The 72,089-nt window shown below is 40.0% G+C and overlaps 1 long non-coding RNA gene across 1 annotated transcript; it reads right to left on the bottom strand.

Annotated features, from left to right (window-relative positions):
- Positions 1-39,287: 39,287 nt before the first annotated feature.
- Positions 39,288-62,162, bottom strand: LOC138819216 (uncharacterized). Its single transcript, XR_011369369.1, has 4 exons — positions 62,036-62,162; positions 61,566-61,665; positions 59,879-59,948; positions 39,288-39,528 (listed from the first exon to the last, which is right to left on the bottom strand). It is a non-coding gene; the product is annotated as an uncharacterized lncRNA (long non-coding RNA).
- Positions 62,163-72,089: the final 9,927 nt, after the last annotated feature.

The raw sequence follows: 72,089 nt of genomic DNA, 5'->3' as shown, positions 1-72,089 counted from the left end.
CATTCCATGTGCGTTCCTCTAGAAGCTCCACGTTCGGTTGAAGAGGATGACCATCCCCGATGGAGAAGGACCAGTCTTCAGTCAAGGGTATACGAGCTCTCAAAAGGACACGCCACTGTAGACAGATAGCACCTGGGGGTCTCTGCCACCTCAGAGAAGATTTATAAATCTGTTTTGAACCAATATTTGAAATCTTGGCTTACTTCTCAGTAGAAACAAACAGATTTTCTTGCAACAGTACTAATTATTACTATATTCCCCTCACTGGGAAATGCAAATCCATTGTCACTGGAGGTATGTGTGTTCAGGAGTGATCAAGAAACAGAGGCAGTGAAACAGAGAAGTTAAAACTGCAGATTGCAGCAGAGTTCCTATATTGCTTCTTGTTCTTTGCCTTTGAATAAACCATCAAGGATTATCTAGTGTCCATTGCCTTCATCTGTAAAACAAGAATAATAATCTCGCCTGCTACATTAGGATGCAGCATGGTTTAATGACTTACACATAAAGCAATTAGTCTGGGCTTTGATACACCATGTTTGACAAGTTCACACTGTAGTTATAATAAACACATGAACCGCTTTGTTCTTGGAGCCTTTAGTTTTAATTCCTTGCTACAACCATTTCACATCTTGTAAGCTCAGAGAACTTTAAAAAAAAAGTGCAGAGAGATTTAAATTCCAATTCAAGTAGGCTGTGGGCTCAGTGATTTTTCTTCAAGTCTCTCTTCATTGTGTGAGATGGAATGAGAAACTTGAAGATGAATGAAAGCCTCTAGGAGCAGTAAGTAGCACTTGTAACCCCACCAATCTCATGGAAATTTCCACCTACCTCCATTCTCCCCACTGGAAAGGGAGCATTAGACCGAAAGAGGAATGGGAGAATTTTTGTAAGTTGAGATTTGCTGTATGTACTGGAGACTAAGTCAATGCCTATTCTGAAGTGCTACAGGGGGACGAGGAAGCTGAGTAATTGAAATCAGTAAGAGCTATGCTCACCACTTGGCAGAATGTGAACGGTCCAAGGATAGAACTTACAAACAATAGTCACTAGGACCACACTTGTCTTGGTACTGCCTGAGACACTTTAACAGTCATGGCTTCTGACTATCACCAGCAATCGGGAGAGCCCATTCTACTGGTCACTCTTCTGTGTCGTTTTTTCTTAACCACTCCGTTGAAATAAATTTCGTATGCCATTCAATTTACCCCTTGGAAGGATCCAACTCTGTCTTTCTAGCATATTCACAACAATCCTTCTCTAGAAGTTTTATAGATTTAACTTTTACCTGTCCGTCTTCAGTTCATGAAGGTAAGCCTTCAACTGCCCACTGGGCATGGGTACCATTTCATGTCAAAAATGAAACTGCTCTTTTCCTACTAGATTATTCTGGCCTTCCTATCAAAAATCAGATATTGCAGACTCTATGACTGACACAAATTATCCTGCCTACTCAGGAGGGTAAGAACGGTGATTCCAAGATAGCCTAGGTGGATGATACCATGAGATTCTCCAATTAACCCACCGAAAAGCTAAACATTCAAGTGTGGCTCAAATGTAGAGTGTCAACTTTGAGCAAAAAAGGCAAGTGAGAGCATGAAGCTGTAAGTTCAATCCTCAGTAAACACACACACACACACACACACACACACACACACACACACACACACACACACACACAATCAGTTGTCCAGAATAGTGAAGATTCTCTCCTGGACTCTACCATCCTTGGGTATAATTGATCAACATATCAACATGAAAGGTTTCAGGGAGACAAACTAAGTGCAGTCAGAGGAGATCCTCCATGGAGGACAACACTGGCTCAGCTTTCCAAGGTCTGTAGTGTTGACAAGCGCCATGGCACAAACATCAGCTAATGGAAACTTGCATGTGAATGTCACCAGTGGGCTCCCAGAGCACAAATTAAGCTCTTCCTTCTTTGCAGCACTGTCTCCTATGGTTGCCACTATTGTCTGCCTCTGCTAGCAGCCTGGCTTTGCTCTCTCCCAACTTCCTGGCTGGTCTTCTTCCATTTATTTCACTAAATATGTCTCTATGTTTTCTTTACCTGTTCACGTTTTAAGCGCTGGTGTTCTAGGGAGATGACTGTGTGGCAGATGACTTACTACGCATTTACTGCATAACTAAGAACCAAAACAAGGGTGATCCCTCCAGATGGATCCATCCTCGGCCTTCTATTTGTTTTTAAAGAATGTTGGTTGCCTTCTATTATCCAGTGTGACCACTTTTCCTGAGAAGAGAACCTCGACTTCTAGTTGGCACATTGCATAAAAACTATGTGATGATATTTCCCAACTCCCTCTATTTAATTTATGGCCTGTTTCTAAATTCTGAATACTTGTGTGTTGTGGAAATCTGAGAGATTCCTGGAAAGGTTGACGTATGTGCCCTTGTTTGGCTCTTACCCTCACGGGGTCTCTTGGAATGCCGTGAGGACAGCTTGGACCCCAGCCATTTTACACTAGACACTTGAACACTGGGGTTATACACAAGAATGGAAAAATGGAATAAAATCAAGTGGGACTTCACTGACAATCCAAGAGAGACTTCTGAAGATGATTCTTTTAGGAAGAGTAAAAATATTTCACCATATATTTTGATTTGCTTTTCTATGACGCAAATTTAATTGCAATTGACAAATCTTTCTTTAAGTTAATTTACTTTATTGTGATTATAAAAGTGATGTGCAGAGGAATTACAATTGCATGAGTCAGGTAATGAGTACATTTCCTTCAGTACAGCGTCTTCTGTTCCCTCACTCTCTCACCTTTTAATAATATATCTTTGTTGCTGAACAAAGCTTTATTGAGTGTCTAGAGATATTGTGTCCATTATTGTAATACTATTGGATCACCTAACATCCATGGTCTAAGGGAGATTATATGTGTGTATGTGTGTATGTATATATGACTCCAACTGGTAATTTCTATAATTTTAACACAAGAGGTTTGCATATAGCATTAGGGGAAAGCAACTGATGCTATCAAATCTCTGAGAAAGCTTTGTAGGGAAAGCAGCATTTGTACGGATACTTGATAGGGTATGTGAATAAGACATCCCCTTAGAGGATGGGGGCTCATAAATATGCAGAAATTAAATCCCATGGTTAGATTTTTTAAATGAATGACTAAATTTGGTTAGAGAAAAGGCCAGTGTGCATGCATGTGTGTGTGTGTGTGAGAGAGAGAGACAGACAGACAGACAGACAGACAGACAGGGAGACAGGGAGACAGGGAGACAGGGAGAGAGAAAGAGAAGCAGAGAAAGAGAAAGAGATAAAGAAGGAGGGAGAATGAAAAATAGACAAGTTAGTAAAATTTTATGGAAAAAATAACAATGGAGAAAGTTTCAAGAATAAAACATGTTCTGTGTGTCTGTCTACCTGGGCATCTATGCACATCTCATTGGTTCTATTTTTGTGGGGACTTCAGATTACTACAGGAGACTAGACAATCAAAAGACAGAAGTTATTTAAAGTTTAGGATAACAGAGGAGGAGAGAGGAGGTGATGAGGGCCTGGAACTCCAGCTGTGTGGGGTCAGCCATTATTCCCTTTCTGGAGGCTGCCCAGCATCCCCCTGCCCCTGCCATCTAGAGGAGCAGTTGTTAGAGGCATTCAGCCTCAACCTGCTGGGGGACAGGCCCTATCTCCTTGGCTTCCACAGTGCCGCACCGATGCACGGCCACATTGTGCCACATGTGACTACAACCAAAGCCCTTGTCCAGGAGCACTTCCCAACCTGAGGAATCCAGTCTTTTGGTTTCTGGCATTGATGCTCTGTTTATTACCATTTATCTCACATAAACCAGCACCGCCTCAAGTGTTCTGGAAAAAGTGCATTTGGATAGGAAGTTGGCTTTACCTTTGAAAGACCTTCTGGCTCAATATCCTCTCATTCCATGTTGGGACTCCATGATGAAGGTCACCCTCGCCACCATCTTTCTTGTAGATACTCTAATGCCCCTACTCAGGAGACCCTAGCCCTGGCCCTTGGCACTCCATTGCCCAGTCCAATAATAGCTCTTAGGGGAGACGTTCACACTGCAGATCGACCTTCTTCTCTGCCCAAAGCACCCAGAGGCTCCCAATTTGAGGCAAGGCCAACACTCTCACAGTATCTGTAAGACCTACAGGGTATCTTCCCAGCCCCACCACTCAGTCTCCAAGTCATACTGACCTCTGCCATTCTCCAGTCCCAGCTGATGTAACTCAAAGACTGGCAACACTGGCCAATCCCACCACTTGCCCAGGACAGGTGTGTTGCAGGTGGAGAGGTTGGCCAGGAAATCACTGAAGACTATCCTGCCCTCTCTAAATGGCTCCCTTCCATCTGCATCAATACACAAACAAACGGACTAAAGTCTAGCAGGAGCACGGGAGGATTCCAACGGTGTAACTCCTTGAATGACTAGCTTACAGTTTAACAAACAAATAACTAGAAGCTGAAACACATTCTATACGATGGGAGCAGGGCCCAAAGGAAAGGGGGAAGACAGATGGGGAAATAGTGGGTAAATAGAGTCATAATATCTAATGTACCTAAGTGAAAATGGAAACAGATAACTTGAGGGGCGGAGTGGGGTTGGGAGAGATGGGAGAGAATTCCGAAGGGTTGACATTGATCTAGATGCATTGTACTCATACACTGACTTGTTAAATTGAAACTCCTTTGTATAATGACTTAAAGATAATAAAAATAATAATAAATCAATCTGTAAATAAAATGTCTCATTTTACATAGCACTTAGGGACATTGCTTATAACTCATTAACTATTGAGTATATTAAATATTGAGTATATTGAATATTGTGTCATTAGGGTGAAATTTTGCCAAAGACTTCAACTTCTTCCAGTTTCTACCTGAAAGCTATCGAAATTCAGCTTGAGGATTATTTCTCTTTTTTGTTTTTAATTTATATTTTTTCTATGTGTGCAGATTATGGGACTTGAACTTAGAACCAGGGTGCTGTCCCTGAGCTTTACTTTGATCAAGAACTACAGCTCCATTTCTGTTTGGGGACAATTAATTGGAGGCAAGAGGCTTTTCCTGCCTCAGCTGGCCTCCACCTGTGATCCTCAGATCTCAGCCTCTTGAGTAACTAGGATCACAGGTGTGTGACCCTTGAACCCAGCAGGTGTTTCTCTTTACACGATGATTTCTTTACAATGACTGAGTAGCAGTCATCAGCTCTCATTCTTAATGTTCAACACCTTTTCCCTGCATGCTGTGTCTTCTGTTCATACATTGCTGCATTTAAGTCTTTGTTTTCTTGCAATTCCGCTTATGGGACAGTTTCACTATGTATTTAGAAACCTTGGTTATACAAAGTTGAAAACTTAGCTTAAGCAAAAATAGAAGTTTAATCCAGTGTTGGTGATTCACACTTGTAACCCAAGCTACTCAGGAGGCTGAGATCTGAGGACTGTGGCTGAAGAGTTATCTCTAATTAACCAGCAAAAATCCTGATGTGGAGCTGTGGCCCAAGTGGTAGAGCACTAGCTTTAAGACAAACAGCTGGGCAAGAGTGTGAGAAGTCCAACAAGCCAAAAATACATCTTTATTATCATGGTCCAAGCAATATATGCGGGCCCCTCCTATTTGAGTAGATGAAGGAAAAATGAGATACATGAAGGAATCTACCTTCTTATTTATTGAGCCTTTTAAAGATTCACAGACAACATCTGTCCATGTATCTCATGACCACAAAAACAACACCAAGCAGTAGAGTCTCTTCCCATGAAGGAAGTATGGTTAGACACCAGAATTCTATCTCCCGACAAAGAAAAGGATGGCTATTGGGACAGTAAGCAACATTGTCATGGAAGTCAATTCCTTTCATTTCTTAGAGACAAAGATAGATTATAAAATGCTATCCTATTGACCTGAGTGCAGAAAAAGCTAATTCTAGAAGAAGAATTAGCTATCCATCATCTTGTAACTCTGAGAACTATTCTTCCTAGAGAATCCAAGAATGCAAACCCAGCCTCCAAACATGCTAATAAAATACAAATGGCCACGTGAGACCTGGCATCTGGCTGTGATTCTCTCCTCTGTCCGAAGCATGTAGGGTAGTTCAGGTCACACAGGATGTTCAGAGACATCAACAGCGTTGCTGTTAAGGTGAACTAGAGTGTGACTGAACTCATTGACTTACAGTATTAAACCTGCTCTCCACACAGCCCCCGGCAGCCCTTCCAGCTTTGAGAGAGATGCTAAGCCCTTCTATTACCTGCCTTTCTATTACCCCACTCAGAGTACTGAAAGCAACAGAGGAAACAAACTTTAAACTAAAAAATAAAATGAAAGCCTTTAAAGTTTCAAAATATATAGACCCAACATATTATTTTCAACACTCTGCAGTGGAATTAAGGATGATTGACAGAAATATTTTCATTAGCTGTACTGCTACATTCCACGAGGCAAAATCCTATGCATGTTTAACGAGTGATGACATTCCATGAGTCAAATCATTCTTTTCAGAAAATCGTATCAATCCGAATGGATGAGCCTTGTGGCTGTTGACAATGTGACGTGTGATGGAGGGTCTCTACTCCCCTGGGAGGACTGCCCAGGTGGAATGGAGCTGCTCCATTACCAGTGCTCTTGTTCAAGATGAGTACACACCACTGTTTAAAGGCAACCCATTTGGTAACATTCGAGATTGCCAATGAGAAAACTGACACCATCAGCTCAATGGAGGAAGAGCAGAAACACCCAAGGAAATGTAGAAAGAGAAGGGAGGAGGGCAGGGAAGAGAAGCAACAAACAGGCAAAACTCAAGAAAAGGACTGTCATGCAGTCTAAAATAGCCTCTTTATATTTTCACTTACATTTATCAATTATAATGTATTTATTATTCTAGTTGTAGGGTTTGAACTCAGGGCTTGGGTGGTGTCCCTGAGCTTTTTGCTCAAGGCTAGCACCACAAGCTCCATTTGAAGTTTTTGAGTGATTAATTGGAGATAAGAGTCTTCCCAGGCTAGCTTTGAACCACGATCCTCAGAGCTCAGCCTCCTGAGTAGCTAAGATTACAGCCATGAGCCACCAGAAGTATAATGTATTATTCTTAAAATTAAATATCATATTCTTAGATCAATCAGTAAGCATTTAAGAAATGCTTGATACATGGAGACCATCAAACTATATGCTCAGGTACTAGGAAATGAATTGCTGCACGTCATGTTCACATATTTCAAGGCCTCCAGAGATGAGGATGAGTTGGAGGAGTGCTTTTCCCACCACTTATCCTTCCTTAAAAGTTGTTCTCCCTTTGCTGTAACACCAACTTTCAAAGATCATCTGACAAGGATATTGGAACCTCTCTACTCACTTTGTAGCAATAATGTGATAGGCAAATTCTGCTGACAGATTCTCTGGAAAAAAATATATCAAAAAGAAAATTCATATTCAGTCTTGTAAATTTTAAACCCAAATGAAAATGTCCACATAGTGAAAGGAATTCATCAAGAAGCCCTTACAATGCTCTTCGGTTTGCTTTGCATCTAGACCCTGCTCTCTAGACAAAGCTAAACATTTAGGATTACTCTCAAACACTGCTCATAAATCTATTCCATTTATCACAATGGCCAGTGCATGGTTTGTCCTGACTTGCATACAGCAGAAGCAGGGGTGTGATGTGGAGAGTCCTTGAGAAATAACTCCTATAGAGGTAGATTTTTTCCCAGGAGGCTATCAAATAGCCCTACCATTAGGATACTGTGACATAGACCTGTGCTTCTATGGTCTCCTTCCATCAAGCAAAGTGGGAAATGGTTAACACAGAAAGTTCAAAGCTATGCCAGGTGCCGGTGGCTCCTGCCTGTAATCCTAGCTACTCGGAGGCTGAGATCTGAGGATCTCCGTTCATAGCCAGCCAAGGCAGGAAAGTCCTTGAAACTCTTATCTCCATAAACCACCAGAAAACCGGAAGTGGCACTGTAGCTCAAGTGATAGATCACTCACCTTGAGCTGAAGAGCTCAGGGATAGCGCCCAGGCCCAGAGTTCAAGCCCCACCATGAAAGGAAGAAAGAGAGAAAGAGAGAGAGGGAAGGAGGGAGAGAGGGAGGGAGGGAGAGAGGGAGGGAGGAAAGGAGGGAGGGAGGGACAGAGGGAGGGAGGGACAGAGAGAGGGAGGGACAGAGGGAGGGAGGGACAGAGGGAGGGAGGGACAGAGGGAGGAAGGAAGGAAGTTCAAAGCCACAAAAAAGGACTGCAAACACATAATATACACCGTGGCATGTGTTTACAAATGATAAGCAGAGAAAATATTTGCAGCATAACTGATAGAGGATAGGTCAACAGGTCTAATGTAAATTGTCCTATAAATTCTTCTGAAATAATAAATCCATGAGTACATGTGTGCAAAACATAACCAAACCCATCAGAAAAAAAGAATTGCATATTAACTGGAAATCTGGGTCTTACCTTCTCTTCTGCTTTTTAACCTGAATAATTCTTAACATTTGCAGCTTATCCAGGACAAAATTATATATGACATTGTGTATAAAGCTGGCTTAGTTTCTGACTTTATCCAGTCTATGGATCCTTTAAAGTACAGAAGTCTGTAAAGAAAACTTGCCTGAGCTACTGCAATGATCATCCACAGTGCCTTGAGAAGTTACCAGAAAAAGCAATGGAATGAACAGGGGCAAGAAATCTACTGGGAGAGAAGGTGAAATTTACTCCTTCAATATTGAATTCTAATTACGTTTTCCCTATTGGTAAGAGGCAAAATTTCCATGTAAATCTATCTTGAACTCTTATTTCAAATAAGGTAGAACCACTAAATCACCACCTCTTTCCACCAAGGAAAGAAGGTGCAATTCTGCCCCACCCTGAAGGCACCACATTATATCCCATAGTACTCAACATCAGTTGTATTTCACTGAATAATTAGAAGGTTTGGCTTTTGTATTTTTCTTGAGTAGCTTTCGGCACATCGATGTGCTTTATCAATGCTTTTGAGGTTTCAATATTCAACTTTAAGTTGCATATTTTGTTATTCCCTTGCAAAAAGAAAATACCTGCTTTTTGTTTGGGCTCTGATCAAACTGGCTAAAATTGTATTTAACTGACAGAATTAGTCTGTCCAGAAAATGACTGATTTGCTTTCTTGATCCTTGTAAGTATAACTTTTCTTCTATTTTATAAGTGTCTCTTTCTTATCTCCTTTTTTTCTACTTCATTTCAGTTTGTTTTCATAATATTTTTCAAATTTCAAAGACATGCCCTCAGTTTCTCTTTATTAACATATTGCTGTTTTGTAATAAAAGCATGGATGACTATGAACTCTCTTCTAACTTATAGTTCAAATATGTCCTTGTGTTCAACTGTATCAGATGTGTTCAATTTTATTGTTTTAATTTTATTTCTGTTTACATTGAGCATTCTAATTTTATTGTGAAATTTTCTCTTATCTTTTAACTATTTTTATTTGTTTCACATATATAAAACTGTAGACTGTAACTTACAGATTTTATTTAATATTTTATACAAGTACTATATTACTTACAATATTTGATTTTTGAGACTTACTTGATACCCTAATACACAGTCACTTTAGGAGAAAGAGTGTATGAATGAAATTTTCAAAAATTAACGTTTTACCTTTTATTAAGTATTTAGAATAATTTTATTTTATTTTATTTTATATACCAATAACAATATTATACATACAATAACAGTAACACTAGGAGTTCTAGAGGATTGATTTCTACTTTCGTTTCCTTTCTTTTTCTACTAACTCTGGTTACACAGTAACACTAGGAGTTCTAGAGGATTGATTTCTACTTTCTTTTCCTTTCTTTTTCTACTAACTCTGGTTGCACAGCTTGTTTCCATAGACCATTGGTGATATTCATGTTTAACTGTGCTCTCTCTGTGGGAATCCAGCAAGATCTGATTTGCATATCCACCAAGTGTGCCTTTGTATTGCTTCTGTCATGGTAGAAACTCAAGGGATAGTTTTAGATTTATTTACAAGTTTCCTGAACTGTGTATGGATAATAAATAAGCACAGTCAGTGGACTCGTAGCAAGTTAGGCCATTCAATTTGTTTAATACCCAATTTGGGTTTTATAAAGCAAAACATGGGATGGGATTTTTTCAGTGACACATGAGCTAAAAAGTCTTAAGTTTGCCATCTTCTTTTGTCCAGTCGGCATAGTTTCCTGTTCTCATCTCCTTCCACTGAACACATGTCTCAGTTCCACAGCACATGTTTTATAATGGACCCCTCCGGTCCATCATGGAGCTATTAATGTGAAGGAGACTTGTGAAAGAGTTCACATACTAAGTGTGGTGCAGGTTTTGCATCATACAGGACCATTGTACACAACTTTGCCTATTACTGTAATCCACACTGAGCTAAAGCACAAGCCTGTATTACACAGTGGGTTGTTTTTGATCCAGAACTAAGAAAATCCACCTGTATATTATAGTGGCAATAAAACTGTGAAAATGCTGGTTCTTTTGTGTAAACTTTGGAAATCTCAAGCCTCAGGGACAAAATCCAGCAAGAATCAGAAGTGATGACTCTACTATGGAAGGAGAAAATTCCTGCATCGACTTCTGTCTAAATTATAAATGATCTGGTTGTATCTCTGCCCATCCTATAATTCATTAATTCTTGCTTTCATGATTAGGAATCTTGGGGGAGCAAGAAGTAAAGTAAATTATGTTTCTAATCTTCTCAGGCAAAGGAGTCCTGACTAACACACGCTTATGCTACACATCTATTTGCATACCATGCTCTACCTAACCTATATAGTACATAAAAATAGAAAGCTGCTTAAATTGATGAGAATAGATGGTTAAGATAGCTCCACTGAGATCTAAACTACTTCCAGGCAATGCCTTTAGTACATTCCAGACATCAGCATCAGAAGAAATATGCCAGCCTCGATGGCCAAATATAATGATACTTTCCTCCCTAAAACTTCCTAAAGGCTGCCTGACAATCAGCACAGATACATTATATATGCTCAGGTACAGATGGAACTGTCTGATGATTCATGTTTTCCTTGTATCTTTTTTTCTTCTTTGCTTTCTCTCTTTTGGTGTTACTATTGGAGCTCGAACTCAGGAATGCTCTATCTTGGCTTTTTCACTCAAGAGTAGCATTCTACCACATGAACCACACCTTCTTCCGGCTTTTTTGTTGTTAATTGAATAAAAGAGTTTCACAGACTTTCCTACTTGGGCTGGCTTTGCACTGTGATCTTTAGGTCTCAGACTCCCAAGTAGCTAGGCTTACAGGCATGAGACACCAGCACCCAGCTTCAAACATTTTCTTTAAATCTCTGGAGAGAAAAGATTTCATAACTTGTGACTCTATAACATGAAAAAAATCTTTTTTTTTTGTTGGTCATGGGGCTTGAACTCTGGTCCTGGGCCCTATCCTTGAGCTCTTTAGCTCAAGATGAGCATTCTACCACTCTGCCACTAGCCACAGCACAACTTCCAGTTTTCTGGTGGTTAACTGGAGATATGAATTTTATGGACTTTCCTTCCCAGGTTGGCTTTGAACCATGATCCTCAGATCTCAGCCTCTTGAGTAGCTAGGATTAAAGGCGTGAGCCACCAGCACCTGGCAAAGAAAAAAAGCCATATTTTAAACTCAATCACTTAGTTTTCACAAACAAAATAATAGTGAAGTTCTAAGTCAATTGATCAGATAATATATGCCAAAATTTGCACTTGGTTAAAAGTATGGCATTGATTTTCATCTCTCAGATGCACGTAAGCAATGGAACAGGCCACTGATCTGAATGAATCTATAAGAATGCAAAGTACCTTTTCATACTACCATGGAAGTGAGCAATCTTTTAATGAATGAGCAATAATGTAGGCCTCATTCACATTATTTCTCCCTGACTTTAACTCTAAGACAGAAAAGCCAGTTTACTCCTATAGAATGATTACCAGACTTACATAAGATATCATTATATAAAGACTTACATAACTTGTAAATGTATTATTACGCTGTAAGGATATATTAACTCTCCTACATTTTGAAAAGCTAGACAAGGAAGAAGAAGAAGAAGAAGAAGAAGGAGGAGGAGGAGGAGGAGGAGGAGGAGGAGGAGGAGGAGGAGGAGGAGGAGGAGGAGGAGGAAACAATATCAAAGCCAGGGTACTTCAATAATAATCATCATGCTAATATTTTACATACAAATTTTTTCCTAAACCATAGTTTATATATTTCAAGATAAGGTGTCCCCATTCCTCACCCACTATCTGCATATTTCCTTTCTTAAACCTCAGAATTTATCTATTTGTTCTCTTGGAAGTCTTCTGAGAGTTTTATTCGTTGGCTGTTTCAGTCCTTTGTCTTTGAGAAATGGCTCTTTCCAGTGAATTTAAAGAGGGATTTTTCCAAAGGAAACACACCACTATGAAGTGATTACTTCGGCGTTTATTCTGGGAAAATTCTCCATGTAAGTGAGCCAGAGAGGATGACATGAGATAATTTTCTCTGAATTCCTCATGAAGAGACTAAGAGATCTGGGAGTGAAAAGGGGTTGGATGCCAAGGTGACCCCTGCCAGAAGGATGGGAGCAGTCAAACACCAAAGCGGGGGCCAAAGAACAATGCTTTGGCCTCCCTGTCCTCTCTGGCACTGACCTCTTCCGCACTGCTTGCCCCAGAACAAGGTTTTGTTTTGTTCTCTGTACAGTTCTGTTTGGACTTACAAATCCTCCTGGATTCACATATAGACCCTTCACAGCCCACACGAGTGTAGTCTGTTTCTTCTTTACTTCTTCAAAGTTTATTTTTATTATCTATAAGTAACTGTAGAAAGGGATCACCATTCAACAAATCAGATTATGAACACAATGCATCTTGATCAATGCTGCCTCTTTGATTATTCTCCTTCAACCCTCCAAAGTCAACCCTTCCCTTCAATGTTCTTAATTTCATAGGATATGCATTAAATATTATGATTACATTATCCCCTCTTCCTCTCCCCCTTCCCCTGACATTACCCCCCCCCACACACACACATTGTTCACGTACCAGTGTCCTGGTATTCATTTTGTTGGACTGCAAGTTTGTGTTTCTAAGGAATCACATCCTTTGATTTCTCCCCTGTAAATACTATACTTCTGTTAATACATTTGTGTATATTTGCATACAGTCCCATATTGATAAATTGTTTCTAGCTTCCACTTATGAGAGAAAGCATATGTCATTTATCTCTCAGGGCATGACTTACTTTACTTAACCTAACTTTTTCCAGGTCCATCTATTTCCTTACAAATGATATAATATCATCTTTCCTAATTGATTAACAAAATGTCATCATGTCTATATCCCACATTTTATGGATCCATGAATCCATTGAGGGGTATCTGGACTGTTTCCATACCTTAGCTATGGTGAATAGTGCAATAATGAACATGGTTGTGCAAGTGGCTTTACTGTATCCTGATTTATCCTATTTTGCACAGATGCCCAAGAGTGATACTTAATGTTTATTTATCTCTTCCACTATAATTGCATATGAAGTTGATGGCTGTGTGTCAATAACTCCTCATAAAATTGACAGCCATGCTTCCAGTCCATTCTCGCAGATGATGTCAAGAGCCACAGCCTGCCACTGGGGCTCCTAGATCAAGCATCTCAAGATTTCTATTCTTCTGGTAGGTAGGGCCTAGAGCCCTAAACAAGCTTTGAAGAAGTTCCAGAAGATGGAACATCATTCTTCAGCTCCTTTGAAGGTGAAAGAGAATGGAAAGGAGAGAGAGATACAATGATAAAAGGCAGGATGCTCCCTATGATGAAAGGCAGACAGCTGAACTCCTCCGGTAATTGCAAATACAGAGAGTTACGGAAATACCAGTTAAGCCCAATAACTACCAAGATGGCTGTGCATACAGCCACCAACTGACCCCAGCCTCATTAGACCCCATCATAATGCGGGAACAAAGCACAGACTCCACCCACAGGGAAGTTGTAACAGTGGCAGAGGTGCATTGTGAGCCATGTACAAAAGTGGCACAGAGATACTAAAAGTCTAATCCCTTTTACAGAAAAAGAATAAGAATATATTCAAATCCTTCTCCATACAAGGAAATGCCCAACTCTCCTCTCTGTTTAAGGCAACTCTATCAGTGGAACAGCCTGCTAAGCTTCTTTTGTATAATACCTTTAACTTGTTTTTCCCTTAATAATAAAAAGACCCTCTGGCCATAATAAATGCAGAAAGAAAACAATTCCACTTTTACATTGTAAGCAGTTATCCTACAGCTATCCTCCTTGGTAGGAAAGGTAGAAAGAAAAACTAATTCACAGATATAATCCTAATAAAATCTAGATGACAATGGCATAGATGACATAGCATAAAATTAGGTGTTGTGGGAAAATATTAGGAGTTCACCAACCACCAGAAAGTCATGCCTGTAACCTAGCTACCCAGGAGGGTAAGATCTGAAGATCATGGTTTAAAGCCAGCCCAAGCAGGAAAAAATATGTATCTGAGTTTTGGTCCTACAATGAACATTCATAAACAAAGTGCTGTGAATTCCATTGCTTTTATTTACCTTAAATTAACATCATTCTAAGATCTAAATGGGAAGAAATTTCAGGCTCCCTTCCATACATAATATGCGTTCTAATTCTATGATTTGAAAGAGGAAATAACACTGGTATTAACCTAAGCAATATAAACTACCATGAAAGTCAAAATTGATTGGGAATGGCATAAGTGAATGGTTTTCCGAGCTACTAATGAAAAACATACTGTATTTGTATAAACAATATGCTGAAAGTGGCCTGAAACTGTAGGCATGCAGTAAATGAGAAATTTCCTAGCTCAGAAGTTGCTGAACAGAGAACTGGAGCTCTGAAAGTAAAGCAAGCAATGAGGAGATCTGAATGCAAGGCACGAGGAACAACAAACATCAAATCTAGATCTGCACTGACTCGGCTTCCTGTCTAGTTGGCAGGCAGAACTGTAAATGTAACATGTAAATGTAAATGTAAAAACGTCCATGTTGGCTGAAGTCACTTTATCCTTTGAGATTCTCCTATAAAATAGAGCTAATTCCAGGGGACTTATCTTCTGAGGCTTCTTTTCTCATTCTGAACTCTTGTTCTTCCTGAACTCTCTGTTGGAACACGGCCCATTTGCTTGCATTCGCTACATTTCATGAAATATCCTTCATATAAACCATGTGTATGTGGCAAGGGGAGGGGAAGATTATATCATAAATCCAAACAGCAAACAACCAGATCATGTCATCTCTGGACTCAAACATTCTCTGCCACATCATACTGTACATTTTTCTCTAATATTCCACTTTCTTCTTTTATTTTGTCCCCCTGCTCTTCTTTGTCATCTCCTAATTACCCCTGAAGACAAATTTCTTTACAATCTCAAGTCATTTTTATTTCACCATCTTCCTTTTTTATCTCCTCCTCCCTTTTTTAACTCTTGATGTCAGTATTGGTTTGAATTATGCACTGTCCCTTAACTAAAATGTTTACTCAGTGATGGTATTCTACCACTTGAGCCACAGCTCCACTTCAGGATTTTTGTTGGTTAATTGAAGATAAGAGTCTCACAGACTTTCCTACCCAGTATGGGTTTGAGCCTCAGTCCTCAGATCTCAGCGTCCTGAGTAGCTAGGATTACAGGTGTGAGACATTGGCACCCAGCTTCACTGTCCTCTTCTAGAACAGGCCTCTACAATGGCATCATCTTGCCTACAGCATTTTTTTTGGTTTTCCTCTTAAATAGAGACAGGAATTTTTCCAAATGGAGCTCTGGGGTGAGATGCTAATATAACAAACTTCTCCCTAGCAACATGGGTGCTTCCTTGAGTTAATTCTTACAAAATTAAAGCAATATATGCAGCAGCAATATTGGAGCTCTGGCTTCATTATCTCTAATAATAAAAGTTATCTCCGTTTTGTTTTTTTTGTTGTTGTTATCCTGGGAAGTGACTGATGGTGAATGTGAACGCTAAGTTATATTTTAGCATGAGATTCACTATTAATAACTAGTTAGATCAGTTTCATAGTAAGCCTTCAATTAATCTGTGGCTTTCTTCTAGACCTACTATGTGACAGCGAGAATGAAACTGTTTAGGGATGAAAATTGAATCAAAATGATCCTTTCTTTTTCTTTCCTTCCTTCATTATTTCTGTTTCTTTCTCTCTTTCCCTTACTTTCTCCCTTCTTTCTCTTTCTCTTTCCTTGTTTCTTTCTTCCCTTCTTTGCTTCTTTCTCTCTTTCCTCTTTTTTCTTATTTCTCTCTTTATCCATTTCTTTCTCCCTTTCTTTCTCCCTTTCTTTTTTCTTTCTTTTTCTCCTTCTTCCTTTCTTTCTTGTTCTTTCTCTCTTTCTTTCTCTCTCTCTCTCTTTCTTTCTTTCTTTCTTTCCTTGTGCCAATGTATCATATCTGTAATTCTAGCTATTCAAGAGGCTGAGATGCTGAGAATAGTAGCTCAAATTCAGCCCAGGCAGAAAACTTTACTAGGCTCCATCTCCAAAATGACCAATAGTAAAGCAGAACAGGTGGCATGGCTAAATTAGTACAGTGCCAACTGAGTAAGCACAAGGCTCTGATTTTAATCCCCCAAACTGCCAAATATATGTGTGTAATGTATTTGCATTTTATATAAATATATTTAAACCTAATATATATATATATATATCCTCTCTCTCTCTCTCTCTCTCTCTCTCTCTCTCTATATATATATATATATATATATATATATTAATCATTAAATCAACTCCTATGAGGACTTCCAGGAAGGCAAAACAAAATGGCCATGATATATGGAAAAAAGAAATAGAACTGGAGAGTGGTGATGGATAAATCAAGACAAATAGATCTGCAAAATTTGAGCAGGTCTGTCAAGGTAATTTGGGATTTAGTTCAATAAATTTAAGATAAATACATCACTGCCATGTGTGATATAACTAACAATGAAAAGGTTTGGATCACATAATAACATATGAGAATCCTGAACTTGGTACCTGTGAGTCTGTGATCTCTGTGTTCCAACAAGCAACATCTTTAGACCTGTATTCAACTTGGACTCATCACTTTGAGGACCTTCAACTCCAACTCACTTGAAAGAGAAGAATAATAGGAATCCTTAAAATAGGACACATGAGGAAAGAAAAGAAAGAGTGTGGAATGTTTACCCTAACGTAAATAAGAGCTTTCAAGGGCTAGCAGAAAAGACGGTGACGTTGCTGAGAACAGAGCCCGGTGCAATCAACTCTGCGTCATCAGTGCCTCCAAGCAGCTGCTGTTCAGCAGAGGTCTGCTGAACGAATAAATGAATAATTGAATAGCCAGCTGTGATGCAGAATGGAAATTAAATTTATGCTTTGTGACGCCCAAGGGTAGAGGGAGCTGTAAAGATGGAGATGGAAATGGAATCTTGACATAAAGAGGATTATAATCTGTACAGTCTTCAACAACAATGAGAAGAACAGCTTCCAGACCACATTTTCCTGATCACACCCCCGGGAAGCAAGCTCACCTGTGAAAAGGGAGCAGGAAAGCATCATTCCTACTCCAAGAGTATTAGGTCCCATCATGACCTTTGGATTTCTAATCTGAGTTAGAACTCCTACAACACCTTAAGAGCATTTTGTTAGTATTATTTAAACGTAGCACATCGCTCTGCAAAACTCCCTACTTAAACTTAGTTTTCATGTTGCTCTTGGCTGTGTTTCACGAGCCAAACACAGGTTTCATGTGTTTTTGATTGTTGAGAAGAGACAACGCATAGGGACACACACAAGCGGCCCCCTGCCTGCCAATCACACAGCTGCCACCAGCAGATGTGAAATCTGTCCAGAAGCGAGGGAGACTTGCCCCACAAAGCAGGCCTCAGCATGCTTTGGGCTGCTGCCTAAGGAAGTGGAATGGGCTGTTCTCTTCATTTTCAACTAGTGTGCCTTGGCCCCACCCCTGCAGAACCTCAGCGTACACCATCATTTCATTGATTACAGGTAGTGTCCCACCCCCTCCTCCTCAAACTCAATTCAGCTTCCAAAGGGCCTCACTTCACTTGGGGAAGACAAGGTTGCTATCAAGATATGGCTGCAAAACTTCTCTGCCATTGCTTTCTATGACTGATGTTTTCCCCAACTACGAAGAGTAGTAATTCGAGCAGGGCACCCGGAGCTCAGACCTGTCATGCTAGCTACTCAGGAGGCTGAGATCTGAGGATCACGGTTCAAAACCAGGCCTGGCAGTAAAGTCCATGAGACTCTTATCTGTGCAATTTAGTATAAAATTTAAAATTAATCTACTTGATTATTATTATAGAAGTGATGTATATTACAATTACATGAGTCAGGTCATGAGTACATTGCCTTTTTGTACAGTGTCTTCTGTTCCATCACTCTTTCCCAGTCCCTCCCTCCCATCTCCACCCCCAAGTTGTACAGTTCCCATTCATCAGTGTCGGGTGAGCACCACTGCTGTGCCTTCTCACCCTTGAGCAATGTGATATGACGCTGAGATTGGACAGGAAAGGAGACATCCAGGAGAACTGGAAGGATGAACATGGAAGGGGGAAAACCCAGAATTCCATTTTCCACGTTGAGCGCCATCCAAGGAGGGCTGTCAGGCAGACATCTGGTCACCAGGGCAAGGAGCTCAGCGGAGATGGAGCTGATGCCACTGGAGATGTGGGAGTGAGCAGCAGGAGAGAGCCCAGTACCATGAATGGATGATATCACACAGGAACAGAGTGAGCGATGGAAAAAGTGACAGCCAAGATCAATTAGCCAAAGAGAGGGCAGAGCAGAAGTGAGCAAGAAAAACACAATATAAGAGTTGACCAAGAAAGAAGGAAAGCAAGAGATAGTAGTATCCTCAAATGGAGACAGGAAGTCAGGGGATTTAAAAAAGAAAAAGGAAGGATTATAGGCTGTCTTTGTTTTTTTTTTCTTTTTTATTGTCAATTTGATGTACAGAGGGGTTACAGTTAAGTGCCATATTATTTGGAGAAAACCCTAGATGTCCACTCATCTGAAAACATTTCCTGTTAATCAATAAAGTTAAAAATAATAACCAGGAACTCTCATCACATCTAAAAATTAACAATACTTTCTTTATATTTATTTTTATATCCAATCTCAAAGAGTTTACAAATTTTTTATTGTAAAGATACTATACAGAGGGTTACAGTTACATGAGTAAGGTAATGAGTACACTTCCTATTGAGCATTGTTACCCCCTCCATTGTTTTCCCCCTACCATCCCTTCCCTCCCTACCTTCCCCAGGTTCTTTTTTTTTTTTATTGTGATTAAGTGATCACATAATTTCCCGAATTTCACAGTATTGTGGAATAATGATGCTCATTTAAATTCACAAGTTCATTCTAACTTTCCTGGAGCAAATTGTCTATCACAGTCTATAACATATAACAGTGTACACATATACACCATACATGTGATCAGCAGCATGGGTTCTACCAGATGAGTGGGAATTCTTTGTTTCTTGAGTCCTGTTAGTTTTGTCGTATCACCTAATATTTTGGATTTAGCATCCACTTATCAGGGAGACCATGTACCGTTTGTCTCTTTGCTCTTGGCTTACCTCGCTCAACATGATTCCTTCTAGCTCCATCCATTTCCCTGCAAATGCCATTATTTTGTCATTTCTAAAGGCTGCATAATATTCTATTGTGTATAGATACCACAATTTTTGGATCCATTCATCTGTGGTGGGGCATCTGGGTTGTTTCCATATCCTAGCTATTGTGAACAGTGCTGCAATAAACATGGAGGTGCATGTGTCCTTGTATATTGGCTCCTGTTGTTCAGGGTAGATGCCTAGAAGTGGTATGACTGGGTCATAAGGGAGGTCAATCTTTAGCTTTCTAAGGACCCTCCAGACTGCTTTCCAAAGTGGTTGTATAAGAGTGCATTCCCATCAGCAGTGTAATAGGGTTCCTCTTTCTCCACATCCCCTCCAGCATTTGTCGTTGGCTGATTTGTGGATATGGGACATTTCTGACTGGGGTAAGGTGGTATCTCAGGGTTGTCTTTATTTGCATTTCCTTCACCACCAGGGATGATGAACATTTCCTCATGTGTTTCTTTGCCATTTTTATTTCTTCATTTGAGAAGTCCCTCTTTAGTTCCCTTGCCCATTTAGTAATTGGTTTGTTAGGTTTGGGAGGGATTAGTTTCTTGAGTTCCCTGTATATACAGGATGTTAACCCCTTGTCTGATATATTGCTGGTAAATATTTTTTCCCAATTAGTTGGTTATCTTTCTAGCTTGGTTGCGATAGCTTTATCTGTGCAGAAGCTTTTTATTTTAAGGTAGTCCCATTTGTCGAGTCTCTCTCCAACTTGTTGTGACCCTGGGACTCTGTTCAGGAAGTTCCTTCCTGTGCCTATTAGTTCAAGTGTCTCTCCTACTCTGTCCTGCAGTAGTTTCAGAGATTCAGGTTTAATGTTAAGGTCTTTAATCCATTTTGAGTTGATGTTGGTGCATGGTGATAGGCTGGGGTCCACTTTTAGTTTTCTGCATGTGGCTGCCCAGTTTTCCCAGCACCAGCGGTTGAAGAGGCTGTGTTTCTTCCATTGTATGTCTTTGGCTCCTTTGTCGAATATCAGCTGGCTGTAGGCCTGTGGATTTATTTCTGGATCTTCTATTCTGTTCCATTGGTCTTTGGGTCTGTTTTTGTGACAGTACCATGCTATCTTTGTTATTATAACTCTGTAGTAGAGTTTGAAGTTCGGCATGGATAGCCCTCCCATATTGTCTTTATCCCCTAGAATTGTTTTGGCTATTCTAGGTCTTTTGTTGTTCCATATGAATTTTTAGACTGTTTTCTGTATTTCCGTGATGTACGTCATTGGGATTTTAATAGGAATTGCATTGAATTTGTATATTAATTTTGGAAGTATTACCATCTTTACTATATTAAGTCGACCTATCCAAGAGCATGGGAGGTCTTTCCATTTCCTAGTGTCTTCTGCAATTTCTTTCTTTAACTTTTTATAGTTTTCATTAAATAGTTCTTTTACATCTTTGGTTAGGTTAATTCCTAAATATTTTATTTTGGGGGAGGTTATTGTGAATGGGGTTCCTCCCTTTATTTCCTTCTCTTCTTGTCCACTGTCAGTGTAGAGGAAGGCAACTGATTTTTGTGGGTTTATTTTGTATCCTGCTACTTTGCCAAAATGATTTATGATTTCTAAGAGTTGGGGATGGAATTTTTGGGATCGTGAAGGTATAGTATCATGTCGTCTGCAAAAAGGGATAGTTTAACTTCTTCTTTCTCTATGCAGATCCCTTTAATGTCTTTTTCTTGCCTTATTGCCCTGGCTAAGGGTTCCAGGACTATATTGAAGAGGAGTGGAGACAGTGGGCATCCTTGCCTTGTTCCTGATTTTAGGAGAATTGGTTGTAGCTTTCCCCCATTATGTATAATATTGGCTATTGGTCTGTCATAAATGGCTTTTATTGTTTTTAGAAATGTTCCTTCTATTCCTATTTTCTGCAGAGCTTTTAGCATGAATGAATGTTGAATTTTATCAAAGGCCTTTTCTGCATCTGTGGCAATAATCTTGTGATTCTTGACCTTGGCTCTGTTGATCTGTTGGATTACACTTATTGACTTACGTATGTTAAACCATCCCTGCATCTCTGGGATGAAGCCTACCTGGTCATAGTGTATGAATTTTTTTATGTGTTTCTGGATTCTGTTAGCTAGAATCTTATTAAGGATCTTTGCATCTGTGTTCATCAAGGAAATTGGCCTGTAATTCTCCTTTTTGGTTGGGTCTTTGCCTGGTTTGGGGGTGAGTGTGATACTGGCTTCATAAAATGAGTTTGGGATAGCTCCCTCCTTCTCTGTATCTCTGAAGAGCTTGAGGAGTATGGGTATTAGTTCTTCTTTAAAGGTCTTATAGAATTCTGCTGTGAATCCATCCGGTCCTGGGCTTTTTCTTGTTGGAAGACTTTTGATAGCTTCCTGTATCTCATTGTAGGATATTGGCTTATTTAATTGGTTAACTTCTTCTTTGCTCAGTTTGGGCAACTTGTATTTCTCTAAAAATGCATCCATTTCTGCCAGGTTTTCTTCCTTTAGAGAGTATAACTTTTGAAAGTAGTCCATTAGAATTGTTTGGATATCTTGGGTACGTGTTGTGATTTTTCCCGTGGCATCCCTAATCCTGTTAGTATGGGTTTCCTCTCTTCTTTTTTTAATTAATCTTGCCAATGGGCCATCAATTTTGTTTATTTTTTCAAAGAACCAGCTTTTGTTTGGTTTATTTTGGCTATAATTTTCTGATTTTCTAATTGGTTAATCTCTGCTCTTAAATTGGTTATCTGGCTTCGTCTAGTAACTTTAGGCTCCATTTTTTCTTGTTTTTCTAGCTGTTTTAATTGCAACATGAGATTATTTACTTGGTCGGTCTCCATTCTCTTGATGTGGGCACTGAGGGCAATAAATTTGCCCCTCAGAACTGCTTTTGCTGTGTCCCACAAGTTTCTTTGTGAGGTGTTTTCATTTTCATTGAGTTGTAGGAAATGCTTTATTTCTTCTCTGATCTCTTCTGTTACCCAGGCATTGCTAAGGAGTGTGCTGTTCAATTTCCATGTATTAGAGAAATTTCTGCGGTATACTTTGTTATTGAGAACTAGCTTGATTCCACTGTGGTCAGATAGGATACTGGGGATTATGTCAATCCCTTTGTATTTGCTTAAGTTCCTTGCATGAACTATGATATGGTCTATTTTGGAGAAAGTTCCGTGAGCTGCTGAGAAGAATGTGTACTGTGTTGTTTTAGGGTGAAATACTCGGTAGATGTCAGTTAATTCCGCTTGAAGTATGGCCTCACTTAATTCGGTAGCTTCTTTGCCAATCCTCTGGTTGGTAGACCTGTCCTTTGGTGAGAGTGGTGTGTTAAAGTCTCCTAGTATTATCATATTGGGATCTATTTTATTCTGTAAGTTTGAGAGCATTTGTTTAACATATCTGGGTGCACCAATATTTGGGGCATATAAGTTGATGATGGTAATATCCTCCTCTTGGATTGTTCTTTGTCTTTCTGTACTGATTTTAATGAAAAGTTTATTTTGTCAGATATCAGGATAGCTACACCTGCTTTTTTACTGGGGACATTTGATTGGTAGAACTTTGTCCAACCCTTCACTCTGAATTTGTTTGTATGTTTGGCTGAGAGGTGGGTCTCCTGAAGGCAACAGATGGATGGGTCTTGTTTTCTGATCCAGTCTGCAGTTCTTTTTCTTTTGATTGGCAAATTAAGCCCATTAATATTAAGAGAAAGTATAGAGAGATGCATTGTTGTCCCTGTCATTCCATTTTCCTAAGTTTTTCTTCTTTCCTTTCCTCCTGTGCTTGCTCAGTTAGACTTTGATTAATGCCTGTCTGGGACTGGTCACAGTTCCTGGTTACTTTCTTCAGGTTGTGTCCCTCCTCTTTGAATTCTTTGTAATGCTGGCTTAATGTTTATGTATTCATTTAGTTTTTCTTTGCTATTAAAAATTTTCAGTTCGCCATAGAATGTGAATACTAGCTTTGCCGGGTATATCAGTTTGGGTTGGCAGTTGTTGGCTCTCAGGGCTCGTATGGTGCTTTCCCAGGCCTTTCTTGCATTCATAGTTTGTGTGGAGAGATCTGCAGTGATTCTAATTTTTTTCCTATTGTAGTATAGCTCCTTCTTCATTTTTTCTGCATCCAAGATTGTTTCCTTATTATTCAGATCTATCATTTTTACTATAACGTGTCTAGAAGTGTTTCTCCTGGGATCTTGCTTGTTGGGTGTTCTATATGCTTCTGTTATGTAGGTAAGATGTTCTTTTTTGAGGTGAGGAAAATTTTCACCGATTATCTTGTTGAATAGGTGTTGCATTCCCTTGCTCTGAAATTCCTCACCTTCGTCCACTCCAATTATACAAAGGTTAAATTTCTTGGCATTATCTGCTTGCTCTTGAATTTCCCTTTGGCTTAATTTGAGTGATTTTTCCTTATCTGTCACTTTTTGATCCAGTTGGTGTATTCTGCCTTCTATATCTGACACTCTACCTTCTATTTCATTCACTCTGTTGACCGTGGCTTCTATTCCTTTATGGATTCGATGTTGGTTCTCAAAGTACTGATCCCACCTCTTAATGAGGTGAGGTCAGTATGTATTACCTCTAATTTGGCATTTATCTCACTTCTTACTGAGGTTTTTGCAGCTTCTATTTTTGCATGCATCTCCTGTTTGATATCCTGTATCTCTTTTGATAGTTCATCCTTGTGCTCTTTCAATTTCTGATCTATTTCTCGCTTTATTTCTTGAGTCATTGCCTCCAGCAACCCTTGGATGTAGCTTTTGTCTTCCATTCCTGCTCTGCTCCCACTGGGGCTCTCCCCTGCATGGCTGCTGGCTTTTGAGGATAGCTTGCTACCCTGCGTGGTGATAAACCTTGTAATTCTTCTCTGATTTTTGCATGGGGGTTCAGGAGACTAAGCTGCAATTTTGTTTTGGTGTGTCTGTCTTTGCTTGGTTGCTGATTCTGTATTGGTAGAGAGAGTCTGTGCCTGATCTGGGTTCTGTTGGGAGCCTATTTCCAGCTGCTGGTCTGACCTACTTAGGATTCTCGGCTCTCTGCTGTAGATTGCTGGCAATTCCCGCCTTTGGAAGGGTTGAGCAGCCTAGACTGCTTGTGTTTGCTCCTACGGGTGCTCTTTGTAAGATCAGATGCTCTGGATGCACACTCCCAGATGCTGGAGTCTGCTATGGGCTCCTGATGGTTTTTTGTTTGTTTGTTTGTTTTGGGCTGGTTGTGGGCTTGAACTCTAGGTTTGGGTGCTGTCCCTCAGCTCTTCAGCTCAAGGCTGGCACCCTACCATTTGAGCCACAGCACCACTTCTGACCCTTTTAGCTTTTGTGATGCTGAGGAATCAGATCCAGGGCCTCATGCACCCAAGACTATCACTCTACTGCTGAGCCACCTTACCAGCCTGAGCTCCTGTCTACTATCAGGTGCTGGTGGCCTGTGTTGCCCAATTCCCAGCCTAGAGTATATGGGTGGGGTTTTGATGGGGTTTGGGCTTCTCTTGTCCTGAGCCTCCAGGTCTTTTGTTGCCATAGGCATGCTTCCCAGGGGGTGCAGTTCCCTGTTTTTCTCCCCTCTGTTGAGGCGTATGCTCAGCTTTTGACTTCATTTGGGAGGAGTTGGTTGTGTTGTTCAGGCGTCGGATCCCCAGGCCTGGTTCCGGCCCCTGCCTGGAGCACGCCGGTTGGGCCTGTGCTGCCGTGTATACCACCTAGGTTATGCAGCCTGGGATACACAGTTCAAATTTCTTCTACTGTTGGTTGTCTTGACCCAGGGGTGCTGTTCCTGGCTTGGGCATTTAAGCTCTCTTCCAGGAGCGCTCTTGCTCTGGCCAGGCCAGCAGAGTGTGCTCCATGGGCTGGTGGAGCTCTCCAACAGTTCCCAGTTTTAGTGGGTCCTGTGGTCTGGGTGTTGGGGTAGGGAGTCTAGGTCAGGGTCTGGGGATTCCCTCCAGCTCTGGTCTCCCTTGAGGGATACACTGTCTCCTGTGGGGTACTCACCCTGAAGCTAGTTGTTTCTGTGTGGTATAGGCCGTCAGTTGCTGTTGCAATCCGAGTTTAGTTGGGGTGGTTGCGGGCTGGGCTGGGTGGTTGTGGCTCTGTGTGATTCTCTTTTGTCTCTGCCTCTGTCAAAGCTGTCGGGTCCACAGTGTCCATGCTCAGGCGGCTTCTGCATGGGTGATCTGCAGGCAGGCCCCTGTGCCTCTGGGACCCCGGCAGCCCCCGTTGGGTCATCGCGATCAGCGGGTCTGACACCGGGGCCTCAGGCGGCTTCTGCACGGGTGATCTGCAGGCAACTCCCTGTGCCACTGGGTCCCTGGTGGCCCCCGCCGGGTCGTCGCGATCGGTGGGTCTGACACCGGGGCCTCAGGTGGCTTCTGTGCGGGTTGTCTGCAGACAGCTCCCTTTGTCGTGCTGCTGGTGCAGGGCAGCTTTGGCTGGATGGAGCCTCTCTGCTCGGGTGGAGAGTGCGGGGTGGGGGTGGGATCCTCGTGGAGACTCCTAGCTGGTAGGTTTCTCTGTTCATGGCGATCAGCAGGTCTGCAAACCGGTACCTCAGGCGGCTTCTGTGCGGGTGATCTGCAGGTGGCCCCCTGTGTTTCTGGGGCTCCGGCAGCCTCCCCCCCCCCACCCGGCCGGCTGGCTGCAGCTTGGCGCGCTGCTGCGCGGCCAGTGAAGGTTGGAGGAGGGGTCTTCGCTCTTCTCTGTTCTGAAATTCTTCTTTTCCTCTCTTTCTTTTTTGTTGTTTTCCACCTCCTGTTTTTCTCTGAGTGTTGGTCTTTTTGTTGTTGTCGATCTCTTGGGGAGATTAAGCATTGGAACTTGAACTCTCTTTTTGGTTGGGGAGAGCTGTGGTGTTTCCCTACTGCCCCATCGCCATCTGGGTCCCCCCCTCTATAGGCTGTCTTTGAAGAGAGGATATTTTGAAAACTCTTTCAAAGAGGAGAGGAGGGGAGGAAGAAGGTGGGGGGATGGGAAGGGCTGGGAAGGGGAAACAAAGGAGGAGGCAATAATGCAACAAGGTAATGTACTCATTACCTTGCCCATGTAATTGTAACTCCTCTGTATGGTATTGTCATAATAAATTTATTTTAAAAAAAGAAGAGAGGAGAATGGCCACCCCACTCACCTCCTCCCTCCTCCCCCCCAAACCCCCATCGCAATTGGAGACAAGCTTGTGTTAGTTGGAGATGAGACAATGAGAGACTTCATGCATGATGACAACAATTTTTCCAGCAAAAGATGGACTCTTAAAACAGATCAAATTTTACATACAGAAGACCATGCAAAATAAATACAAAGCTACAATATGCACGAGTTCTTTCCTCAAGTTAGACAAGCATAGAGACCAGTATAAACAAATATGGTGGCAACAAAGATTGTAAGATTCCAACCTTTACTATGAGTTATGACTTTAAAAGATGAGCTTTTACAAAATGAACCCAATACAGGAACACAAGAGGTTTTATCTTTATTGCTGTTCTTTTTAATATAATGTACTATGTGATTTTTTTTTGTTTCTTTGTATTTCTTCCCCCATGCTACAACCCCTGTTTTCACTGTATCTGATTCTGGTGTCCTGCATCTTGTATATACATTTTTCTAACTTGGGGAGGGAAGGGAAATAACAAAATGCTGTAGTAAGGATACAGATAACCCATTGTAACAGATAACCCCTTGCTCATGTAACTGTAACCCCACTGTACAGTATCTTTACAATAAAATATATATATATATATTAAGAACAAAAAAAAGATGAGCTTTTAGTGAAGCTGAGTACCTAATACTATGTGAAGGAAGCGATCTGCCTATCAAACCTATTCAGTTCTGGGTAGTAATCTGCTTCCTGGAGATCCCTGGGCCAGAGAACTGAGGGAGCAGTGAACATAGAATGAATGTTTCCTTCCTCATTCTTCCTCCTCTCCATTTTAACTTTTATTTACTTCAGGGTCATTTTTCTTCTCCAGAGCAAAAGGTCAGGCAGCACCCTGCAAGGTGATTCTCAGTCAGAAAGAGCAATCATGGCATTTCTGGCCCTTTTGTTGTTTAATCCAGTCACACCTGACCACTACAGGTACTGCCTACCGGATGCAGTCGGAGAGCCTGGTGAGCAACAGCTTGCTGGTCATTGAACTATCAAGCTGTAGAGAACGTGTGTGTGCTTTGTAAATCTACTTGCACACACACACACACACAAAAGTGTGTGAGGGTTTTGTAAGATATCACTTGATGCTGAGGAAATGAGCACATTTTTCACCTTGTTCAATTTTCCCCACCCTGGTCCATTGCTCAAAAGCTGGAATGGACAATCCTGCAAGACCCTTTGGGGACTAACTGATTTCAGAGGAAAACAGCAAGACCAGAGACACCTAGACAGCAAGAGCCACCACCTGTCATGCCAGTGTGTGACAACCTCCAATGGCTCTAGTCTTGTCTGAAACCAGGGCAGAAATGCCATTCTCCTATTCTGAACCAAGATGGTATCTCTCAAGCTAAATGGAAAAGAAAATAGTGAGATGCCCCTTCACTCCCATTAGAATGCTCACAGTCCCAATCAGCAACACTACCCAGTGCTGGGGAGGACCTGGGCATGGGGGTCTCTGTTCCCCCACCCAGAGGATGCAAAGCCGCACCACCTCTCAGAAAGTGAGTCTGGCAATTTCTCGGAAGACAAAACAGAATCTTTCCGTATGAGCCAGGGGTCTCAAACAGTAGTACCACTCACAGCGTTTCACCAAGGGAAACAAAAATACATGTCCACACACAAACCTTAGTTATAGGCACTTTATTTTTTTCATTGTCCAAAGTTGGAAGCAACCAAGATATTCTTTGGTACTTACATATATAAATAAAAGGGAAGACAATTAGATAATGCTGCATTATACAGTGGTGAAAAGAACTGAGCCATGAATCCGTGAAAATATAGAGACTAAGTGCATATTCCTAAGTGAAAGAAGACAATATTAAAAAAATGTACATACTATATCATCCCAGCCATATTTTATTCTAGAGAAAAAAATATTGATACAGTAGAAACTATAGTGGTTTCAAAAGCTAGGGAAGAGAGAATAAGGACCAGACAGAGAGGGTGTTTAACACCATAAAACTATTCAGAGTGATGTTGTCATAGTGGATAGATGTCATAATTCATCGGTCCAAGCCCAAAGAAGGTGCAGTGTCAAGAATGGACCTTAACTTAAACTACTGCAGGCATTGGGAGATTACAGTGGATCAATCATTAGCAGTCAGAAAGCTATGAATGTGATCTTGGAGGGTGAAAGTAAAGGAGGTGGTGGAGCAGTAGTTCTGGGCTATCTGGAAACTACAATCTACAAATATTAAACAGATTACCAGAAATCTAATGTGATTAAAGCTTACTATGTCTACTCTAGAAAATTCTTGATTTTTTCTCTTTATCTGATTAATAGAACCACAGAACCATTTCATTTTATTTTTCCTCCTCCTCCTCCTCCTTCTCCTCCTCATCTATCTACTGCTCCTCCTCCTTTTCTTCTTCTTCTTTTCTTCTTCATTCTTCTTCTTCTCTTCCTCTTCTTCCTCTCCCCCTTCCTTTTCCCCTTCCCTTTTCCCTTCTCTTCCTTCTTCCCATCTTCTTCTTCTTCTTCTTCTTCTTCTTCTTCTTCTTCTTCTTCTTCTTCTTCTTCTTCTTCTTCTTCCTTTTCCTCCTCCTCCTCCTCCTCCTCCTCCTCCTCCTCCTCCTCCTCCTCCTCCTCCTCCTCTTCTTCTTCTTCTTCTTCTTCTTCTTCTTCTTCTTCTTCTTCTTCTTCTTCTTCTTCTTCTTCTTCTTCTTCTTCTTCTTTTCTTCTTCTTCCTCCTCCTCCTCCTCTTTCTTCTCCCTCTTCTTTTTGGTACTGGTGCTGGAGTTTAAACTCAGCCTCTTGTCCTGGGTTGGCTTTTTCACTCAAGGCTGGTGCTCTACCACCCCTCTGCTTCCAACTCTTTGCTGGTTAATTTGAGATAAGGGTCTTTCAGGTTTATCTGCCTGGGCTGGCTTTGAATTGTGATCCTCAGATCTCAGCCTTCTAACGAGTACAGGTATGATCTACGAGTATCTAAACTGTATTAAGTGATTCAATTTCCCCTAGACTTCTGTACCTTATTCCTCAACAAGTCTGACTTTAAATAAATAAGTTGTCTCAAATAGGTGACACATACATTGTACATGTATTTCTAGGATAATTCGTGTTCTGGAAAGCATAGCAGTTGTAATTCATTACTTTCACAATTTCTATCAACTCTAAAGTTGAAAAACCTCACAAATAAAGAGAAAAAAAATCCCTAAAGCTCTAGCTGAGGATGGCTTTTGAGAGTTTATTATTTAAATCTGTCTTTATTTTTGAGAAAGTAACTTCAACAGGTCATGGCGGGCCTGAATTCAGAAAGCACAAGCCTAAATTCCACCCCATGGTGCCATGCTAAACAAGAAGGAGCACATAAAACTGTCAAGCTATTTCACTGAAAGGTCTGTATTGGAGTTTGAAGAAAGAAAAAAAAAAGAGGAACATTTCCAGTAGTCGTGTGGAAGGTTTTATTTCATTTGTTTGACTTATAAAGCTGTGCTTGGTCATTTTATGAAAAGACAACCTTGCTATAGAAAACCCCAGACTGCCCCATGAAATTATGCATCCACAAATATTGATCTGCACAGGCTGGCCCCCGGCTGCAGGAAGGCAAAGCAATGGCTCCAATGGCCCCATTGATTCAGAATAGAAGAACTGTGTCTTCTGTCTGTTTTGACTCTCCAGGATTTCCTTCACTTTTCCCTCATCAAAAATATATCAGTCTGCAGTCTCAGGTGTTGAGTGAATGTGCCAGGAGGTGCGAAGCGCCAGGCCAGGGGTGAAGCCCGCTCACTGTCTAGTCCTGCCTAGCCCGCAGCCCAGCCGCCCTCTCTTCAAAGCCAGTGCCTGGTTCCATAAGATAAGGACGCTTCTTCACTAGCTCTTACCCATGAGCCATTCCAGCCAGTCGGGTCACACAGGAACTCGGCTTCATCTGCATCAACTCAGATGTTGCAAAATAGGAGATGGTAGGAGGGGGGTGTTGAGTTTCCTATCCAGATGCATTCATTACCCTTAGCTGTGAAGTGAGCATTTGTTACAAGTCCACGTGATACAGACATGAATCTCCACACTGTCAACTCACAGCTAGTGACCATGCTTCCATCAAATTTAGAGGAGCACTGTAGAAAGTCAAATAAAACACTAACAACAGAGACAGACCTCTTGTGCCTATATCTTAGGGTTCATTTCACTTAGCATCATCTTATATGGTTATATGTACGTAGCTTTTGAGCTTTTCAGTTCATCTGATATGATTATCCTAGACATATACTAATTATTGCAAATAAGGGAAACCATGGGTCTTAAATTTCTTTGAGACTGGCTTACTTCACTTAATATGATTTTTTCCAAGTATTTCCATTTCCTAACAAATAGGGTGGTATCATTCTTTCTGATGGAAGCATAAAATTCCATTTTATATATATATATATATATATATATATATATATATATATACATATATATACACACACACATATATACACATATATGTATATATATCACATTTTCTTGACCCGATCTGTTTTTGTTGTTATTGTTTTAAATGTACTATGTGACTTTTTGTTGTTTCCTTTGTATGTTCTTCCCCCTATGGTATATCCCCTGTTGTCACCGTACTTGATTTTGGTATCCTGCATCTTGTATATACATTTGTTTAATCTGGGGAGGGAAGGGGAATAACAAAATGCTGAAACAAAGACACAGGATGACCCATTGCAACAAGGATACCCACACAATAGTATATTGGAAATGGGGTGGGGAGGAGTGGGGAGGTGGGGGAAGGAACGGATAGTGGGAGAACAACAAGGGAGGCGGTAACAATGCTCAACAAGAAATGTACTTATTACCTTATTCATGTAACTGTAACCCCTCTGCACAGCATCTTACAATAAAGTAAAATTTCTAAAAACAGAAAGTTAAATAAAAAATGAATCAAGCTAGGTGACTCACACCTGCAATCCTAGCTACTCAGGAGTCTGAGATCCAGAGAATCATAGTTCAAAGCCAGACTGGGCAGAAAAGTTGATGAGACTCCATCTCATCATGCTAGAAACATGACTCAGTTGGTAGTGTGCCAGCTGATCAAGCAAGCGGAGCAAGCCCAAAGCCTTGAGTTCAATCCCCAGCATGAGAGAAAGGGATGAGTCCAGTATTACTTTCACTTGCTTTCCTTTTAGAAAAGAAGGGGGGAATAGGTTTGGGGAGGTTAAAGAAGAATGCTAAAAAAATTAACTGAGGATGATATGATTTTAAAATTAATTATCATTCTAGAAGTCTATTATCTGATTCTAAAGCAAATTGCCTATTGTGGCACTCAATGACAATCTTCTTTAATGACAAAATTAGTATCGCATTATTAACTCTCCCACATTCATCTACTATATGCCAAGATTCACTATAAGTGAACATAGTAATATAAATACAAAACCTTTTTCTTAAGAGTTCTTATGAGAGCTTGGGCATAGCTCAAGTAATGAAACACATGCCTATCAAAAAAGATGCCCTGAGTTCAATACCTAGTATTACAAAGGAAGAAAGGAAGGGAAAGAGGGAGGAATGGTGGGAGGGGGAGGGAGGGAGGGAAGGAGGAAAGAAGGAAGGAAGGAAGGAAGGAAGGAAGGAAGGAAGGAAGGAAGGAAGGAAGGAAGGAAAGAAAGAAAGAAAGGGGAGAGAGAAAGGGAAGGAGGGAAATAGGGAGGGAGGGAGGGAGAAAAGGAATCAGGAAGGCAGGCAGGCCAACATTACTAAATATGAGGGAACTGCAAATTAAAAACACACTTGTTAGACTGGCTAGTATAAAAAAAAAAACAGAAGTTAAGTGTTACTGAGGTTGTGGAAAGGTGAGCCTTTGTACATTTATGGTGAGAATGTAAATTAGTAACTATGGGAAACAAATATAGAGTTCTATGATTCAGCAAGCCCACTACAGGTTTTATGTCTGAAGAATGAGATTAGTATGTCTAAAGATATACTGTCTTCTGTGTTCACTGTAGCAATATTCACAACAGTCAAAACATGGAGGGCTGGGAAGGTGGCTCAGTGGTAGAACGATTGCCTTGCATGAATGAGGCCCTGGATTCCATTCCTCAGCACCACATAAGCAAAAAAGAAAAAAAGCAGGAAGTGGCGCTGTGGCCCAAGTGGTAGAGTGCTAGCCTTGAACTGAAGAGCTGAAGAACAGCACCCAGGCCCAGCACCCAGGCCCCACGACCAGACCCCACCCAAAAACACAAAGCAACAAAAAACAAAAAACATGGAATTAAACTAATTGGCCATCAATAGAAAAATGGATACAATTTGGTCTGTATATAAAAATGGAAAATGGAAAATGGTATGTATATATGTGTAAATATATGTAATGGTATTTGTTCTTAAGAAGAAAAATAGCCTGTCATTTTCAACCATAGATGAACTTGGAAGATATCATGTAAAATAACATAAGCTAGGCACACAAAGGCAAATATCACATAAAGACAAATACCTCACTCACATGTGGAATCTAAAAATTGAACTCAGAAGCAAAATGAGAGGTCCAGGGAAATAATAATCAAGCACATAAAATCCCAGTTGGAGGGATTTACACAGGGTAGATAGTTATTAATATTGCATACTTGAGAATTGCATAGTAAATTTTAAGTGCTTTCACCATAAAAATAACACATATGTGCTGATAAATATCTGGAGTTAACCATCCAACAATGGTTATGTCTGTCAAAATATTTTGTCCTGCCCAATAAATAAATCTAACATTTCCCTGTTGATAAAGCAGTAAACATTTAAAATAAAAATCTAGGAAAACCATGGGACTTATATTTCTTTGGGCCTGGCTTACTTCACTTAATATAATTTTCTCCAAGTCATTCCATTTCCTAACAAATGGAGCAATGTCATTCTTTCTGATGGAGGCATAGAATTCCATTGTGTATATATACCACATTTTCTTGATCCATTCATCTAATGAGGGGCATCTGGGTTGGTTCCATATCTTAGCTATGGTAAATAATGCTGCAATAAACATGGTTATGCTGGTAGCTTTAGTATGGTCTTCTTTCTGATCATTCGGGTAATTGCCCAAAAGTGGGATTGCTGGGTCATAGGGGAGCTCTATGTGGAGTTAGATAAGATGATGTTAAGCAAAATGAACCCCAAGATAGGGACACAAGTGGTTTTTTTTCTTCCTTGCTATTGTTTCTAACATATTTATAAGTTACCATGTGATTTTTTTTTGTTGCTTTGTATGTCCCTCCCCCACGGTATAGCCTCTGTTTTCACTGTATTTGATGTTGGTATAATTTGGGGAGGGGAAGGGAAAAAACAAATTGTTTAAATAGGGATACAGATTGACTCGTTGCAACAATGAAATGTACAAGATGCAATGTCTTGTACCCAAAACACCCCTTTCCTTTTCAGCCATGCATCTCCACCATGCACAGCGGGGGTAGCAGTTCGGTAAATAAACTTCTTTTCCTGTCTGAATAGTGCCTGGTGTTCTCTTCATTGGCTACCTAATGAAACCTACCTATTTAATATACCTTACATATGGTGCTGGGATGGGGTTTTTGAGTTGGAAATGTTAGAATTTCCTAACCACCCCTTTTCTGTGAACTGAACTGCCTTGAGACACCACGCGAGACTTTTCACCAATACTACTGCTGGCCTTCACCTCCACGTCCACACCATTTCTCCACTCTGCTGAGTGAAACTACTCTCTATGGTTCTCTGTTGCTCAGTCTCTGTCCAGATGTGGTGCCATGCCAGAGAGCTCCTACGGCCTTTAGCTGAAAGACTGGTCACCTCCTGAGCAGAGGACGCTTGTTTTGGGGGCTTGGCCATTTCTCTCTAGAGGGCTCTGGGGGAAGTCAGGACGCCGCTTCTGCCTGGTCAGCTCTCCTTCACTCACCAGACTCACTCATTTAATGGGGTGCTGTGAGTCACGCCCGAGCCGTGAAACCCCTTTGAAATGCCTCCTGTGCTCCCTGGAAAGCCAGAGCACTTAATTTTTATGCCATTCTCATATTTAGACAGTTTTTGCCACTGCAATGGTAAATGGTCAGAAGTCTGTTTACTTTCAGGCTCTCTTTGTTCTCTGCCATTCATGTCCAACTTTCCCCATCTCTCCCTTTCTCTTTTCTACAACATTTTGTTTTGTGCCCTGAAGAGTGCGACATGGGCTGGGTCCCAGGGATCCCTCTCTAGGTTCCCTCTCAAAGGCTAGCCACTCTATGTTTGAAAATTGTCAGTTTCCATTTGTTCAGGTTTTCTTTGCACTTTTTTAGAAATTTGCTATCATGAATTTGCCATCTTGGCCACATGGTAGGTAAAGGGTTTGGTCTCATCTGAACCTTAACCTTCCACCAAGCTTACTACCCCACCCATTTATTCTAATGTGCCTTGCTATCAAGTTGCTGCCTCTTCACAGGCCCTGGTAACTGAGGCCTGACCATCTGATGTGCTTTGTTAACAAAGATGTCTAAACATTGTTGTCAAAAATTTTAGGTTTTGAGTTTTGTCTTTTTTGTTTGGTGTTGTGTATTCTACTATTGATTACATGGTTCTAAAATATTGGGCAAAATAATGTCATCTTACTGCTGGAATTCCAAAAGTCTATGGCCATTATTCATTTGGGAGCACTGTAAAACTTAATGTGTACAGTGTGTGTGTGTGTGTGTGTGTGTGTGTGTGTGTGTGTGTGCACGCCTATGTGTGTATGTCTATGTCTGTGTAAACTTGTTATCTGGCACTGTAATCAAGTTATTTGGCTTAAATTGTCTGAGATTCCTGAAATTTGTTCAGTTTGGATTCGTAGTTCAGTGCCAGCCAGTCTACATGCAGTCCAGATCCAGTCCATCTCTTCCAACCTGGAAGACAGGCCTCACTCCTGCCTAGACCATCCTGACTACCTCCACTATGGAAAAAGTAGACTGGAGTCTTGCTTGGCTCCATCATACGCAGCTGATTTTCTGGTGAAAGATTGCTTTGGATTTGCAAAAGCTAAGGCTCTTTCTGTAACTTTGGTTAACTTAAGCACCATTAGGGTTACCAGAAAGAAATATCTGTGCTAAAATTCTCATCACATCTAATGAGTTTTGTCATTGCAGAATATTTGTTGATTCATTCTTGATAAGGACCAGGTAAGCTCTACTTATTCTACTTGATCTCCTTGTGCTTTAATTGGAAATAATAAAGGGTTTTTGTGGCAAAGATTGCAGTTCAAATCCAGCCTGGGCTAAAAAATCCCTAAGACTCCATCTCCTAATTAATCTGCAAAGAGCCAGGCTGAACGCATGGCTTAAGCCTCTTATCTCCAATTAACCAGCAAATACTAGAAGTGGTACTATAACTCGAACTGGTAGAGCACTAGCCTTGAGCAGAAGTACTCATGGACAGTATCCAGGCCTTGAGTTCAATCCTCCTTGAATACCAACTGGGACAAGCCATCCCAGCAACAAGCACCTAGACTCAGCCAGTCTGGAGAACAAGGGACCATGGAGAGGAGTAAGAGGAGATGATGTCACATCAGCCACTTTGTGTCTGCCCTTTCAAAATTAACCAGAGCCGAGAGGTCAATAGAAGCTTTGTCCCTCTAATGTCTATACCAGTCTACCTTTTTATTTTTATTTTTATTGTGAACATACTGTACAGAGGGGTTACAATTACATGGGCAAGATAATGAGTACATTTCTTATCAAGCATTGCAGCCTCCTCCTTTGTTTACCCTTTACATCCCTTCCCAGCCTCCCCCCATCCCCCACCCAATCCTCTCCCCCCCACACCAAAGTTGTAAAGTTTGTTTTTGACATGACAACTTGTATTTCTCATTGTTGCAACGGGTCCACCTGTATCCTTAAATGTACCAGTCTACCTTTTAACTAGACAGGAATTTACATTATTGCCTTTGTTACCAGAAGTAGCTAGGGACATTTCCACCAACTCCAGGACAGCCTGGAATGCAGGAGATAATTTTCTGCCCCAAACCCTCCTTCTTGCTATTTGTTTGCTCTCTAGTTTTTTTGTTTTTTTGTTTTTTTTTTGCTCAGCCCCTCTCTGCCTCATGAGACCCTCCAGACTTCATCCAAGAGACTTGCCTCCTCCAGACTTCATCTAAGGACTCATGCCCACCAAGGGAAAGCTGCTACCTGCTGCCTTCTCCCAGAAGGGACCATATCTCAGCCTTTTACCCCTACTGCCGATGCCCCTTGCCAGCAGGAAATAGCCAGATAGAATCTTCACCCTTTTTCATAATTATCAAAAGGCTGGAATGTAAGGTGTGCACAGGGACACCTCCCTCCCTCTTGGCTAAGTTTCCGCCCAGTATCTGTTACCTAGGTAACTAGCAGACCTGGAAGCAGTCACCTTCCTATCCTGCTAGGTCACATCCTGGGCCACCTCTGGTCACACGCCTCCCATCTGACCTTAGGAGAGTCCCAGACCCTGAGGTCATATCCAGATCTAGTGTGGCCACACCTTTCCCCCCCACCTGGCCACACCTCTTCCTGTCCCTGACCTAGATAAGTCCTGGCCCAGGGGTGGGTCACCCCCTTTCCTTTTCAGCCATGCTTCTCCACCATGCATGGGGTGGCAGCAATTCAGTAAATAAACTTCTTTTCCTGACTGAAAAAAAAATTGTAATCTTAGCTAATCAAGAAGCTTAGACCTGAAAATCATGGTTCAAAGCCAGCTCTGGGAGGAAAGTATGTGAGAATCTTGTCTCCAATTAGCCAGCAAAGTGCTGCAAGTAGAACTGTGTCTCAAGTGGTAGAACACAAGCTTGGAGCAGAAAGGCTAAGGGACAGTGGCCTGGCCCTGAGTTCAAGCCTCTGTACTGGCAAAAACAAAACAACCCCCATCCCCATCCCCAGCAAAAAAAAAAAAAACCCACCACTGAACGCTTTTAGTGGGAGTGGGGCTGTGTGTGCCAAAGCCATACCGAGCACTTGGTGATTTCAAGCACAAAGAGCCAAGGCCCAAGCAGCCTTGGGCTTTCTAGCCTAGGGCTTTTCACAGAGTGCTGGAATCCATTGTTTTTCTTTTAAAAGTGTCCTTGTAGTTCAGAAGCACACTCAAGGAGAGGATCCTTGGGGGAAAAAAATGGAGCAGTGCACTGAGTATGGAAATATCAAACCTAGAAGGCTCATCTTACATTGAAGAGGTGATTTGAAAGATTTCCAACCAGGTAATCATTGGAGATTCAAAGAAGGTTTGCAAATTTGCCAACAGGTGCATATTTCTATTACTAATAGGACAAACTACCTGCAATAAATGCTTTAGTGAGCAGAAAAATGCATGCCTTACAGAGTGTATTCTACACCAGAGCTGCTGAAAATAGAGATTATTGTGCTTAATGAAATTTTCATAACTAATCAATCCACTCCGGTCCAAAGCCTGACCATCTACTTTACCTACGATTCTCTTCCTTCATAAGGATATGGCTTTTGCCAGTGTCTGTGCATCCTTTGAACTATTAGCCTCTTCCTCTCCTATCAATGATCAGAAGGTGGAAATACTGGTAATACCTACTTAAAATTTCACTTATCAATTTTACTAAATATTTTCATTGTTATTATACAGATGATGTACAGCAGGGTCATAGTTACATAAGTCAAGTAAGGAGTACATTTCTTTTTAGACAATGTCATCTTTTCGCTTGCTCTCTCCCAGTTTTTACCTCCCATCACCATCCACAAGTTGTATAGTTCATTTTCAACATAGTGTCTAGTGAGTACCGCTGCTGCATTTTTCACCCTCTGTCCCCCCATTTCTGTGACCCACCTTATCCCCCCAAAGACAGATAAATGAATTAATGAGACAAAAATAAAAGAGAAAAATCAAATTATACTATCTACACTACCTGGAATAAAAAACTTATATTTGTACTAGGAATTCAATTCTATTTCTAAGTTTTTGCTTGTTTGTGTTCTTTTTTTTTAATTTTTTGATAAGTGGCATAAGTTTTATGGAGAGTTATCTCCTTTTTAAATTAATTTTCTTCAAATTAATTTTGTTAATAATTTCTCTGGAACTTGGATATGGCTTGAAATCCTCCAAAAAACATATTCTACTGTAATTAATCATCCACTAACATAATATTATGAGCTAACACACTAAGGAACCCTTTTTCAAAATGCTAAATGCTTTTTTAAAATAAAAATTCCATTATAAATCCAGTCTTGTGGTTAAATTTTAAGTCCCTCAAACCTACAATTACCTCTTTAGTTAATTAGTTGATTTTAATTAAAAAATAACTAACTGGACACTAAATGTCCACTTCAAAACAATAAAAGATCTAAAAATGGGAGGTGGGGAGATAGGGGAGTGGGGGGGAGATGGGAAGGGATGGGAAGGGGAAACAAAGGAGGAGGCAACAATGCTTGATAAGAAATGTACTCATGACCGGAAGTGGTGCTGTGGCTCAAGTGGTAGAGTGTTCGCCTTGAGCTGAAGAGCGCAGGGACAGCACCCAAGCCCAGAGTTCAAGCCCTATGACCAACAAAAGAAAAAGAAAAAGAAATGTATTCATTACCTTGCTCATGTAATTGTAACCCCTGTGTATGGTATTTTCACAATAAAAGAAAAAGATCTAAAAATGAAATGTACATGCCCTTTATTTTGAAGCAATGAAGCAAAAATAGTTGAGATTTTAATGACTTCAATAATCAGGAGATGTATTTGCAGCGCTGAGTCTAATACAGGTTCCTTCAATCCTGTCTGTAGGGGAAGCAATGTGTCTACGTGATGGATTTTTCAGCTTTTGGCCCTGAAAATCCTGCATCCAAGGAAACCAGGCTGATGGGTCATGTCTCAGGTACAGAATACATCAATAGTAGGACGCTGAGTATCTTTCATCATCAGACAATCCTAAACAGAACACAAAAGATTAAAAAGATCCTCAGATTGAATTAATACTGGAGCTTAAAAAGGTCACCGTTGCTCCTCACTGCTTATAACGTCACTTATTAGATACCAATCTAGCCAGTCAATATTTACATCAGAGTGTAGGACAACAAAGAAGCAGAGTTTGGCCTCCACTTAGAACTCAACAACTTGTTATTAAGCCATTAATTTAACATAATCATATTTTGCTCCACAACTTAGGCAAATTATGATTTTTTTCATGCATTAGCATATGCACAGGTTTCTCTGAGCAGTGAGGAGTTAAGATGACAGGTTTTAGTGCCAAAGACAAGTGACTATTGTTTCCACTTGAATTTTCCAACAACCCTGAAAGAAATCTTTACTCAGGTCTGTGAGGCCAAAAGGAAATATATAATTATGTAATGGTATAATGCATCTGAGGCTCTACAGAACAAGGAAAAGTTACTTTCAGGCAGCAGAATAATACACCCTGTTTGGAATTCAAACGCTGATCTTCACACCAATCCTGCAAGCCCCTCCTCGTACTCTGTGATGCTCAGTGACATCAAATACTGTGACCAAATGCATACCACTACTTCATAAGACACCTGGTCTACAGCCTGCGGTCATTCCAGCCTATGACCAGAACAGAGTCTTTTAGAGAAAAAAAATACAGAATTTTAAACAAGTCATAAAAATTGATCATTTTGGTATGTCAACATGACATGGCTGTAAGCTCCTTCAGTTTCAAAGCTCATTAGCTAGTAAGCCTGTGGATGGACCCATACCATATCCTTAGTAAAGCTAAGGACTGTCCTGATTTTTCCTACTGCTTAGTTCTGTGGAGCAAGAACATTGCTTCATATGAATCACTCTGCAAAGACAAAAGAGCATTCTTGAGGAAGAGGTAACGCCTAGAAAAGCTGCCTCTGACCCACACATCCCACTCCTGAAATTGTTCTCTTCACGCTGAAATTACTTCTGACACTTTCCTGGAAAAGGAAGGAACACACTGGGCATGAAGCACACACAACAGTCACTCCCGTCTCAGAAGCAGCCATGGCCATCTGCCCACATGGCCTGGGCATTCACATTTCCTCTTCTTTCCCCAAATTAGGGCCATTATTGATCAGTGAAGCATTCCCAGTGGTTCTTGGTGGAGCACAAGAATTAAAGGAATGATCTAGAGCCAGATTCCTGGACCCGAGTCTTAGCTCGGGTCCACTTAATCTAGCTATTTCATCTCTGGGACTGATTTTCTTCCTTATAAAATAGACATGATGAAGGTCCCTTAGCATTGTGTAATTATCTGAATGATAATAAATGACTAAACAAGACCTAGTACATAGTAAGAGCTCTACAACTTTTATTTGTTCTTATTCTCCAGCCAAAGATGCATTGAATTCACAAAAATATTTACTCATGCTTGGGCACATGCTTGGAATCCTAGCTACTCAGAAGGCTGAGATCAGAGGATGGTAGTTGGAAACCAGACCAGGCAGGAAAGACCGTGAAACTCTTTTCTCCCATTAACCACCAAAAAGCTGGAAGTGAAGCTGTGGCTCAAGTGGTAGAGCTCTCGCCTTGAGCACAAAAGTGCCCAGACCCTGAGTTCAAGCACAATTATACGTGTGTGTACACACACACACACACACACACACACACACACACACACACACACACACACACACACACATTTCTATATATAAGAGCTTTAAAATACAATGTTGGTATTTAACACGATATTGTTAAATTTAGACAAGAATAAAGGACAGAAGAGGCAGGCCCAGCGACTGTGTTAGCACCTGCCACACATTCATCTCTGGTTTGGTTATTGACAGGCAATATCAGACACGTTATTTACTCCTGTGGACAGAAAAAAAATACTGATGCTCAGAGAGGTCGCCCCTGCTCTCAAACTTAACACATCTGCCTCGCTACCCCCAAAAGAGAGCTCACGCTCTTCCATCCCAGTATCTTCTGAGTTAAAGAATCACCTATTGCAACAATGAGAAGTACAAGTTGTCATGTCCAAAACAAGCTTTACAACGTCGGTGCGGGGGGGGGGGGGGGAAGGAGAAGGATTGGGATTGGGGGGGAGGGGGGAGGCTGGGAAGGGATGTGAAGGGTAAACCAAAGGAGGAGGGTGCAATGCTTGGTAAGAAATGTACGCATTATCCTGCCCAAGTAATTGTAAGCCCTCTGTACAGTATGTTCACAAATAAAATAAAATTAAATTTAAAAAAAAGAATCACTATGAAAATCATGGAGGGGCGGGTAGCAGCTCAGAAATGCAGGAGCAAGAATGAGGCTACTTCAAGAAGGAGGGAAGGATCAAACGGTAACTTCCCAGGGTGCCTCCCTGCCCACCTCAAGTTCAGGTGCATTCCTATAGTCATCCTGTGCCCATGGTACAGACTTCAGCAGCCCAGCGGGCACTCAAACCTGCAACTTTGCAACCCACATGCACACACACACTTCGTGGAGGTTTGCCTTTGTATCTCTCATATGGCTAAAAGATTTAAACGAGCCTTCCTCCCTACCATCTCCTTTCCAACCACCCACAACCCCCAGTTCCTGAAGGCCAAGGCAGACTCCATATCTTTAGGCTATTAGGAATAACAAAGAACAAACTAATTCCAGTAAGAGCAGATAGCATTTGGGTTTTCACGGACACTCTCCTGTGGAGCACAGTAGCTAGCTTCCTTTAGGGGCAGTGAACAGGACCTGGTGTGTTTGACTCTCTGCCTCAGATCCACTGAAGGGCTGGACCAAAACGCCACTTGGATCTGTTTCTTCCTCACTGAGCATACATACTGTTTGGAATAAATGCGCCAACCAGCAGGCTCTACTGTCACTGGTGCAAAGAAATTGAAGTGCACTGAAATTGATGGCTTTGTCAGAACACTTAGACCCCATCACATTCTCCATGGGCAACTGTAGTAAGCACTGCTCCTCACATAGACACCTGCAGTCCAGAACCTCTCCACTGTGCCCAATGATGGGAAGTTTTGTGTTTACCTGATACAGTTAGGCAGAAAGCATACATAATAATTCCCATGGTGCACTGGGAGTTTATAACCACCTGCTGAGGGCCGGCCCTCGGTAAATTCCTCTCAGCACAGCTCTGTCCAGCGGCTAATTCTTCTGTACAGCCTGAGCTTTCCGGAGAGGGTCAACTTCCCTATGCCCTGTGGACAGTACATCTATGTTCAGTTATGTCACAAATAAGACTAAGATGGTCAGTTTGCACAGATGGGTAGAGACCAAAGGCTGAATCTGATTTCGACGGCTAATGTGTCAAACTTAGAAAGCACAGACCCAGAATAGCCCCTCACACCTAGAAACAATCACTTTTCTGAGAATGATCACTTCAAATACTTCAAAGGCATATTTTGTGGAAATGGTTCCATAGAGTTTCTTTGTCATTGAAAATAAAATCTCAAATCATCTCTACTGAAAAGCCCAACTGTACTTAAGATGGCATACCTTACATTTCACTCATGTACAGGACAGTAAGCAGAGGTTGGTTGCCTTGGTGACTCACCAAAGATTCACATCTCTGCCAAAGGAGACATAAATTGCTTTCAATGGACTGTATGTATCATGGAGACATGGAGAAATTTAAATAAACTAGAGGGAAAATCAATTTTGCCATCCTGTTTGAAAACATGTCTTAGTGTGCGCAAAGGATTCCTTGTGATACTTTGTATTACTCAAGCTTCCTAAAGTGTTGACCGATGACTGACAAGCAAAAAGGCTTAAAGAAAACTTTTGAAATTTCAGTGACTTTTCTGTATGATTTTTTTCTGAACTCAAAACTCCATCATTGTACTCTAATTGCCTAAATGACTCTCTAATAAAGGCACAATAATGACTCTGTAATAATAGATATATTATATGCCTATAATAACAATAATAGACATATTGTTACTCAGATATACAGTATGTCTAGATATTATATAGACATATAATAGCTAATACTGTAATATCTAACTCATGAGATATATGTTAAAAAGGCAATGGTTTACTGATTCAGTCAAAATCCAGTTAATCCAAAAAAGAACTAGAAGGCCAGTATTTTTAAATCTGGTCTTCTTTTCTTAATGGAATATACTAATTCTCCAAGGGAGTTCCACACTTGTACAGAGTGTTCATAAACTGGGGTTTCTTAATCTGCTGAGAAGTCAGTTTACTAAAGGGGGCATGCCATGTGAGAAAGAATAAATGGACTCATGTTAACAGAAAGCAGGAAAGTTCCTGGCATCCAAATAAACCACCAAGGTAGACAGGACTTATATAGGACTAAGTCTTATATAGGAAAAAGTCCTGTATCCACCTCAAAGTGTATCTCATTTATATTGCTGGCAATTAGGGTTGTTCAAAAGAAGAAGAAGGAGGAGGAGGAGGAGGAGGAGGAGGAGGAGAAGGAGGAGGAGGAGGAGGAGGAGGAGGAGGAGGAGGAGGAGGAGGAGGAGGAGGAAGAAGAGGAGGAAGAGGAAGAGGAAGAGGAAGAAGAAGAGGAAGAGGAAGAAGAAGAGGAAGAAGAAGAGGAAGAAGAAGAGGAAGAAGAGGAGGAAGAAGAGGAAGAAGAAGAGGAAGAAGAAGAGGAAGAAGAAGAGGAGGAAGAAGAGGAGGAAGAAGAAGAAGAAGAAGAAGAAGAAGAAGAAGAAGAAGAAGAAGAAGAAGAAGAAGAAGAAGAAGAAGAAGAAGAAGAAGAAGAAGAAGAAACCAGATGCTGTAATTCTAGCAAATCAAGGGACTAGGATTTGAGGATCATGGTTTGAAGCAAAGCCATGCCTATGACACTCATTTTCAATTCACCAACAAAAAGCCAGAAGTGGAGCTTGTGGCTCAAGTGGTAGAGCACCCGCACTGAGAAACCAAGCTAAGGGACAGTATTGGTATCAAAAAAAAGGAAAAGAATATTCATTGAAGAAAAGAACAGAATATTCATTGAAGGAAACATCCATCAATATGTTGATATATTTTCTTCCAATTTATTTATATGATTCGTTACACAATTTGAAAAACATCCCATATACATTTAGACCTATTTCCCTGAATTTAATAATGATATTATTAAGTGATCTTCATAATAGCACTCTCATCATTAAGATCTTCAAAGGCCATGCAATGTGTTTGACAGGTTGGAAATATTATTATTTACTTTCTCAATCTTGCCCCCTTAGAAAACTGATGTCTTCCATGAATGCTACTCATTCATTGCAAGATTAAATAAGCAGGGGACTGGGGGAAAGGCCAGACAGAGGACTACTTGAAAGAGAAATATTGCATTGAAAGAAATGTCACAGTCAATTGTGGTGGTACACATCTCTAATCCCAGCCACTCAGAAAAATCACAGTTTGGAGGCAACCTAGAAGAAAACCAATAAGACCCATCTAAAGAAGCAGGTAAGCTGTGGTAGTTCACACCTGTAATTCGGTTACACAGGAGAGAGAGGCAAGGAGCAGGCACTGTGTAAAAACTAATTAAAGCCAAGAAAACAAGAAGGTAGAGGCATGGCTCAAGTGGAAAAGTAACCTGGCTGGCAAGAATGGGGCCCTGAATCCAAACCCCAATACTGCAAAAGGGAAAGAAAGTCAGTCAAGAGAGGATGTAGATAAATGTGCAGTTGACAAATGTTATATTTTTGAAATTCTTAACTTATTTTTAAGATTGAACAAAAATATTGACTACATCAGGATGCTGGCTATGTTTCCCTTAATTTGTTATTATTTTTACTTTTTCCCAAACCATTCATAATAAGACAAATCTGTTTTAATAAAGAAAATAAATACCATAGTTTATGAAGATTGGTGTGTGTGTGTGTGCGCGCGCACACGCACGTGCACCAGTCCTGAGGCTTGAACTCAGGGCCTGGGTGCGTCCCTGAGCTTGTATCGCTAGGAAGGGTAACTCTTTACCACTTAAGCCGAAGCTCCAATTTTGGCTTTTTTTGTTGTAGTTGTTAGTTGTGGGGCTTGAACTCCAGGCTGGGCTCTGTCTCTCAGCTCTTCAGCTCAAGGCTAGCGCTCTACCACTTGAGCCACAGAGGCAATTTCCAGTTTCTCAGGGTTAATTGGAGATAAGAGTCTCATGGGGACTTCCCTGCCCAGGCTGGCTTTGAATCACAATCATCAAATCTCAGCCTCCTGAGTAGCTAGGATTACAGGCATGAACCACCGGTGCCCAGCCAGTTTTGGCTTTTTGAGGTGTAGTATACTGGAGATAAGAGCCTCCTGGACTTTCCTGCCTGTGCTTATTTCACACTGCAATCCTCAGATCCCAGCTTCTTGAATAGCTAGGATTAAGGCGGGGTTACTGACATCTGACTGAACGTGTCTTTTGAAGCACATCTGACTCTGATTTCCATCTGTCAGTTCTTTGCTGTGAATCCAGACAAATCAATTGACCTCCCTAATCTTTATTTTTTTAACATCTGTGAAAGCTGATTACCAATATCTACTGTGCAGAAAAATATACCTACCTGATACTTTTTTTGCAATAATTACATGGGATACTATAAATCATAGCATTCCCTAAATACACAATATCATTACAACCAATGATTTAAATACAGGGGTAAGTAAAGACAAGGGAAAAAAAGATAACTACAGTTGCTCTCGCTCCCTAGCCACCCAAGTATAATTTAGCAAGCCACATTTAAAGGATGCTGAGGAAGGAAAAAAGAACGGGGGTGGTGTGGAGAAGGGGGAACTTCAGAAGGAAAAGAACAGAAAACTGCTGACAGATCTTTTATAATGATCATTTAAGCCAAAAGTAAAATTCCCTCTCTGTGGTGCTGCTTAAAACTCATGAGGATCAGGTACAAAGAGCCCCTGATCTCTGGATATCGTCTCCTCAGCTAATTACATGACAGCAAAAGACAGTTGTTGGGTGTTTCCCAATTTGGCCATGTGCCTCTTCTCTGCATTTCTTTATCATACTATGCCAAGGTACTAAGTACTTTGCTTAAAATTGCTTACATATTGTCAATGATAAAATCCATCCACTTTACATATACCAGATTTTAAAAATCACTTGACTCTCCAGGTAGAACACCTCTTATGCAAATTAAAAATGAAGCTTATCAGAACCATGATTACATTCCTGTAGTCTGAAACATGGATTGCTTGTGTGTGTCACAAAATGTAAACTCAATTAGCTCATTAAGCATATTTTAATGTATTAGATTATTTTGATATCTCCAATATCAGATTTTGTGAAGGATACCAAAAGCTCATTACTTTTTTTTTTTGGAACTAAGAATATGGAGTCAAATGACATTATCAAAAATCATTATATAAAAGTCTTTAAAATTCTCCAATCCTTCAACTTTAGATTTCAATTTGCTTTCAAGTTCATACAATTCCTCTCTTTTGGTTCCAACTATTTTGATTTTAGCTTATTAAATGCATTTTTAGTGAACATTTTCCCTAAATTTCTTGGAGCTTGTACTTGGTTTTACACAAGGAAGATCTCTGAACAAGACATCTCTAGTCTCACTGCTATGCCTGGACCCAAATTATGGCTGACAGAATTCACCAAAGAAAGTTAATATGTGGGTAATGCCCACAGGCTCACAATGGGAGCTGTTTCTCTAGTCTGGGGCTTCTTAGTTTCCTTGTCTGCAGGCAGAGATGTTGGAATGAATATATTTTGGCCACATACTGGTCCTCTCTGATATTCCATGTAACCTTGGTATTCTGGAGATGCAGGAGGGTTTTGTTACCATGGTGAATTAAGACAAGCTATATCCTGTATTCTCTACATGAAACTCCTGGTGTGAATCAGCCAGGAGATCCTAAAGCAGACCATTGTAATTCCCTATCCATTCTGATTTCTCAAGTTCACATGAACATGCAACTGCTCTGTGGTCATTCTAGAACCCATAATACTGTACCACACTAGAGAAACTCTCTCTTACATTTGCTAGCTTCCCTTCTAGCACCAAAACAACCTGATACCATCTTGATCAAGAAAGAGTAGTAAAATATACCCTGATTTCGTAACAGTTATAAAATATACACAGCTCCTAAGACAGTTATGTTAGAAAGCCTTAGAAAAACACTTATACCTGAAAGCTTACCTACGGAAACAAATAAACACAAGATTACTAGAAATCCTTCTTGAACATGATTAATATTAAGTATCTTGGGCACCATTCTGAATTTTCAGATGAGAAAGAGCTGCCTAACTGCAGTTGAGAGCCAAGTGAAGAAAATGAAATTGGCGGGGCTGAGAAGGTAGCTCTGTGGTAGAGATGCTTGCCTTGCATGCATGAGGCCCTGAGTTCAATTCCCAGCATCACATAAGCAGAAAAAGCCAGAAGTGGCATTGTGGCTCAAGTTGCAGAGCACTAGCCTTGAGCTAAAGAGATGAGGGACAACACCCAGGCCAGAAAAAAAAGAAAGAAAATGAAATAGACATGAAATGACTTGCCATTACAGCCTTCATTTCCAACATGAGCTTTAACAAGGAATCTTTGCACTGTGGTGTCAGGGATTTCTCTTGTGCTCAAACCATTTGGATCTTTTGCATAATATATAAAATGTGGGATCAGAAAAAAATGTAATAGATGCTTCTAATTTTTAAATCGCTGTGTTGATAAGGTTGACATACTCTAGTGCTGAAGAGTAAGTAGAAAGGGTCAAAAAAGGCCAGTGTGCATGCATTCTCCAGCACTTAGACAAAGCTGCAGACAGAAATGATGCAGAATCACACTGGAGACAAAGGTCAAAGGAAATCACAAGGAAATTACTTTTCAGTTCAATTATAATTAGCCGCTATCCCATCCTTACATGACTAAGAGTATGTGCTGGTTTGGAGGGCTGGTTAATGGCTTGTCTAACGTCAAGACAAAAAACAAAACACTGTCAAGACCCTGAGTTTCATTTTTCTCTCTTTATTTTTTTTCTTAAAATGAACCTTAGCATTTGCCTTAGCTAGAGAGATAGGAGTCCAGTCCTGACTCTTTCCATTCATGGTTGCCTTTGCTTGGCAAATCCTTTGATACCATTAAGTCTGTCATGTCTTCTATGGGAACCCGATAGGGTGTTGATGATCCAGGGCCTGGGGTGAAGGAGAGAAGGGTGCACACTCATGTTTCTGCACACTTCAGTAAGTGTGTGCTGGAAGAGGAGAACTCCCCCTCTGTATAGTTCAGGCCTGTATACCCTGAGGACAATGGGGTATTGGTGATTGGTTCTCCTCCACCCTTCTTCCCCCCTGGTGTAGATGTCCACCAGCTCTGGCCACTCCCGACCCTACTCCTGCCTTTCCCAGGATACGGCATTGATGCTAGAGCTAAAAGTACTTGAATACTAACGCTGGACCAGCCGCTGTGCTCACCTTCCCCCGTGCGTGGTCTCATGGACACTGCACGGGGGCCCACAGAGTTGACATTGGTCTAGAGAATGAGTGTGCGGCACAGGAGGTGGGCTCCCAGACGGGCTCGGCCTCACATCATATCCTTGCTCATGACAGGGTACTAGCACTGGCACGAGGGCCATCCTCACAGACTCTTCTGCTCCAGGCAAGCAGTCTCACCTTGCCCTCAGAAGCTTCTCTCTGCTCTGACGTCCTGCCCCAGCGATACCTGTGCTCATTCCCTTCTACATGGGTGCAGGTTAAATTGCAGATAGTAAGGGGTTTCCATCATGTCATTTCTGCACATAATTATGGGGTACTTTAACCATACACATACTTTGCATTTCCTTTGAAATTATGTACCAGGGTGGATGCTATCTTGACTGTAAATAGGCTCTCACATGTACATTTTTAGATTCTTTGCCATGAAAGAAAGATAGGATGATAGATGATAGAAACATAGATTTTATATATATATATGTATATATATATATATATAATGTATATGTGTGTACGTGTGTACGTATAAAATAAAGTTATAACTTGATCCTGCTAAAACTTACTTTTGACCTAAGGAAATACAGGGATTATCTATAATTTGAATAATTATACATTTTAATGGATATGTTATAGTGATTCTCATCAAAACAAAGTTTAGGTATAATGCCTTCTGTGTATGTCTGAAACATGCAAATGCATGTACTAATTATGAAGTAACTACTTCAACAAAATCATGAGCATATTCTGATTTTTCCTTTTAGGAGTAATAGTTAATATTTTCCTATAATGTTATTTCTATGCACGTTTTCTCAGAACATTTTATTTTATCAATACGGAAAAAAAACACACTTAAATTCCTATAAGTAAAAATGGGAAAAAAATCACAAAGTTGTTTAAAATAAAGATGACTAAAGTTTGTGTGTTTAACTCTGTCTCTCTTTATGCATAGATGAAAGAAATTGTCTTGTATCGAGAAGATTATTCTGCAATTGTGTCTTGTTCCTTAAAAAATGTATGATCTGAGACAAAGCAAAACCCAAGATCAAAACATAGCTTCATCAACAGAAAGTTATTACTTTTGCAGTAGAGTTGAGATTGGGAGAAGCCCTTTGCAGACCGCCCCATTAATCTCACAACGGCACTGAAATATCCGAGTGTGCCAGGCTCAGTGGCTCATGCCCATAATCCTTGCTACTCAGGAAGCTAAGATCTGAAGATTGAAGCCCAAAACCAATCTTTGCCAGAAACTCCATGAGACTCTCATCCCAATTACCCATCAAAAAGCCAGAAGTGGTGGGATGGTTAAGTGGTAGAGCACCAGCCTTTAACAAAAAAAACCTACGGGATAGAGCTCAGGCCCTGAGTCCTAGCCCCCCCCCCACACACACACTTATATACGGGTGATCCTTCTAACTGAAAACTACCTGTTCTGTCCATGGTTAAATTAGCACCTAGTTCTGGATATTACAAAACATCTCCAAACATCTTCCTTGGTTCGTAGTAGTGGCAGCAATAGCAGCAGCAGACCTTGGTGACTGCAACGTGTCAGCCCAGCCCAGCTCCTCTACGTGTGCGGTGCTGTGTGCAGCCCATCTTGGCCCGACATTGCCTTTAGAACGCCCACTTTCTGTCAAGTGAGTTGCTTTTCTGTTTTATTAGACACAGACTTAGGAAAATGCTTGTTTTTTTATGGCTTCAGAAATCCTGTGTGCATACGTTAGGTGTCAGATTTGTGTATTTGTCTAACAAGCTCCAAGAAGAAAGTATGATCCTAGGTGATTTTTGTGAGAATGGCAATGCGGGAATTTTTTCCTGGGATATGAGGAAGGGATGGCTAAAGCCACCTCATCTTCCAGACTGTTTAGTCAGGATGAGAGCGATGCTCCCAGGCCTGGTAAGCTCCTTACACAAGGATTTTGTCTTACTTGATGCTGTATTCCAAGCAGCAACTATATAATCAATTAGTGTTTAATTGTTTGGAGCTAAAATTCTTTGTAGTTACCCCATGATCACATGAAAGGCTCTCATGGTACCTCTGGGAATTACTCTGACAACTTGGTATTAAGTACATTCCTATCAAATGAAATCTTCCAAGGTCTTAGTTTTGTGAAAGGAGTAAACTACTTAAAGCTAGGTCTTCAAGATTTTCTTAATACCAATAACTTATAGTAACTCCAAATGTGCATTGACAGATTTTAGCTTACTTTCCATTTCCTATTAACTCAACATCTTCTTGTGACAGTCATTACATCTTGCTAAAATAAGTGGACTGGCTAATGGCTAATAAACTACCAATGTAATTTCAAATTCACCTGCGAAACAGGAATACCCTGAGAAATAGCCTTGGAATTTCTAGAACTTAGAGCAAGAATGGAACTGAATCCCCACTTGAAAAAGGTAAACTAAGGAGAGCCAAAGGCTTGAGGGCTGAATAGACCAGAACTGGGGGTGGGATGGGTCAGAATTCCTATGCAGTAAAAACCAAGCTTCATTGAAAACAATCAAGAGGGTTCTATTTGGTTTGTCTTTAAGGTTTGTCATGAAATCTTTCTCAGAATACAGACATTTTGATAAATTCGCAACTGTATTAAAAAGGATTTGTTTACTGATATCAGCAAGCTTTGGAGAGAATCATACAGTTTCAATTAAAAGTCTAGTTTAGAGAATGAATACATGCAACTTGAAGCTTTCTTAGATGATATAGGGCTTTATATTTACGACTCAGTGATTGATGGTTGATTTTGCAATGTTGCCACTAAGTAGCCTACAGCAATGTCTTAGCTAGGAGGACCACATTGTTTGAATCAAGGAGATTAAATGAAAATATGTAATGGAATGACTCGTACCATATGCAAAGAAAGCTCTTGCAACAAAGGTAGCCAAATACTGCTAATGCCCGCTCAGTTCTTACAAGCCTGAATTACCTCAACTCACTGCTTCTCCAAGAGGATTATGGGTATAGCATTTTTGAAAGGAAGTACGATTTGGAGAACATGTATCATTTCAGAGGCCTTTTTATAGAAACCTAAATATAAATGCTATAGGATATTTTGTAACAGATACATAATGATAGAGTTGGAGAACTGAACTTCAGAAGGGCCAAGATGAATTGTGGTATTGCACGGTAATAGCCACAGAAATGATTATGAATCAACGAGCTTTCAAAGGCACTCCCTGTAGGGATTTCACAAATGAAAATAAAATATGATCTTTAGCTACAACTGCTGGACCACCATGGTATACTAGGCCAAAGTCTCTGTGGTAAATGTCTTCATGGTGGAGCTTTCAAGAGGTATGCTCTAAAAGTCATTTCAATCAGAGCTTTGTACTAATCTAAAGCAACTTTATGAGAGTATTTAAACAATGAGACCATTTTTATTAAATTTCTTATATATTTCCATACCCACTACCTGACCACAAAACCTCAGATATATAAAATATGTAATAACGATTAGTTTCATTGTACTGAAATCTCTCTGGTGGCAACTACCAATCCTGATATTTCTTCAAGTGAGATGCGGACATTTATCTTTCTACTGAGAACTCACTAAATTACATGACCATAGCATCTTTGAACCATAGCCACGTGGCATAGACGATTCATGTCAACACTAAAGCATAATAGATGATAAGAATTCATAAAGTCTGCAAGTGATTTGCAAAACAAAGCATCTGAGAAACTTCAGTGACCTTCAGCTTAGTCTAGTGGTCTGAAACTGGTTCAGATTATGAAGATTTCAAAGTTGAGGGACACTTTACATGTATCACTTTAGATTTAAACATTAAAAATATATGCCGGGTGTTGATGGCTCATATCTGTAATCCTAGCTCCTCAATAGGCTGAAAGCTGAGGATTGCAGTTTGAAGCGAGCCTAAGAAAGAAAGTCTGTGAGACTGTTATCTCCAAGTAAGCACCTGAAAACTGGAAGTGAATCTATGGCTCAGTGGTCGAGCACAAACTTGTCTTGAGCAAAAAAGCTCAGGAATAGAGCTCAGGCCCTGAGTTCAAGCACCATACCTGGCTAAGAAAAAGCAAAGGAAATAAATTATGTTAGTCTAAATCCACACTGAGTCTTCAGGATTGTTCAAACAAACATTGTATAGCATTTTACCCCCAAACTACCCTGAAGTGTTCCTAGTTCTAGTTATTATTTTCTGACAACAGGTCTAGATTTATTCCTTATATTTTGAAATCTGTCCATTGAGTCATCTGTTGTTACCATGCTTTGTCATTCCCAAGAAAATGCTTGCAAATGAAAGAATTGAGCAGAAAAATGAATGTGTACAGATACACAGTTGAGGTTTTCTAGGCTTATTTTTTTTTCCAAAATGGCACCCAGACTTCATGGCAGAAGTCACTCATACTGATTAATAAAGGAGACAGTCTATTCTGGTTGGCATCTCCAATTGTAATTGCACGGAGAGCAGATAGACATTTCTCTGGGCTGTTGGGTCTGGTTTAGTCCTCATTTAATTATTTTTTGCCAAAAAGTTTTCCCACTTGATATAAAAAAGTCTACTAATTCTGTTCAGAGAAGCTAACTCACTTCATTATCAACAAGCAACATTACATTGATTAAAGATATCAGCACAAATGAAAAGGGAGACTGCAAATGTATACATAGATATTATGTATGTCATATATATTTTATATGTTACATATACATTATATATTACATATACAATGTATGTGCTGTACATATATAATGATATATAGTCTAGTATAGTATATCATTATATTTTATATTATATTTTATATTATATATTTTAAAATATACTGTTCATATTAATTATATAAAATTTAATATATTACAAGTAATGTATTGTGTGTAATATAGTACATTATATATAATATAATATGTTATATTATATATAACATATATAATATTATATATAGTATATATAATATGATACATATAATATAATATAATGTATTATATAACGTAATATACATTATAAAATATATAACATGTAGTTGGGTTATATGTGATGTATAATACATGTAATGTTCGTGTATATTATGCATGTATAGTGTGTATTATATGTGTGATGTATATTTATAACATATATGCATTATATAGTAGTTCCATGGTGAACAACTCTCAATTGTCCTTTTCCATTAATCCAATGATTTTAAAATAACGATACTCTTCTCTGTCTGCCTTCTCCATTTGCCAAGCATTTTAACTCCACTCCACACTCTTAAATCTCATTCATCACCATTCCAAACCTAAGGCAAAATGAATAAAGAAAAAGTGATTATAACGCAGTTGCTTTGTAGAGGAACCAAAGTCAGGAGAAAGTAGAAGGTCACTCTGTTAATCCTGCAAGAAGGCAAGCCCAGTTTCTTGCAGGCATTTCCTGAGTGTGGTGCCAGGGTGCATATCACCACAGTGACTCCTCATCAAGCAGTGCTTTCTCCGAGAAGTATTACTCTACAGCAGTAACAATGCTCTCCGTATTGCTATTGTAAGAACTAGGAAACTGGACCAGTATGAGCTCTTAAATGTCACTGAGACCTGGGAAACTGCACCATTAAAGCCCAGAGTGCAAGTCTGAGGCAATTTTCCCATGAAAATAAAGAAATCTCACTGGGCTCAAAAGTTCCCAAAGTCAGGAACCAAAATCCCAATGGAAAAAGAGCAACTTCGCCTTTCTTGCAAAAAACAACCATTAATCAAGGCACAAATTGTATCAAATAGGTTCCTACAGGGTTTAATTAAAGCTTGGCTTATAATGTGGAGGGGGGAGGAGGGCTGTGGACGGGGAGAATTATGAAAAATTACACATGCCCAGGTGTGCTTTTGTTTATTTTGCATTACTTGTAGTTATTTGCCCTTTTTATTCAATAGCTGCATTTTGGATGAGATTAGCTCCAATAGGGATTGCTTCAGTGAAAGACTTAAGTTGGAATCCTATTTATTTCCCGCCTATTTGTTACTAAGCTAGCATGAAAAGGAATAACATCCATTAATTATTTGGATATTTGTCTCCTAAAAAACAAACACACAAGAAACCATCTTCCATGTTAATAGGTTTAGTTGGATTTATAACCTAAATGAAAACTAAAAAAGGCACACATAGTTAGTTTCAGCTCAGTCAAGAGAAGAGGCAGAAACAGATGTTGTAGGAGATAAGCAAAGAAGATTCTGCAAAAATACATTTGGGAGCATTTTAAAATCCCAGTGAAAAGGAATGATCACGTGAAGAGTTTTTCTATTTTGTCTTCTCTTTCTTTCAAAGGTTCTAGGCTCTTTCCATTACCTCAAATATCAAATCTCAAATCAAAATATTCCCTTATATAAATCTAGGAGATTGGTGACGGTCACAGAAGAGATTACAGTGATGTTGTTAATTAGTTCAGCTCATTGGAATGACGCAGGTACTGTAAATGCAGACAAGTAACTTCCCCTATCAACACCATGACTCATGGAGATGAAAATGGATTTTCCAGGCCTTTAACCCTCTCCCAGCCTTTATTTTATTAGCACAGAGTCAACCACATGTAGCAGAAGGTAGCTGACAACAGGAGCCGCGAAGCCTGACTTTCTGGAGATGCTCTGCCTTAGCTCTAGATTGCAATTGCAGTGTAGCAATTGTGTTCTCTTTGAATTCAATCCTCCTCAGAAGCTCAGAACCAAAAGTTAATTCTTCCTTTTTATTTAGAGCAGTCATGATTAAGTAGCAATCTTTCCTCTTGGGGAAAAGAAAAGCAACTCCAGGGACATCAAAATGCATAGGTTATTAACTACATCTTAAAACACTATTCCTTTATTATCCTGAAGTAGTTGTACAAAGGAATTACTGTTCAATAAATGAATACAATGCTTGTTGATTGAGATCACCCTCACGATTGTTCTCCTTTATCTCTCCCAACTCCACCCCTCCCAACTTTTCTATTTTCATAGGATACACACTGAATATTATGACTGCACTCCCTCCCTTCCTCCCTTCGTTCCTTTCCCCACACACCTTTCAAGTACTGGTTTCCTGGTATTCACTTTGCTAGACTGTGAGTTAGTTTTTCTAAGGAATTACATCATTTGATTTCTCCCCTGCAAATGCCATAGTTCCATCAATCCACTTGTGGGTGTACTTGCATACAACCCTATATGCATTTACTTGTACATTTATAATTTATACTTTTAAAATTCATCCTAAACCAAAAGAGCCAATGCATCACAAAGTGAACTACTCAACTAAAAGAATAATACAGAGAAGGAGAAAATTTTGTCCCACACGAATGCATGAATACTTGGCCAAATGGCATTAATGAGGGCAAAACTGAACGTGCACTTCTGTTCCAAGTCCTAATCTTATAGCATGTCTAGAAAACAGATCAACAGGAAATATAGTGTGGAGATTTTAAGCCCATATCCTACAATTGGAGCCCACTGAGTCACAGCACTAATACCTGAGACTGAATTAACAGGATACCCAGGAAATGAATCATCTAACGTTTGCTAGCTAAAGTTAGCTATATTTTTGAAATGTAATGATTGAGGCACTGTTTATTTTCTGATTTTTTTATTGGAGAATTATTCCTCTGTTATCCTGGTTGATAGAAAGGTAGAAAGCAATAATCCTATTTCCCTACTTTCTTTCCTTTTCTACCAGACAAACTTTGTTCCTATTAAGTAGCTATTGTGCGTGGAGCTAGTACCAGAGAATGAGACAACCAGAAAGCGATGTAATTGGGCATCTCCTCTCAGTGTTTACAGTTGGGTCACCAAACCACGGATGATGTTATTCCTAAATCTGGCTACTTTGCTGAAATATCCTGTTCAAAGATAACAATAATAAACAAAATACATTCTTTCCTACCAGAACATGTTTCTAAAGATTAAGCCATTTACTTAAATCATTACGCTTCATCCTGAGTTGGCTTAAAACCCTTGGCTTGGTAATAAAGTGCCATCATGCATTTCCTCCGGGGAAGGAAAGATTGGTCCCACAAGCTGGCCCCTGGATGGTTCCCACCTCACTGGCCTCAGTGGCTGGGTCTCTGCCATGTTTCCTACCCCTGGGTCCTAAGACATGAATTTGCATTGTGAATGAGCTGGAATGCGGACTAAATACAAATGAGCTTCTTCCCGTGTGTGCACTGTACAGGAATCACTTCAGGTAACATGTTCCAAGCTGAATTAAATTACTTGCGAGCTTGTCTCTCCTTTCTGCCAAGTCTCCTCCTTTCCCGTACTCTCTTGATAATATGGCACGTGGATTGTTCACATGTAGAGCACAAGCAATGCTAAATTTTAAAAGAGAGTCTTTATAGAGCAGAATTCAAGTGTCTGCTTTATTATATGTTCGTTTGGTTCTTTACATCATAAACCAAACTTCCAAAGGGAACTGTAGGCTTCAAAATTCTACTTGACAATATGGAAGACAAAGAATAATCTAAACTAGCACCTCAATGCAGAAGGAGAATACAATCTATTTGAGAGGAAACAAGAACACAACAAGGAAATAGCAAAGTGTTCGTGTGATTATGATATTAAATCAAATGTGTGGAGATTTCTAAGTGGTGTCTCAAACTTCAGATGGAACTGGAATCCTGTTGTTTGCACCATTCCCCAAATCTATTTTCCTACAGTCTTCCTCTTCTCGGTTAATGTTTAACTTTTGGGAATTATTTTTTATGTCTCTTGCTTTTCTGAGATATCTGAGCTAAAAGCAACCCATAGAAAGGAAGGAAAGGATCTCAGATCTGAGCGCTTCTGAGAACTCTCGTTCTGACAGCACAGCCCAGTCTCCACCGAGTTTCCTCGGGTCACACTTTCAACCTCCTCTTCCTCCTCCCCCTCCCCCACTCCTCCCCCTCCTCCTTCTCTTCCTCCTCCTCCCCCTCCTCCTCCCTCTCCTCCTCCCCCTCCTCCCCCTCCCCCTCCACCTCCTCCCCCTTCTCTCCCTCCTCCTCCTCCCCCTCCTCCTGCTGTCTGGTCCTGACCCAGTGGCCAGAATGTAAACGAAAATCAGATGATGCCAGATCAGCTAATGCTGTTGTGTTCCACCAAGCAGACACAGGATCTACAGAACTGTTCCGGATATGAGCTCCTTCACGGTCCTGCTTCCTCTCCGAGGATGCTTTCCTCTATCAGGCTTTCCAGCCACTTATCTTCCCTGACATGTGTGGGTCCATCTAATTCCAGGATGGTGTAGCGCCTCCTCCTGGATGGGAGCTCTTGTGCACCTGGATTTCTCAACACCTTTTCAGCCTTTGGTCATAAATTACTGCTTTAGCAAATGCTTTTATGAGCACCCTCTCTGTTCTCTCTACTAGCCCTAACTCCCTTCTGTAATTCATTTTCCTTGCACTCATGTACCTCCAGTAGTTACAAAAGCACAAGTCACACAGAAGGTACCAAATAAATGGCCCCTATGGACAACATCACCTACAGGCTTTAAGGAAACCAAGCCTGCCTCTTTTCAAACATTTTCTGTATTCAGACCAGAAGACCAATTTATAAAATTTTCATCCGTATGATACAACTTTATCGGTACATTAAACTTCAAGTCCATTATGTCTGGTGACATCCCTGATTAGATTAGTTAGAAATGTTTTATTTCTGTAAATAAATTTGGTTTTATTTCTCAGGTACATATTTTGATTTTTGTATAATCTGATCTTGTAGGTACTGCATCAGTAAGGGATAATTACATTACTCTATTGAAACAAACAACCCCTAAATCTCAGGGCCTTCTTATATTAACAGTATATGTCAAATCTCTCTTTGGTAGATTTATCTCAGATGATGATACAAATGAGGCTTTCCTCATTTGGTGGCATACAGCTGTTAAGGTTGTCAACACAAGGTAGTATAAGTGAAATGTTTATAAAATCTCCATCTTCTCTTAGCAACTAGATGACACTAAGAAACTCTATGTTTAGTAAATGGATTATCTCTTCTGGCACTCGGGTGACATTTTTCACTGTAGTTTGATCAGTGACCAATTGTCACTTATCAGGAGCCAGACAAAATCAATAGGTGAAATTAAAGCAAAAAGCAGTCTTGACAATCTAGAATATGCATGTGGCAACATTTTTTATAACTTTAGCCTGAATAAGCCCTTTTTTAAAAGCAGTTATTGAAGTCCCAAAAATGAGACAGAAGAAAAACAGACCTGAGGAAGATTTAAAACCATATCCAGGGGAAAATTCATTCAAAATGAATCTTCTGAAATTGTCATCTCACAGGCTTGCCTATTGGCATGACATACGGCCTATGTACAAACAATATTAGCACAGACAAAACAAGGTCTCAAACCAAGCGTGTTTGGTGCTGAAAAATAAGACACCAAAGAATACCATAAATCTTATCCCATGAAAACTAAAAGCCTCAACTACCTGTTTCTAGGAACTTTAACAAAGTAATTACAGTTTCAACTAGAAAGTTTTGTTAATGTTTTATAAATCCTTGCTACTTTCCACTTCCAGATAGACAAACAAAATGCACCCAGTGTACTATGTGTGTGACTAACAGAGTTCAATGGTGCATGAATTCTCCTTCCAGCTCTGGGGTTGATTTTCTCCTCCAGCAAGGCAAAGCTGACGTTACTTCAGTGGCTGTGCAATGCTAATGGAGTCAGGTAACAGATGACATTTAGAAGTTGGTCTGGCACTCGTGGCTCAGCCATAACATTTGCCAAATGTCTCAAAACTCACCAACTTGCCAACGGCAAAGTGACTCTGCGACCATGACAGAACCAGGCAAGGAAAGACTACTTTATAATTTTCCCTGAGCCCAGACAAAAGCAGTCATCGGAACACCCACAAAATGCCAAGTACTTCATTTCTCAGCCTAAATCAGTGACTGCTACTTCTTTCCTAACTTTAACTTTATCTTTGTCCAAATCTTCCCCTTCTATAAATAAGATTTCTTCAAGGTTAAATTGCCCCTGTTTTCTGGTAGCACGCAATTTAGGCCAATATCTTTTTCTTTATTCCCTTTCATAAAACAGCCCAACTCCTATACTTACAGTGGGTTTCCTTCTATCTTCTCGCCAGATTGGTGGGTTTCCTGTGGCAAATTATCACCATCTTGGAAACCTGAAACAATGGAAACACATTCTTTCAAAACTGTAGAGGCTGATGGCTGCAGTGCGGGTCTGATGGTGGCTGAGCTTCCTTGGTGGGCTCTGAGAATCCACTCCTTACCTCTGCTACCTTCTCCCAGCTCTGGGAGCTTCTTTGCTTGTGACCTGTGACCATCCGGCTGCTGCCTGCCAGCCACAAGGCCTCCACTTCAGTGAGTCTGTCCTCTCTAGGGACATTAACTCTAGGGCCATTAACTCTAGGGCCAACACAGAATATCTAGAATGATCTGCTCATCTCAAGATGCTTTGTTTTTAAAAAGGTTAACAGTCACAGATTGGGGAGATTTGAGGAGAGGCCTGTCATTTGGGGGCTACTGCTTAATCCACTGTACTGAGAGACCCCGAGGCTCCCACGGTGTGTGTGAACTTCCTCACTGCAATAAGGAATGAGCCTTGCTTATTCGAATATAGGTATGAAAGACTTCAATGACCAAACTGGAAAAAAAAATAGCCCAGAAGAATGGAATCCATTTATCTACTTGCTCTGATAATGAACATTTTGGCTGTAACCTTCAACTAGCTAGGCTGATAATAAAACAATCTGTTTTCTTGATTGGAAGAGGGTTAAAGAATGGGCAAGAGAAAAAAGAAAATGTGAGAGTAGATGATTCAGTCTGAGAATTAATTACAATTAACCGCAGGTGAGGTAGCACAATCCTCATTGTAAACATAATAGGCCAGTATTTCTAACTCTCACCTGGGAAACTTAAAAAAACTCAGATATAATAGTTTCAACTCCAAATCAATTACAAAAGTCTCCTTGAGGTAGAGCTCAATATTCTTTTTTCTTCCCCAAGATTCTTATGCTTTAAAAAATCTCCCTGAGAAATTCAAGTCCTCTTCAGGAGTGAAGAACTGCAGCTAAAATGAAACATGAATACCAATACAAACCAGGAGCCTTATCCACTACTGATTTCATGATTTTAAAGAATATTCTAGAAACAGCGACATAGAAAATGTTTGATCGAACAACTTTAGCCACCATAATTTCGGGCTAAATGGCTCATAATTGCACATTTCAAATTCTGAACTGTAGAAAGTGCTGGCACAGTAAAACCCCACCAAGAATGTGGTAAAGTAGTGACCATCATTGCTTGTGCAGAAGAGACAGGTGCTTTCTTTTCTTTTAAATTTCAGGACTTCTTCTTCAATCCATTTTCAGTCAATGCATAGAAAACTGCCCCTTTTTAACATCCATAAGCATAAAGTCTTACATTACAGTGAACTTTTTGAGAGTACCTCTTCTGGCACAACTTGGGACTGTAAAATAATCTGAATCTTGCTGTTTTCCCCCCAATGAAACTCCCTTATGCCAGCTGGGTCTGCATGCCACTGAAAATGTGTTTTTTAATTTTTTCAATAAAGTAGAAAAAACAGTAGAACTGAGGTCTCTCCTGAGAATCTAGTTAACCCTCTACAGGAGCTTATTTTTGATTGATCAGGTTATTTTCTCCACTGCTGTCCCAGATGCACAACTGAATGATTTCAGGGATGTCCCTGCCAGACCTAGAATGATTTGCTGTTCCAGCCACAACTTCAGAGCAGAAGGATATTACTAACTCGAGTTTACCTTGCATCTATCTCCTGACATCGGTTGGTTCACTGGAAAAGCCTGCTCGACCACATCCTTTGGAGCCTGAAAGAACATATCTTCCTTGAAGCGATGAGGTCTGGAGAGATCAGACGAGGAAAAATTGATTTGAAATCCTGACTCCTATGTTAAAGTGTAAGCAACTATTTTCTATTCACAATAATAAAGTGACAATGCTGTTTGATCTCTTTGCCATACCAAAGAATGGAGGGTGAAGTCCCTGGGTTTGAATGTTGTTGTTTGTCCTTTGAATATTGCTTTACCTATCTGCCCCTAAATTTCCTTCCCTGTATGATGGAGATTCTATCACCAAATCACCTACTTCAGAAGACTGAGGACACTGGTGATACACAAATAGCACACAGCAGATACACTGCACCAAGTAGATGATGTGTACCAGTGTTACTGGATTGTCTGGCTCATGATCTTTAGAGTAATAGGCAGCTTACCTCAGACCAGTTCTCAGGGACTTTCTTCATGGAGAAAATCTCTTGTATTCCAAAATCTCAGCAACAAGCTGGTCCACTTTGACCTAATGGATATGCACCTAACCTGCTTTCTCTGTGCTTGGCTAGCTTTGTTAATTCAATCAACTGTTGTATGGGAAAACAAATTGAACCACTTATCAAAACATTCCCTGGTTTTCTAATGTTTTGCTATCAAGAAGGGACAGAGCCCAAGGGTAAGTAGTAAAGTTAATTACTTTCAGGATCATAGTAATAGTCAACAAGAGGGCTGGGCCGAAGGTGGTAGATGTGTGCTTACTACTTAGAGAGCAGTGGGAACACTGTGTACAATGTGTGGAATAAGGTAGGTTGTCGTTGTACAAAATATAACTAAAGCATGCGTACAAAACGCTCTTCATTTTAAGAGAAAGAATCTTGTTTTTATATTGTACATATAACCAAAATGAGAGCTACTGGATTTTGTTTTTTTGAGCTACTGGATTTTAATCTCACCTTTATCCATGTTGCTTGTTTTGATTTAAAATTTATTCCATTGTGCATAGATATTTTAAGATATTATATATAATTTCTGTTCATTAGCAAAGAATATAACTGGAATTTATAAATAATACATTGGAAGTAATGTGGGGTGTTGTTTATTACTGATTCTGGCAATTACTAGCTTAGTATGGATACTTAGTTCTTGTCTAGAATATGGAAATTATTTTTCAATTATTGCCTCAACTATGAGTTTCAATCTTTTTAAAAATGAAAATCAAAACTTGTAAGGACCCTCCTATAGTTTCCCAGCCTGATTTGTTAGCAGGAAGTAAATCTGTATTTTGGGTATTTGATTTATGATAATCTGTATCCTTTCAACTGTATAATAAAAATTTCAATTGTATAATTGGTATAACAAATTGTATAATTACCTGTATAATTAAGTTGTTGAATAAATCCCTTTCTGAATTTATTATACAATTTATAAAAAGGTATATAATTTAATTATACAAATAATTATAAATAATCCTTTTCTGGATTTATTAGACAATTTATCATTTCTATATAGCCATCTGCAGGTCTTTTAGCTATTTTTGACCTTAACAACTCTTTAACTTTCTCTGGTTCTCTGTCATCTATTTCAAGAATCCAGTTTCCCAGAGCCGACTGTTGAATTGTTGAAGCTGTAAAACCATCCCCACCCTGTCCGTGAGAATCCATCCTTAACAGGCCAAAATTGCATCAGTCTTAATTTATTGACACACACATGGCCAAACCATTTTCTCTCTGGTTTCATCTCTGTCTCTTTTGGCAATACAGGAGTCTCGTTTTCTTCTGCCCATAAAATATTTCATCTTGGATTAGTATTTCTCAGCTTATTAATACACTTCACATTTTTTTCCTGTTAGAATTCATGCCTAGGCTCAATTTCCCAAACTACCAATCTGTGCCTCCACGTCTGGAATATTTGTTTTCCAACTATTTTCAAAAACAGCATCAAGTTATTTTTATATGTTTACATTTCAGAGCATATTTCTCTTGAGATCTTAGAAAACATAAAGCTACTGATTACATAGGACAAAGAAAACAAAATATATTTTCATTTTTGTTGGTGGTGATGGTACTGGGGTTTGAACTCATGGCCTCACATTTGCTCTGTTGTTTCTCCATCAGTGGAATCATACCCCTATTCCAGCTTTTTGCATATGGAGCCTCACAGACTTTTCTGCCTGGACTGCCTTAGAACCTCAATGCTCCAGATCATAGCCTCCTTACTAAGATTAAAGGCTTGAACTATCACTTCCTGATGGAAAGCTAAAATTTTGGGTAAAACAAAAATAATAGAGCAGAAGAGATAGCAATGTTAGATATACTTATTACGTAGGCATAATTAGTGTTAATAAATAACAAAAATGAAGGCACTGTCAACTTAACCAGAAAGCTGGAGATCCAAGATCTATATGTAAATATCAGGATCACAGAATGTTAGTTTTGTTTGTTTTTTGTTGTAGGGGGGATTTTATATATATATATAGTTTTTTTGCTGGTCCTGGGACTTGAAATCAGGACCTGGGTACTGCCCCTGAGCCTCTTGGTGCTCAAGACTAGCACACTACCACTTGAACCACAGCACCTCTTCCAGCTTTTTCTGAGCAGTTTATTGGAGATCAGAATCTCATGGACTTTCCTGACTGGCTGTCTTTGAACTATGATCCTCAGATCTCAGCCTCCTGAGTAGCTGGGATTACAGGTATGAGCCACTGACACCCAGCAGAATGTTAGTTTTCAAAGAACTACAGGCAAAATTTCAAAGGAAAATTTCCCAATGTGAAATCTACCTCTTTGTGAATCTCTACATATAGATCTTCAATCTGACATCCACTAAAACTCATTAGAAAGTGAGTCTTGCTTCCCCAAATGTCTACAGATTGCTCTGTTAATTCCTGTCTCCATTTCTTTCTTCTCATGATGTGATTTAAAAACCCAGCCACAGCGTGGCATCTCCCCTAGGACACACACCATGTATTAATGCATCTTTTAAAGCTGACACTTGAAATTTAACACTAGATGATCTTTCATTGGTATTGTGATTGGAAATAGTCACTTGGCTATACAAACCACCATTTGCAAGTTGAGTGGTGCCCCATTTTGGAACATAATGGCTCTGATTAGCACTCAGCCGTCACCCCTGCCTCTCTGAGCATGCCATCCAATAGGCCAATGAGTGGAAAGCCCAAAACTTCATTTCTCAGATGTTTTTGCAAATAGAGTTTTAGTTGGAAAAATAAGTCTGCCAATTAAGAGCAATCATAAGGTATTTGGAAGGCACCAACAAGGTGGAGGCCTCCATCATTCTGTACTGGGCTCTTTTCAAACTGCCAGGAATGTTTATAGACATTCCAGCATCTGCTCAGCTGAGAGACACTGGCGGCAGCTGGGCTCCGTACAGAATGCTCAGGCGATGGAAGCAACTGCTCCAACCTTATTCTAAGATCTCAGCACCAGTGGCCTGGTCTTCAATTCAGAACAATTCTGAATCCGAATTCTATCTCAGAATTATTTTTCCAGTTAAAAGGCATAATGTGTCCTCTGTCTCATTCAGCTGTTCTGTCTACTAAATATAATCAAATATAAATACAATAACTATAATATATAAGATATAATAACTAAATATAAATAACTACTAAATACAATGAGGCCATGATGCACCAGGACCCAGACTGTACCTTTGCCACACAGAATATGCCTCAGCAATTTACAAACACATGTTCACATAAGACAATAATTATATTCTACTAGACTGTAAACTTTTGGGTTTTAGCTTTGAACAAGATGAGGCCAGTGTTCAACAGCAGGCTCCTAAATTCCACAGACCCAGGCAGTTTGTAGCACTCTGCAGAGAAGCCGGGAGAAAGAAGCAGTCAAGGGGAGTCATAGGGTACACACTGCGACAGTCACCCAACTTCTTTTTGTTTTTACATTTTTATTGTAAAAATGCTGTACAGAGGGGTTACAGTTACATGAGCCAAGTAATGAGTACAATTCCTATTAAGCATTGTTGCCTCCTCTTTGTTTTCCCCCTATCATCCCTTCCTTCCCACCTCCACAATTACCTCCCCCACCCCCCCGCCAAAGTTGTAAAGTTCGTTTTCAACATAGTGTTTTGTACATCTCATTGTTACAATGGGTCAACCTGTATCCTTATTTAAGCATTTTGTTTTTACCCTTCCCCTCCCCAAATTAGAGAAGTGTATATACAAGATGCAGGTCACCAACATCAAATACAGTGAAAACAGGTTATACTGTGGGGGAGGAACATAAAAAGGAACAAAAAAAATCACATAGTACATTATAAATATGTTAGAAACAATAGCAAGATAAAAACAACATATTTGTGTCCCTATCTTGGGGTTCATTTTGCTTAACATCATCTTATATGGTCATATGTACATAGCTTTGGGACCTAGGTTTCTCTGGGCCTGGCTTACTTCATTTAATATAATTTTTTCCTAAGCTAGATCCTTATATATCACCCTGCACCAGAATCAACTCCAAATGGATCAAAGACCTCGGAGTCAAAGCAGACACACTGAAAACATTATTGGATGGAATAGGAGAAACCCTAGGTATCCTTGGCACAGGCCAAATTTTTCTTTTCTTTTCTTTTTTTTAATTGTGAGAATACCTTACAGAGGAATTACAATTACATGGGCAAGATAATGAGTATATTTTTTATCAAGCATTGTTGCCTCCTCTTTGTTTCCCCTTCCCATCCCTTCCCATACTTCCCCCACCTCCCCCCACCCAAACCTCCCCACCACCACCAAAGGTGTAAAGTTCATTTTTCGACATAACGACTTGTACCTCTCATTGTTGCAATGGGTCCACCTGTATCCCTAGTTAAATGGTTAGTTTTTGCCCTTCTCCACAAATTATACCGACATCAAATACCATGAAAGCAGGGGTTATACTGTGGGGGAGGGACATGCAAAGCAACATAGAAGAGACCCAGAAACAGCAAATCAAAGGTTGGACAAATGGGATTGCACGAAGTTGCAGAGCTTCTGCATGGGAAAGTGCATAGCAAACATGATCTATAGAAAGCCCACAGATTGAGAGAAGATCTTCACTAGCCATACAACAGACAAGGATCTCATATCTAAAATATACCTGGAACTCAACAAATTAAATCCCCCAACAACAAATTCTCAAAAAAACAACTGCCTAATAAATAAGTGGGCTAAAGACTTAAAGAGAAACTTCTCTGAAGAGGAAATAAGAATAGCCAATAGACATATGAAGATATGCTTAACCTCTCTAGCCATAAAGAATTGCAAATCAAAACAACATTGAGATTCCTCCTCACCCCAGTTAGAACGGCTATAATCAAGAACTCTAATAACAACAGATGCTGGAGGGAATGTGGACAGAAGGATACCTTACTGCATTGTTGGTGCGAGCGTAAACTTGGTCAACCACTCTGGAATGCAGTATAGAGGTTCCTAAAAAGACTCCACATAGAGCTCCCCTATGACCCAACAATCCCACTTGTGGGCATTTACCCAAATGATCACAAACAAGGCCATACTAAGGCTACCAGCACAACTATGTTTATCACATCATTATTTACCATAGCTAAGATATGGAATCAATCCAGATGCCCCTCAGTAGATGAATGGATCAAGAAAATGTGATATATATATGTTCATATATATATGTACACACACACACACACACACATATATATATAAATATATAAATATATATATATATATATATATATATATATATATATATAGTGGAATTCTGTGCCTCCATCAGAAAGAATGACATTGCCCCATTTGTTAGGAAATGGAAAGACTTGGAAAAAATTATATTAAGTGAAGTAAGCCAGTTACCCAACTTCTGAGTCACATGAGAATTGATGAGTCAAGTCTGTACTTCAATCAAGTCATAATTTTAAAAACAAGAATTCTCTGCCTGGACTTCAACATCTCCCTCCTTTAATGCTATTTATTCAGAAAACTAAGGTCTACATGATTGTGGCTTGAAGCCAGCTCAGGCAGAAAGAAAAGTTGATGAGCCTTCATCTAACCAATGAAATGTCAAACTGGAGGCATGGCTCAATTGGTAGAGTGCAAGCCGTGAGCAAGAAAGCTGACTGAGCTTTCAAGACTCTAAGTTCAAGCCTTGGTACTGCTCTCCCACCCCAGGCTGCCCTCCTCCCCCGTTCCCCCCCCAAAAAAGAGAGAAGAAATAATAAAGAAAATGGTGGGGCTGGGAAGGTGGCTCAGTGTAGAGCGCTTGCCTTGCATGCCTGAGGCCCTAGGTTCGATTCCTCAGCACCACATAAGCAAAAAGAAAAAAGCCAGAAGTGGTGCTGTGGCTCATGTGGTAGAGTGCTAGCCTTGAGCTGAAGAACTAAGGAACAGCTCCCAGGCCCAGAGTTCAGGCCCCACAACCTGACCCCCCCCCCAAAAAAAAGAAAAAGAAAATGGCTGTTGTCTGCAACTGGGTCGATATTAGAGAATTCTGATAATTTTATGGAGAGAAAAACAGATCAAAACTCTTTTCTTCACTCAAGGATAGTCTCAAAGTACACCCAAGAATAGATAGGTAATCAAAATTCATGAAAATTATTCTGAGAATCACATTTTGATCCCAGCCTTAATGACCCTCTTTCTCCACTCCATGAGAATAATCTTGGCCACTTTTGGTACCACCAATGTTTAGCTTAGTTCCTGTCTAAGAAAAAGTTGGAAATTACCTAAATGCTCTAAATGCTAAATGCTAAATGCACCTAAATGCTCGTAAGAGCCAGCCTTTAGGCTAAGCATTTTCAGTATGTCATTTGATAACCCACAAAATAAATGAAATATGCTCTCAAGTTTACAAGTGTTGCTAAACTAGGTCAGACTGCTAATGTTTGAATTATAATTCAAAAAAGGCCTAATGGAGAAAAATCTTCTTGTAAAACATTTGGCGTATATTGTGGACATGTGTTTGAATTTTGATAATACACACGAGGGTATGTATGTGCAAATTCAGGAACAATTAATTCAGTATGAGACTGAATGCTGGTTTTCAGGCCAGTCAGAGATCTAAAATAGATCCTCGGTTCAAGTTGGTAACAAAAGAAAGCAGTCTCATTGAATTCATAAAGGCTTATTTTATAAATGAACATCCTCACAGAGTAAGTGGGAATTAATTCATTTAATTAAGGCACAAGGGGAAAAAGAAAAATTCCTTCAAGGTGGTAAGGGGATCTCTGGTCCTGGTTTCATGGAGTCATTAGCAACTCGTGGCCTATGCCATGTGGCTTGATTTGACCCCTCAAATTCCATGCTTTACCCCCTCCACTTGTTCTCTACTTTGGATTTGGACTTGCAATCAATCACATCATTTTCCTTCTACCCTATCTGGTCCCCTTCATCCTCTGCTCTCCAGTTTTATTAAACTCGTCCCATGTGGAATCTCAGTAGATCCGAGAATAAAGCAAAGCACAGTCAAGGAATTTTTTTTTCCTGAAGCCCCACATGTAAGGTTCCCACATGATAATGTGTCACGCTAGCATTCCTTCAATGCCTTCATATTCACATAAATCACTTAATCCACAAGCACCAAAAATGCCCTGCCTTTCTACCAGATAGGACAATAGGCTTCTCTGATATCCAAATAGGTTAAAGTATCCATCCATAAAGAAATCCCCTTTTTAATCAACTTTCTTTGAATAGATCCTCTGTTTCCTGTTGGAATCTGACCTATATGTGGTCCCCGTGGTGCCATGTAAGTTGGCATGAGGGCCACAGTGAGGTCCAGGAATCCAGAGGAAATCTCTGTTGTGGTTAATTCTAAGAATCCAGAGAGCAATAGCACACTGTAACAAGGGGATTTTGACCAGCATTATATTATAGATATCTTGGCTTGAATCATGTGTGTGTGTGTGTGTGTGTGTGTGTGTGTGTGTGTGTGTGTGTGTGTGTAACTTTGACAATAAATTTCCTTGAAAAAAATTATAAGAACCTATAAAATAGCAGTTTCTCATTTGTGTCTATACCTGTAATTCAGCCACCATTTATGGTGAACCATCTATTATGCATTTTCTTCAAAAATCTCCAGCTTTCTTTTAGCACAACTATTGCTATCTTGAGTTTCTATGCAAAATACAAGATAGTTATCTTTTAAACTGTTAACTAATCTAGACTGCTATAAAATGCTTTATGGCCAAATTTCTTTTAACTTCCTCTCCAAAATAAATAGGTCCTGTGACCCTTTGGTCTTATTTTTATGACCATCATTGTTTGTTATTGGGTTTTCCTCATGTGGAAAAAAAAATTGGAATCTGTTTCCTACAAAATGAAGTTTTTACAAAGCATTTGCCAGTGGTTCGTCTTTTGCCAGAATGGGTGATTCTAGATTTGGCTTTGTTGTTCTGGTTCTGGGTCAAAATGGATTTGTCCGACATCTATTTGGAAAAGGATGAATGTGTGATTGGCACATATTGAAAGGCAAGGCTAGTGACAGCCCTGGCCTCTGCCTGTGACATCTTGAATTGTCATTGCTTAGAGAAGAGTCCATCAATCACCTCAGCAACAAAGGAAGGACAGGAATGCAAGTGTTCTTGATAGCTGCGGGGCCTTAAAAAACAATGACACAGATGAGAATGGGTGGGCCCCCTGTAAAATTAGGGTTCTACTGGCATATTGGGTAATTCTGTATGTTTCGATGCCATTACCAGTGTATTGAATGGGATACATGATATATCTTATCCTAAAAATAAAAGAAGTTAATTTAACTAATGGAGAATATCTCAATTTTTCTTGTATACATATATATGTTCACATTTTATATTAATCCTAGGCTATTGATGGTTCTTGGTTTACATGATTAAAATTTGGGGGTCACTAATTTCAAAGGTAAGATGTCTATATTTGGAAGAACTATATATATATAAATATTATCCTTTAAGAAACAACATGCTGTGCATACTAATCACCGTCTTCTTCTTTAAAAAGTAATGAGCATGCCTCTATGAAATATGCAGAGCATCAGATGTGGTGTGGAGAGAATTAAAAGGAGCTATTGCTCTTCAAAACCCATCATCCAGACAAGTCTCTTTTATTACAAATTCCATGTTACCTTGCACCCTCAAAGAAAGTACTCTCCATACCTCAATCCTGCCTACATCAAGCGTACAAGCTTTCCTTTCTAAGGACAGACAAATCCATCCCGCTGGAGAAGCAACTCTTTATCTTTGTCATTTACACGAGAATGGCAGGGTCAGTGTTTCCATGTCAAGGTGAGGGTCTGTCACAAGGATTGCCACAGCCAGAGCCAACCCTGTCAGAAGTGTCACACGGCTTTAAATGGGGTCACTGCACACACATCACTACAAATTGAACTGCCAGTGATGGGCAGAATGGATCACGTCCACAGAGAAGATTTATACAGATGACATAAGAGCAGTGAATGCTTCTATTCATAAGTAGAACCTTTTAGATTAAGGAGATTCTTTAAAGATGTATTTTCTCTTTATGAATTTCCTATTACTTTTTATTTTTTTATTGTCCTGCCTTCTTTCCTTCTTTTCTTCCTTTCTTTTTTCTTTCCTTCTCTCCATCTCTTCCTTTCTTCTTTCTTTCTTTCTTTCTTTCTTACTCTTTCTCTCTTTCATCCTTTCTTTGCCAATACTACCAGGGTTTTACCTCAGAGCATCTAACTTCCTAGGCTTTCATGTTTTTTCATCTGATGTTTTACCAGTTGAGCCAGCCTAGCTTTTTACTGGTTATGTTTTGGAGATTGAGACTCATCGATTTTTTGACCTAGGCTGTCTTTGAATTTTCATCCTCTAAATCTCAGACTCTTAAGTAACTAGGATTACAAGCATGAGCCACCTGTCACCCCTAGAATTTTCAATTAATTCTCATGTATGTGTATATATGTATATATATATATATATTGTTATTGTAAAGATTATGTACAGAAGGGTTACAGTTTCAAAAGTCAGGTAATGAATACATTTCTTTTTGAACAATGTTACCTCTTCCCTACCTGTCTCCCTGTTTTTCCCTCCTGTCCTGTATAGTTCATTTTCAACATAGCATCTAGTGAGTTGGATAAATTCCTGATAAACTTTTTTTAAACTATGTTGAGCTGATTACTCTATATGAAATAGGCTTAAATTGAAAACAATCTGAAAAACAAATAGGCATTTTAAAGTATAACTTATGCTTTCCAAATGAATTGCTTTACAATATTAACACTAAGGAAGTGGTGCTGTGGCTGAAGTGGTAGAGTACTAGCCTTGAGCTGAAGAGCTTAGGGACAGAGCCTGGTCCAGAGGTCAGGCCCCACAACTGGAATGAAAGAAAGAAAGAAAGAAGGAAGGAAGGAAAGAAAGAAAGGAAGGAAGGAAGGAAGGAAGGAAGGAAGGAAGGAAGGAAGGAAGGAAGGAAAGAAAGAAAGAGAAAGAAGGGAAGGAAGAAAGAAAGAAGAAGGAAAACACTAAGTATTACGTCTCTCACTCATTATAAATAAGCCACTGAGAATATGTCTC

Source organism: Dipodomys merriami, unplaced genomic scaffold, assembly GCF_024711535.1.
Source record: "Dipodomys merriami isolate MVZ:Mamm:240054 unplaced genomic scaffold, mDipMer1.0.p SCAF_8, whole genome shotgun sequence".
Lineage (NCBI taxonomy): Eukaryota > Metazoa > Chordata > Mammalia > Rodentia > Heteromyidae > Dipodomys > Dipodomys merriami.
The sequence above is the reverse complement of the archived record's forward strand: the minus strand, read 5'-3'. Positions and strand labels throughout refer to the sequence as shown.